Below are 62,597 nucleotides of genomic sequence, written 5' to 3'. Positions count from 1 at the left end.
GGCCCATAATCCCAGTGGCTCTGGAGGCTGAAACAGGAGGATTGTGAGTTCAAAGTCAGCCTTAGCAATGGAAAGGCGCTAAGCAACTCAGTGAGACCCTGTCTGTAAATAAAATACAACATAGGGCTGGGGATGTGGCACAGTGGTTGAGTGCCCCCGAATTCAATCTCTAGTAGTCCCCACAAAAAAAAAAAAAAAAAAAAAAAAGAAAGAAAAAGAAAAAAAAAATCAGTCTTAAAATCTATGTTAAAAAAAATTACCAAAAATCTATATATTAAACAATTAGCTTTAATTTCTTGTCCAATTTTAAATTTATCAGACTATTTCCTGTTATTTTCATATTCCAAAGTACTGAGTTTTTTTTTTTTTTTTCCAAAAGTTTTTCTTCTTAGAAAAGTTCAAACCTATTTGTTGAACATTCTAAAAACAATCACACACCAGATATTTGATTTACAGATTGAAGTTTGGGATTTTGCATATGGATTAATTCAAAATATTTAATACTTTTTTTTAAAGTTCCTGCAACATGCTGGGCTAATATTTATAGTAAATACAAAGGCATTTTATCATCTACAGTCTCAGGGAAATGTCCCATCAAGAAAAACATCTGGGGATCTTATTGGCTTTTGTGGACGGTGGTCAACAGCAGCCTAAGTAGTAATTCTTAAAAGGTAATAAAGACCTGATAAAGATATCAGGTCCAGGTGACATTACAGCTGATTTCTATCTGGTCATTAAAGCACAAATACTTTTACAATTTCTGTACTTCAACCATAAAATGATGATGTGGTTTTAAAATATGTCAACCAGATCTTTTTCTACCCTTACCTTAAAAAAGTGGAACATAATTTCCCTTCTGAGTAAGCATTAGTTTTTGTGACTTGCTTACAATGAATAGAATGTTGCAGAATCATAGTGTATGACTTTTGAAGCTTGGTTACAAAAGACTTGTTGATTATTTTTCTATTTTTGAGGGATAACATCTGCCAAGCTTTAAAGATAGGCATACATACTAAGCTTTCTGGAGAGGTTGTGTGGCAAAGAACAGAGCTTTTGAGTAACAACCATCTGAAACTTGCCCAACATTCTGGCATGCCATCAAGGCTTTGAATGACCACTGTCCTAAGCTTACATGTAGACTTTAAGCTCAGGTGAGAACCTGAGCCATAACTAGGTATTCAGTTTTTGACCCACAGAAACTAAGAGATAGTAAATGTTAAATGTTCATTGATTTAAGCTGCTCAGTTTTGGGATGATTTGTTACATAGCAACATGCTAATAGAAGGAGAGCCCCACAAGTTCATAGACATGTCATGATTCTAATGAAAAAGATGAAGATAAACCCAGAAATGAAAAATCAGGATGTTTTTATGTGTTCATAGAAATGGGAAAAAAAAATCCATGTCAAGTGTTAACAGAATTTATCTTGCCCATATTTAAGATAATACAACATGAATAAATAAGACTTGGCCTACAAATGCAAGTAGGGATCAACACTGGCATATCTACCTGTAATGTTTGGAGGAGGAAAAACATTATTTCATCAGATGCCAAAAAATGATGGCATAAATCATTCCTAACAAAAGGTTTAATGGAGTTGGAAGGAAAACTACATCAACACAATAAAATACGATACATATGTAGAAAAACATAAATTATGAACTATTAAAGCCAATTCTACAAGAAGGAGGAAAAAGAGGACTCTTAATGTTTCTAATGTGGCTTTTTTTTTTTTTTTTTTAATATTGTTTTTGACTGTAGTTGACATAGGATAAAAGCAACTAACAAAATAGTTACTGGAAAGAATACTAAATAGTTTTATTTGCTCTCAATATCAAATGAAATAAAAAGCATTCCATTAAATATTGATTGAAATTAGCAGAATTTGGTAAAGTTAGCTAGATAGAAAATACACAAATAACCCATTGCTTAATAATCTTACATGCAGAATTTCAAACAAGCTTTAGTTTGATGCCATCTGTCAGTACGGAACAGAAGACACTTAAGAACATCAATATTGTATTTGTTGTTAAGGATTTAAAAGTTTAATTTACAGATCACAGTGACCTCTTTTTTGTTATAATATTTTTCATTTCATTTATTTTTAATTATAATCGAATCCATCAATTCTAGAATTGTCATGATCTTTTAAATCTTACATCTGTATCATTCTGATACTACAGTATTATGATTACATAACAATAATTTATATTTGCTTTTCAAACATGATCAGTTATACATAAATTACAAGCATGTCAGATCATTTTGTTACTAAATATAGATTTTTTAAAAAATTACTTTTACATTTTTCTCTATGCACTCTGGATAATTACTTTAGATAACTTTATATAACCTTGATACATAGTTCATTAAATTCCTTTCGTTGGGTTCAATGAGCTTTTAAACCCATCCATTAAACTTTTAGTTTTAATTCTAACTAATTGTATATTTGTTAATTTATTTTCTAAAATTCCTATTTGGTTCTTTTTTCAATTCTGTTATCTTTGTATTTTTTAAAAATTCCTTACATGTTTGAAATTTTTTTAAAAGACATTAAAGCTTTTTTTGTTTTTTTAATATATGAAAGTTTCTGCTTATTTCACCTTTTACTCTCCCCCCTCCCCCCGTGGGAATTTGTTGAGGATTAAAATTAATCTTGTTCCTCCAAAGATGATTTGTATTTTCTCTACCACATGCTCAGGAGCATAAAACCAGCCTAGCTATTCTGTCCCCAATTTAAATTCTCAGTCCAGCTCCATTGACTACCTGGTGGGCATGCTGAGAATAAGCTGGCAAGGCTGGGATGACCTGCCTTGGTGGGAGGATGGATTCTGCTGAGTATGGAGTCTGGAGCTGACTTTCCACCTTGCAGTGGTCTATAGTGGGCTTATGTACATTTGACAGTGAACGTTTCCATTCCTTTTCCTACCTGAGCATAATGGGGTCCACTTGATGCTTTCAGTATAAACGGTCCAGGTGGCCGATTTTAAAACTGACTTTTCCCCTGCTTTTCTTCTTCCCTTGCTCTAACAGCCTGGGAAATAAGACTAACATTTTTGTGATCACAGGCTAAGCTCTGTCCTTCACTGCCCTGAAGAATGTCACTGCCTGAAAAAATAATAAAAAAAAAAAAAACAAACTCCAAACCTGGGAATTGGAGCAAAGACTCTCTCAAGGACACCTGATGGTTGATCATTTTCTTTACTGATAATATGTCTCCAGGCTGTGGTATTAACTCCTTTGTTATTGTTATTAGATGAGCTAGGCTTTTGTTTGGTGTCTGTTTCCTAGGTGATTTCTTACAAGACTCCACACCATGATTAAGCTCCATACATCATCTTAAAAAGCAAAGCCCAGCTGGGTGCAGTGGTCAAGCCTGTAATCCCAGAGGCTCAGAAGGCTGAGGCAGAATTGTTAGTTCAAAGCCAGCCTCTGCCATGGTAAGGTGCCAAGCAATTCAGTGAGAGCCAGTTTCTAAATAAAATACAAAATATGGCTGGGGATGTGACTCAGTGGTTGAGTGCCCCTGAATTTGATCCCTGGTACCAAAAGGAAAAAAAAAAGCAAAGCCCAGGTTTGTGTGAAAACCCTGCTCAGGGTTTCACTAGGGCTATGTCCCTGGGTCCGAGTTTGTTACTTTCATAGCTAATTTTCATTGCTTTTTAAAAAATATATTTTTTAAAGATTTTCAATATTCATCCAAGTACTAAGCTTGCCATGTAATACAAAATCTATCCCAAATATTGATAAATACATATTTGTTTATGAGGGTGTGAGGACATTAGTTTCTAGGTTCATACTTCCCTCTGCCAATACCATTCTCCTAAATTCTCTATCCCAGAAGGCTCTTGACTCCAAGCTCACCTCACCCATCTCATACTCCCTGTTCCCTTGCATCTCCACTTTCCTGACACTTGGGGACACCCAGGAAAGTGTGAACCATACTGAAAGTTACTTTTGCCCGTCAGCAGTAAGGCACCTATCAGGTTGACTGTGGGGATTCCCCTGTCATCCAGAGGCCTTTTAAACTGCTGTCAAAAGGCAAACTAAGTGATTTTCTGTGAAGGTATAGTACTGACAACTTAAAAGTGTTTCAGTGACTTTCTCTTTTGATCTCCCTGTGCACCTTTTGGAGAGAAGATCCCCTTCTTGCTCCAGCACTCCCCGGAAACCTCCGTATTGTAAGATTACTTGACTACTCAAGTAATCAGGCCTTTTTCAGAGTCAGGTTATCTAGATGGAAAGGTTTTAAGAAAAATGGAGAGGAGGTATGCTCTGAGCAGGAGGAGGTCCTCAGAGCATATTCTTCTGTGGTCCGGGCAGCAAGCAGTCATCACTTCCTGGATCACTTCATGGTCAAATTGGAGAACTTTGCACCGAAACGGAGAGCTGCACATTTAGTGTGACTTTCCGTTCTTATTAGTGTACAGCTATGTGATTGTTAACTATACTGAACCTGTACGTGCACAGAGTACTTAATTTCTAGTACCCACTGTTACTCCTCGCATTTCCTATGCAGCAGCAGTGATGTAACATTAAAGATCAGTAAACTAGCTTTCAATCTAGTACGAAAAATGCAATAATTGTTTGGACTTTAAGAATTACAACTCATTTGTGAAAATCATGCGTGGCTCTTAAAAGAGCCTTTGGGATTAGGTGTAAAAACGCTTACTTGGCAAGTTCACTTGGAGCTGGTGTACTTGGTGACCGCCTTGGTGCCCTCAGACACGGCGTGCTTGGCCAGCTCCCCGGGCAGCAGCAGGCGCACGGCAGTCTGGATCTCCCGGGACGTGATGGTCGAGCGCTTGTTGTAGTGCGCCAGGCGCGAGGCCTCGCCGGCGATGCGCTCGAAGATGTCGTTCACGAACGAGTTCATGATGCCCATGGCCTTGGACGAGATGCCGGTGTCGGGGTGCACCTGCTTGAGCACCTTGTACACGTAGACGGAGTAGCTCTCCTTGCGGCTGCGCTTGCGCTTCTTGCCGTCCTTCTTCTGCGCCTTGGTCACCGCCTTCTTGGAGCCCTTCTTCGGGGCAGGAGCAGACTTCGTGGGCTCAGGCATTATAGCGTTCAAAAAGCAAAAACCAGAAGACTGATGCAAATACCTGGGAAAATAATCACCCCTCACTAGGTTACATGCATTTATAGATGCGGTATTCAAATGAGGTTAATAATTTTCCTCTACGATTGGATTAATTTTAGTGTGTCGTCACAAATGCGAATGTTAACGACACTGAAATTCTTCCGTTCCATTGGCTATTGCGTTACTTCACTTTTACCCAATCAGAAAGCCCAAACTGGATACCCAAAGCTACTATAAATAGGTCTCTTCCAGCACAATCGTTCGTATTTCTCAGAGCAGAGAACTTTTCTTGGTCACAGTCACGTTAAGCTTGTGGGCAAGTCAATTTTCTAAGTCGCCCAGGAGTCTGGAAAGACGACAGCAAATGGGTTAGGCACGCACATATTTGCCCGCAGCCCTCACGCAGGTTCAACATTGGCAACCTCAGCGTTGTGCTCAACTGCGGATAGCCCGCACTTCCTCCAGCCATCAGCTCGACCCCACTGTGCCACCCTTCGAAGGCACCGAGACCTTCTAAGCTCTTTCTCCCTAAGTCCCCAAACCCTAAAGCCTCCACCTACTTATTAAGCAAGAAGAGCCTCACGAGAAACCCACCTCCCTCTCGGCCTTCCTCCTGGAGCCCCGCCTTCTCAGCGGGGTCCCACCCTGACCACGCCCCCAAATGTGCAACAGCTCTTTTACTGAGATCTGTGGGTGGCTCTGAAAAGAGCCTTTGGGTTGTATCGAGGTTCTCAGCAGTTGCCCGAAGAAACTTCCTATTTCTTCTTGGCTGCCGCCTTCTTTGGCTTGGCTGCCTTGGGCTTGGCGGTCTTTGGTTTAGCCGCTTTGGGCTTCACCGCCTTGGCCTTCGCCGGGCTCTTGGGCGCCTTCTTCGGCTTGGCCGCTTTCGCCTTCTTGGGGCTCTTTGCTTTTTTGGCTCCTGCAGCCGCAGCCGGCTTCTTCGCCTTCTTTGGGGTCTTCTTGGCGGTCTTCTTGGGGGTAGCCGTGCCTGTAGCCTTCTTGGGCTTTTTGGCAGCTCCGGCGGGCTTCTTAGCCTTGGCCGCCCCTGCCTTCTTGGCCTTGGGCTTGGCTTCCCCGGAGGCCGCCTTCTTGTTGAGCTTGAAGGAGCCGGAGGCGCCGGTGCCCTTGGTCTGCACCAGGGTGCCCTTGCTCACCAAGCTCTTGAGGCCCAGCTTGATGCGGCTGTTGTTCTTCTCCACGTCGTAGCCGGCGGCCGCCAGCGCCTTCTTGAGCGCAGCCAGGGACACGCCGCTGCGCTCCTTGGAGGCGGCCACGGCCTTGGTGATGAGCTCGGACACCGGGGGCCCGGACGCCTTGCGCTTGGCAGCGCCTGCGGACTTGCGGGCCTTCTTCTTCACCGGCGTCTTCTCGGCGGGGGCCGGAGCGGCGGGCGCGGCGGGCGCAGTCTCGGACATGTTGAAGGCGGGCGTAGGAAGAGCAATTCGAGCCGGAAGCAGAGGCACTGGCCGGGACTCGGGCCGCGGCGCTGCGCCCGCCCGTTTATATAGGGCGGAGCTGCGCCGTGATTGGTGCGCTGTCCAGCCCGCCTCGCTGGCAGCCGCAGAGTGTCCTCTCGGATCCAGAGTTGTGTTTGTTACACCTCAAAAAAAGCCAAAAATATCAAAATTATCTACATGGAATTGTCCGATTTTTCTCAGATAATGATCCCCGAAGCCTCAGCCTTCATGCAGATCTCAAATAATGCGGAAAGCACAAAGCCTTGTGCCAAAAACTAGCAATATTTCCCGCCGTGCTCGGCAAATTTCAACTCGGAGAAACAAAACTTTCTATTTTCTTCTTAAATTATAAACTGATCTTTAACGGTGGAGTTTTCTGACCTCCCAAATATGATTCTTCAAGTGGTTAGCTTCTTGTGTATCCAAAAAGCATGCCTCTGGCATTAAGATTTTTATTACAAATCTGCGCTTAAGTGAGGGAAGTAACACAGGCTCCTCGGAGAGTCCTGCCTATTGAGCCGAGGGCATTTGAGTTCATCAAACTGGTTTAGTTTAACGCCAAACAAGTTATTGCCCATTTGGGGTTAAATTTTGGACCCCTGTGACATCAATCTAAGTAGCCATAGCTTTATTTCTGTCCGTTGCACCAGGGTTTTAAAATAATTCCTTAGGATAATTCTGTTCTTTTCTGCTCCCAAGGGTTGGGGGCGGGGCTGTTGCTTCTCTCTTCCTCTGGACAACTGTTCCATGTATTGAAATACCTTGAATTCGGGGTATTTGGGAAACAAGGGAGAGTCCAAAACACACCCAGGGTACATGCATGAAAAATGATTAATTTTCAAATAGCACACAAAGGACGTCAATAAAGTCGCTGAGGTGGAGACGCATTGCACTTGGAAGAATCTGTCTTAAACTTGCTCACTTCTTTTGGCATATATTTCTGAATCAAATTGTAATATACTAGTTAGAACTAAAATCCAAGCATTGATCATAAGAGAAAAATAAACTAGAAGAGTAGATTGGAACATCATTATTTCTACTGTTATAGAAACCTAGACCCTGTTATTACTGAATATCTGATGAATGACTAGTCTACCCACCATATATGGATTCAATCTTAGTCAAGTTTATGGCCTAATGCTTCCCAGATATCCTTGAAAGAAAGTAACACATGGGGACTGAATGACAAGTTCAATTTTCAATCTCAGAAACAGAGCTTTAAGAAGTTATATAAGCTAACTTGTTACCTTCCAAAGACATCCTTTGGAAGAGGCTGAGGCAGGAGGATCATGAGTTTGAGGCCAGCCTGGGCAACATAGACCCTGTTTCTAAATACATAAGTAAATAAATGAATGAGTAAAATTTAAAAATACAAGGGAGAAAAATAAAATGAAAGAGAATAAAGGTATAAAACAGATGAGAGATTGTGACTATGTGGCATTTGGTGGCAGAAGGATGGGATGATGCCCATTTTAAAATGACAACTAAAACTACTCCTGTACATGATGGAAACCTGCAGAATTCGTTGAAATGTGCTCTCAGATGCCTTTTTTTTATTGTCTGTATATGCACTGTTTCAAGCTTGGACAGACTTAAACTCCATGATCTTTCAAATCGCCATAGCTTCTTTCTCGTGGTGCAGTGAGTTTTCTCATGAATGAACTACTTGACTAATGAAGAAGGCATTGAAGATTTGTCACTATTGAATCAAGTATTTATTTGAGAGCTTTATGTGATGAAATAGGAGCAATAGCAGAAGATTCACTTTCTCATTGATCTGCCAACTAGACTGTGATTTCAAAATTTCATATGGACCAGAAGTATCTTTATCCATGTGTTTTAAATATAAATTCCAAGGCCTTATTCCAAATGATTCTGATATAATAAATCTCTGACTATTTAGCAAGTTTCTTATGCCACTCACATGCTCAATCAAGTTTCAAGATCATTGCTGCTCTCTGGAGTTGACTGACAGGGCAAAAGTATTTCCTGTTATTGAGTATTTTTGTGGATTGCTGTGCTTGCCTGTGAAACCTCAGAAGAGATGCCAAAGCTGGATATGACCACATGTAGAAAAGGTGAGGACAACAATCCAACCCTGATTTGTTTGAATTCACACCTGTGTAGCTTCTATTGTGGGTTTAAGAAGGAGAAGGAAGAGTAAAATTAAGTGTCTTTTGGTTCCTTACTTTCCCTGCACAGAGGGTAGCCAGAACTTAGTCTGCCTATGGATTGCTTAAATTCCTTAGTACAGCACCTCCACTCCTTATCTCACTTAGTAGCTACCACATGTGTGCTTCCTGCAGACTCTTACTGAATAAGCACAGCAGTCTTCTTCTATAGACACCAGAGCCATTTTACCCCGGAGGAAAAGGACTTGCAAAGGTCAAAAATTTCTCCAGGGAAGGTGACTGGTAAAAAGTACCACCCAAATTCTAGCTTATATTTGTCTGACTTTGAAGCATGGCCTCATAGTAAAGTTTTGAACAAGCATTAAAAATTATGCAAGTTTTGATCAAGCATTAAAATTATGAAATTGATGTAATAGTGCAAGGCCCAATGGTTGCTTTTTTTTTTTTTTAATGAATTAGAATACAATAGAAGATACCAAAGAACAAAGGATGTAGTTTGTGTATATATACAACTATTTGGGTGCTGGGCTCCTCACATATACAGATTTTCCTATCATTAGTCTCATGTGTCCAGGATTCAGGAGAATAAAAGGCCAAGTAACTGTGGAAAACAATATTGATTGGATATTGTAAGGTTGAAGACAAAAAAGTGTGTCCTTCTTATGTGATCTCTTGAGCTTTCATAATCATGAAATATTCTCAAGTGTGTTATTCTTTAATGAGCTAATAAAGTAATTTCCTATTACTGATATGTTTAAGCTTCTAAGAAACCCTGAGTGATGGAAATGGGGGACACTGATCATTTCCATTTTGGGCAAAGAAGTGACTATATTCAAAGAAGTTATATGATTTGTAGAAAAGTTGAAAAGAAAGAGCTTTGCTTAGTTCCCTTTACTTTACAATCGGGTTTCTAAGTATTTAATTCTGGGATTTCTATTTTTATACGATGTTACCGTGGCTGTTTTTATTAAAGGCAGAGTTTGGGCAGAGGTGTTTTATATTAGAAAAAATGCTGACATATTATCTTTAGATATTGTTTGTCTTTTTATTTAAATCAACAACTAAGACAGGGTTGCATCCCGGGATTATTCATCGCACACTTTTTGGAATCATGAATTATTGGAAGTGATCTTAATGTCCATGCAAAAGAGAGTGGTTGAATGACATTCACATAGTCGGGGAACATGTAGTTGCAAAAGGACTGAGGAAGCTCTCTGTGAATCAGAACAGAGTCGAGTCTGGGAAACACATTTAAGCAAAAAAAGGAAAAGTACACAAGAATGCCCATAGCTTGATACTCCTGGTGGGAGAAAGAAGGGGATATCAGAGTTAATTTCTGCTCAGTTTAAAAGAGAGTGCTCACCTATAGGAAGTGAAAGAAAAAGAGGTGGAAAGAAGGAGCAATACAAAGACACACAGCAAGGATGGGGGCGGTGACTTTTCCTTTTTTTTTTTTAGTAGACCTTTATATAACACTGACCCTTGATGCGCTAGTGATGTTTTACACATGGACAAAATAAACTGTTACACAAACTGTTCAGATGAATAAGGAGCCAAGTGTGGTCCACACCTGTAGGCCCAGCCACTTGGGAGGCTATGGCAGGAGGAGGGCTGGGGTCCAGGAGTTCTAGGCTCCTGACAAATCAGGGAGACCTTATCTCGAAAAAAAAAATAAAAACCAATTAAACCTGCAGGGTGGCGCACTAGAGTAATTCCAGTGATTTGGGAGGTTGAGGCAGGGGGATGGCAAACTCAAGGCCAGCCTGGACAATTTAGCCTGTCTCTAAATAAATAAATAAATACATACATACATAAATAAATAAAAAGAGCTGGAGTTAGAGCACAGCAGTAGACCATACCTAGGATCAACTGTCAGTACCACGAAACAAATAAAAAACCCAGACCCGAACAACAATAAAACAAACAAAAAAGCCAGTAAAAATCAGAGGGGAAATACAAAATAGAATACAAGCACTAAGAAATGAACCGAACTATAAAATTAACAACATAGTAACACTGAAAGGATTCTGGAAAATAAAAGCCTAGGTAACTGTGGAAAACAATATTGATTGGATATTGTGAGGTTGAAGACAGAAAAGAAACACACATTCATGTACATATATATATTGTAATCTAGTAAAAGCTTCCTTCAGGGATGTGCGCTAACCATTTTGAAACTATGTGTACATTAGAACTGAACAAGTTAGTACAATTATCTATGTGTGGATAGTGAGTTCCCGTGTTCTCACCGACAGAGATATAGGGGTATTCTGCTGAACAAACCTTATGGTCCTGAATTAGTATCAGAAGTATTAATATCAGCTCATATTTAAAAGTATCTGTACAGTTTTATAGAGGATAGATCTGGGAGTATATTCTGGTGGGGCAGTATTTATGCATATCTCTTTGTATGTAAATAGTTAAACCCAGTAGCTATTCACATACTGGCACACCCAGTCTTTGGTTCTTAAGCAGGATTCACCTGGAAAAGTAACCCTGAATTCCTTAGAGAAGCAGTTTTTCACAAGGCCAAGGTAGGGAAAATACAGGATGGGCCTGGAACATCTTATGGTGTCAGAAAAGAAGAGATGATTTACATTTCCTAAGGAAATTTGTTGGGAAAGCAGGTAGCCAGTCTCGAGGACTCCTAATGCACAAAGCTGGTAGTATTTAAACAACAAAATAAAAAGTGATAGTAATGGATTTAACTAATAGAATTTTAAAAAATCCATAACTAATTAAATGAGATAACTCTTCCATGTAGTATAATTCTAATTAATAAATTTTGGAAGGAAAGAGGGAAATACAAAATGACTGGTAGGTAAACACTATGGTGATCTTACAGAAAAAAAAAAAAATCCACTAATGGATGGTAAAATCAGAGGGCGAAAGTTTAAAGAGAAGTCATATTTGGATAGTCTTGATTATCCTCTCCCAGGAAACCTGTCAAATACAAAGGGAAGAACAACAGGTTGGCATGAAGCACCAGGTAGACACTGTTCCAACTAAACAAGCAAGGGGGAATGGCTGTAAGTAGTAAGAGGTACGTGTCATGAGCTCCTGGCAGGAAGAAGGTCCTTTATCACTTTGGTGGCATTTCCTGATTAAAATGCATAAACCTACTCCAGACAAATTCAAATTGAGGAACATTCTTGAAAATAACTAATAAGCACTCTTCAAAAGTGGGGAAGTCATAAAAGCCAAGAATGGACGGAGAACTCTTCTAGATTGACAGAGACTAAGGAAAAATAAGAACCAAATTCAGTGTGAGATTCTGAATAGGATAATGGAGCAGAAAAAAAAAAAAAACACTAGTGGAAGAGTTTGTGAAAGTGGAGTATGATTTGAAATTTAGTTAATATTGTATTAATATACATAAGGCAAGCTAACTCCATTCTGCCCTCTGCGATTCCTGATGCACAGAATCTATGGGCGGAGTAACATGGGTCTTCCAAGACACTAGGTTCTGGTGTACTTTGTCACACAGCATGAGTCAACTAGATGGTGATGGTTTCAATTTATTTTCATGTGCTTATTAGCTGACTGGTTATCATTTTTAAAGAAATAGTTTGGCTATAACCTAAATAAACATGTTTTACAAAATACACTCACTCTAATGCACGTATGCCATACCTAAAACAGAAGTTTGAAAAAGTATAAATATCACTTTTAATGCTATTTGATTTACCATTATCTTCTCTCCCTCATTCTCTCCTCTCTTCTCGACTTCAATAAAACTGAAAACAACCAAGTCAACCTCTTCCACAAATCATGGGTCTCCATCAGCATGCTGCAGAAGCATTATGTTATAGACTTCGTTTTAAGAGGTTATCCTCATCTGTTTATGTTTTTATAGTTTATATGTCTATATTTTTATATCTTATACATGTGTATATGTACATACAAATTTTATGTTCTAATCTCAGAGAGTTAAATCTTCTAAGCTTAAGTCAATTGTTGAAGGCCAAATAAATAAATAAAAACAATGATGTGAAAAGAGTGAATCTAGTAAATAATTCTAAATTTAATGTGGCTGTTGAAGCATATGGAAACTCCAAGAACCCAATATTATTTCAAGATGGAAGTCTGGCAGAGGGGACTGACCTTCCCCCTGGGATGTCAGGAGGAAAATTCCCTGGAATCTGCAGGCAGGCCTTGTCCTTGAAAAAGGTTCAGGGAGAGTGGTTGGAGCCCAGATGATATGAAGGGTCAGTATGTAATTTCTTGGGACAGGAGATCTTAAGCATATAAAACACAGGGGCCTACATATATGCTGTTAAGAGGCAAAACACAGATCTCTCAATCCTGGCAAGAGAAAAGGGAGATTCTTTTTCATATGGAAAGGAGGCCTTGAGAGAAACAATGTTCTGAAGATATTAACTGCTTTTCTACTAATCTTAATATTGAACCCATAATGATTTTCATAATCAACCTTTTCAGCCTCTCTTTATGCTGTGTCTTTAGCAGAGATAATACAGTGAGCAAGAACAGATTGCATCGGATTTCTTGTGCAATCTGTTCTTTAGTCAGCTTTCTGTTATTGCAACAAAATACTTGAGGCAATCAGTTTATAAGGAGAAAACATTTATTTTGGCTCACAGGTTTAGAGGGTTCAGTCTGGAGCTGGTTGGCACCATTGCTTTTGGGGTTGTGGCATGGTAGTGTTGAAAAACCAGCCTCTACCTCAGAGCAAAGCCTGTCCAAGGAAGGGACATGACCTTTGTCCTTGGAAAAACCCACAGAGCACTCCTAAGCACATTCCCACCCTGCTAAGTTGTTTATCTACAAATAACAGGAGAGATCTGCTGCGCCAGGTGTCCCTGACTCAGTCAGGCTAGGTGGGGATCCATAGCAACCCCCTAGCAGCCACCAATCAGCATGAGACAGGGAAATACCTGGGATGCCAGATGACCCTCCCAGTAGTTTATGGTGGTGGATAACATGTTGGGAAACCATGTAGTTCAGCACGTACACCCCTCTTGGTTTAAACCAATCAGTTCAAATGAATACCCCTTTTGTACTGACCAATCACCCCTACTGTAAGAGTAAAAGAAATTGAAGTTAAAGTGTAAAAGACCGGGTATTGTAAAGTTTTTAAGCTGCAAAGCCTGAGTTAAAATGTAAAGGACCAAGTATTGTTAAGTTCCTATGCTATACCCAAAACCTGAAATTCCTGTAGCTGTTAAAACAATTCCCAGGACTGTCCAGTAGATAAATAACCTGGACCCTGTGCAGTTTGGCACGTAGGCATTCAGGGCCCAAACCAATCAGTTTGAATGTACCCCCACTTCCCGCCCGACCTGTTCCTGCCAATGAATGTACTAATCATGTCTAAGAATTGTTGTTTTCCCTCGGTGTGTGGTAATTTGTTAAAGGAGACTTTGATGTATGTAAAGTCCCTGCCCTCCCCAAAAAGTGTACTTAAGCACTGCTGAACCCCTGCTAGGGGCTCTGGGCCACTCTCCCTTGTTGAGTGAGCACGGAGCCCCAGCGTGCTGGATTCTTCAATAAACCCCCTTTTGCGGTTGCATGAGTCGGTCTCTTGGTGGTCTCTTCCTTACACTACCCAACTTGTTCCCGCCAGTGAATGTGCTAATCATGTTTTAGAGTTATTTGATTTTCCCGTGGTGTGTGATGATTTGCTAAGAGATGCTATGATGTATGTGAAATCCCTGCCTTCTCCAAAGAATGTATAAAACTGCTGCAAACCCTGGGCTCGGGGCCTCTCAGGGTCACCAGTTGCTGTGTGTGTGCACACGGAGGACTGAGCTAGCTCGCAATAAACACCTCTTTGCTGCTTACATCGATCTTGGGTCTCTGGTGGTCTTTTGGGGGTCCAGAATTCGAGCATAACAGTGTACTGCTGTGGGAGCCAATGTCAGAGCAAGCTACTCACCTCCTGGCCGCTGGGTAGCAAAGAAATAGAGAAAGCAAGAGAAGGGGCTGAAGTCCTAATATCCCCTTCATCAACACATCCCTAATAACCTAACTTTCTCCCACTAAACCCCACCTCCTAAAGGTTACACCACCTTCCAGTAGCACCATGGACTAGGGACCAAGCGTTCAGCACATATTCTGTTGAGGGACATTCAAGATCCAAACTACAGCAATATTGTACTACCTATTATTACTTTTTCTATTTCCCCTGCATTGTGTGAATTTGCAGGTTTCTGAATGTAAATATTATCTATTAAAGAGGATCATTAGGGGGCTGGGGTTGTGGCTTAATGGTACAGTACTTGCCTAGCATGCATGAGGCACTGGGATAGATCCACAATTAAAAAAAAAAATAGAGATATTGTGTCCATCTACAACTAAAAACATATTTTTTTTAAAAAAGAGGATCAGGGCTGGGGTGGTAGCTCAGTGGCAGAGTGCTTGCCTTGCACATATGAGGCACTGGATTTGATCCTCAACACCACATAAAAACAAACAAAATAAAGATATTGTGTGCATGTATAGCTAAAAAAATTTTTTTTTTAAAAAAGAGGCTCATTACTTTTTATATAGTGGTGGTTTGGCATAATAGTTAAGCAAGCAGACTCCTGCACAGTTATCTATTGCTGCAAAACAAATTGTTTTTAAACTTAGTGCATTAAAAGAATAATAAAATTTTATCATATAATATATGGGTCAGGGATTTGGGGGTGACAACTGGGTAGTTTTGACTTGGAAACTTTGGGGAGATTAAAATCAAGGGGTTAACTGGGGCTTTACTCATCTGCAGACTTAAGCTGAAGAATGGGCTGGAAAATCCAATCTCCTGATGGTTTTCCTGGATGACACATGGTGTTGGCTGTTGGCACAAGAACTTTGCTCCTTGAGGGCTCACTACATGGCCATTGGCTTTCCCCAGAATGAGTGATCCAAGAGAGAAAAGCAACAGGCACAATATTCTATAGGTCAGTCCTATCTATTTTGGGAAGAAACTACATAAGTATGTGAATACTAGGTTAGGGTTATGGGGCCATCTTGAAGTCTGGTTATCACAGTTCTGGGGATGATCACTCCATTTCAAATCTCAATTCTGTAACTTAGTGTTTTTGAGAAATTTACTAAACTCTTTTGCTCAGTTTTCTCATGCCTAAAGTTGGATGAGAATATTGCAATAGATTAGGGCATTGTGCCCTGCTGCAGTCTGGCTGGGCACAAATAACCGAGCTGCCACAAAGCCTTGTAGATTCAAACAGCAACTCTTTATTCCCCAACTCTCACTGCACACATCACACGGGACCACTCTCCCCGCACGCCAAGAGCCGCCCTATTACCTGACAGTAAAGGTCAAATATACAATTCAATCAATCCAGCATCACAGCAATTATATACAGCTTAACTCAAATCATCATCTCAATGGTTCGCAGGCGTCATCTTTCAACCATTCTCTCTGGCAAATGCCAGGCGTCATTCTGACTGGGCAGTGGCTCTCAACAGTGCCCTATTTTTGCATTCCTTGTCATGGATGCATGCCGCAGTCTGGCTGGGCACAAAATAACCGAGCCGCCACAAAGCCTTGTAGGTTCAAACAGCGACTCTTTATTCTGGAACTCTCATGGGCACTCTACACACACTTCCGTGGGAACACACTCCCTCCTCCGGGCTCCCTGCGCCAATTCTCGCCAATTCTCCCGGAACCACTGAGAACTCAATGGGAACTCCAAAGTATCAGGCGCCTGAGGCAGCAGGATCCGCCCTAATCCCCTGGAGTCGCCCTATTCCTGGAGCAGGGTCACCTTTCAACCATTCCCTCTGGCAAAATGCCAGGTGTCATTCCGACTAAACTGGCTCTCAACAGATCCAGATTTACAATATTCCTTTCCATGTGAAGAGTGCTCTTCTCTGCCACATCCACATCAGTCCTCACCAGGTGGCAGCTCTGCTGTGCTGAGAGCCACGGCTGAGTCTGTATGGCCCCTGGCATTTTGCCAACAGTATTGATTGACAGGCGAGGCATTACTATCCGCCTCTGCCGCAACTTTTGAGTTCTCGCACTATTTTGGAGTTCTCGTGGGGATTTCCAGGGATTCCCCGAGAGTTCCCATTGGTTGGGGAAGTGCAGGAGGAGGGATTTCCGGGAGAGATATGTCCGGCTGGGGGTTCCTGGACAAGCCTCTGGCGCGTTTGGGAGGATTCCCCGGGAGCTGTGTGAAGTGTTTTCCTGCAGTTTAAAAATAAAGTTTGTTCCTGCTTCAGTGGCTCATGATTTGTGCCCAGCCAGACTGCGGCACTGCTGGATTACATAGAGGTGGCATGTGCCTGCTTCCCAATCACACTCATTAGAAGAAATGTATTCCCCTCATGTCATTGACCCTCCATCCACATCGCTCAGTGACTGAGGTGTGGAGAGGAGCCACTGCTTATCCAGAAAGAAACTCAACGTGGGCCTGGAATAATCCTACCAGGATTTGAGGGTTGTGGGTTTAATTATTTTAACCAAATCTGAGACGACTATTACTGACTTAGTGATAATACCTGACTTGGTAATAATTGTAATGTGTTAGGTTATCATAAAGATTAGCTGAATATTTGTTAAGTATTCAGGAAAGTTGACAGTATTGTTGCTAGGATTAAAAAAAAATTTTGGGGGGGGGTGGTACTGGGGATTGAACTCGGCCACTTGAACACTGAGCCACATCTGCAGCCCTATTTTGTATTTTCTTTAGAGACATGGTCTCACTGAGTTGCTTAGCACCTACCTGTTGCTGAGGCTGGCTTTGAGCTCACAGTCTGATGGATCCTCCTGCCTCAGCCTCCTAAGCCACTGGGATTATTACAGGCGTTACTGTACCCAGTTAAAGAAATTTTTGACATTCTTATTATAATGGGGTCTAGCACATAATAAGTACCATACATGTTATGCACTCTTCTTTGAGATGGGTTAGAATGCAGCATGTAGAGCAGGAGATAGCAAGTGATTTGTAGGGTAGTACACAGTGGTCCCTTGGTATCCTAAGGGGATTGGTTCCAGGAACCTGCCCAGCACCCAAGATACAAAAATTCATAAATGCTCAAACCCCTTATATAAAATAGCATACTATTTGCATTTAAATCATGCACATTCTTTTGTGTATGTTAAATCATTTTTAGATCACCTGTACCATTTAATACAATGTAAATGCTATGTAAATAGTTGTTATACTACATCGTTTAGGAAGTAATGACAAGAAAAAAGTCTGTACATTTTCAAAACAGGTGTGTTTAAAATATATCTTAGGCTTGTGGTTGGTCAAAACTGTTAGTGAGCCTCTAGATAAGGGTACATTTGGTGTTAGCTTCCCAACAGTGGCATTTTCCTTCTATGATGTAGACAACGCAGTGTTCTGGGGTTTCTGTTTGTTTGTTGTTTTCCCCACCTTGGTCTCATACAAAGTGCTCCCATACCCTTCCAAGCTAGAATGTGTCTCTTAAATCTTCCCTGTGGAGAAATTCTGGAGACTCCAATATCATGGACTTAAGGGACCACAAATGTCACCAAGCGTCTCACTTTACAACAGAAACTTGGGACTGGAGTGATGAAGATCCATGCTGAAGAAGCAGTTATCCTCTGCACGTGGGAGCATGAGGAGCAGGGTAGGTATTTAAGACTAGAGAAACCTGCAAACACTGTTCTCTGTCAGTTGCTTTGAAAAGGTTCATGTTTTCCAGTTGCATTCAATCCTACTGTTGGTCGGGATATTTGTACAGTTGAGTTTGAGGGAGGGAGAGAACAAGAGCAAGCACACTCCAGGGATTTCATAAAGTAGGGATTTCATAGAGATAAGTAGATAAACAGGTGATGTCAGAGCTGAGAAACCCAAGAGTCGGGGTGGAGGGCAACATAAGATCCGCTGCACAGACATTTGCTCTTTCTCCTTTGTTGGTGGGACATGGAAGAAGAGAGGATGCTGGCATCCTGCAGAGGAGGTAGAGCTCCCGGGAGAGCATTACCTGACAGGCAGGTGAGGCAGGGGGCTTAGAAGGGCTCCCTGGGGGGACTGAAATCCAGGAGTAGCAGTGAGATTGGAGAAGCTTTATGAAGCAAACATGAGGGGAAGACTCTGGTCCCACTATGGTCTTCCACCGGTGCCTCCCATTAGCCAAACCTGGGAAGCCCAAGAGCAAAGGCACCTGGGAAGTGCATGTTGAGTGACATACAGGTGCGTCAGAGAATAAGCAGGCAGGCGACAAAACAGGTAGAAACTCAAAGAACACACATCTTCTTGCAATTTCAGTTTTCTGAGCCTGTATTTGCTCTCAACCAGATGCCCTGAAAGTGCAGGTGCACTCCTAGTTGGATAGTGCAGGACACAAAGGACAGCTGGGTCTTATGTGAAACAGGCTGTGATGGACCAAGGTAGTGGGCATCCTCTATGATGGAGCCTGTTTGGGAGGCTCATCCCCTTCAGCTATCTCCTCTGCAGTGGGTTGCAAATGACTGACTATGTCCAGGTGATGTGTGTATCCTTTGAGATTAGGTACAAAAGGTTGTGATTCTGTCTAGGACCTTTTCACTTGCTCATTCCCACCGGAGCTCACCTATGACAGTGAAAGGAGCTGTGGAGAAAGAAGCCTGCTGACAACAGGGAGGACCCACGGTTTCAGCCATAGGAGCCTGGAGGAGTGGAATTCTGCCCGGGCTGGTGTGCTCAGGTGTGAACGCCTGTCAGGCCCCAGGGAGCCTTGAGATGGCAGCAGCCCTAGCTGTCACCTGCAGGGCAGCCTGGTGAGAGGTGGAGGATGGGCTGACCTGAGCTCAGATCCTGAAGCCACTAGCTTCTGGCACGATTTGTGACATGGCAGTAGATAAAGAATATACCCAGAGATGAGCCAAACATACCTGGGAGGGGAAGGGGAGGCACAAGGGGATGTGGCTCTGAGTCTGTCCCATGCTCTCTGCGTCATCCCATTTAACTTTCCCGACCACCCTCTGCAGGGGCGATGGGCACTCGTTCCACTTTCCAGACCAGGAAACTAAGCCTGAAAGGGGAAAGCAATTGACCCAAGCTCACATTTCCATACCACGTGGGCACAGACAGATGGCTGAACCTACGCTTTTATTTCTATTGTTTCACACCGTTGCAGGAACCAAAATGACTATCTTCAATTCTGTTGCCATCCAATCTGGGTTGCATAGAAATAAAAAGAACAAATTATTAAAAATGTGGTGTCTTTTTTTTTTTTTTAAGTTTGATCCCCATTCCTTTCTATCTCAGTATATTATAACTAACCGAAAGTTTAAAAAGAGCATTTGGGTCTTATTTCAGGCATTTCTCAGCTTAGGAGTAAACTTCAATATGAAACTGGAGTAATAAATAACCAAGTGGAGATCATTCGGACAGAGGAAGGGGACCGAGGGAAGGAAGGGAACGCGGGAAAGGGAGGTACTGAGAAACACACAGACCAAGTCATATTGTTCTATATGATATGTGCTTGTACAAATATGCAACCATGAATCCCACTATTCTGTAGAACTATAATGCACCGATGAAAAGCTCTGGGGGAAAAATAACCCCGTGGAAGCAAACCAAGTCTCCAAAGAAGTAGGTGGTTCTTAACTCGTTGAGTTACTTCACCTTTCTGTGGTAAAACAATAATTATCCTGGTCGTGATGACAGTTGCTGCGCCCCTCCCCTGACTCAGGCAATGGCAAGGCCCTACTGAGGTGGATGGCGCAAGGCGTCCATCCTCTGGAGGAGCGCAGCATGTTTCTGGGAATGGGATGGTTTGTTTTTGTATTCCTTTAATAAGTATAGTTGCGATTTCTCCTATGACCATTAAGTATGAAGGAAAAAACATGACTTTCCCAATTAATGCAACTACTTCTAAAGAATAGATCTGTTTGCTCTAAATGCAATGATTCAGCTGTGGAGTGTAAATTGTTAATGTCTAATGAAAAACTCCCTGTATTCCTGTCAAGGAAGTTTTTGAGAAATTAAACTAAAATCTAGAGAAGAAAAATTAATGTTAAGAAGACAGATTAGTGCTTGGTACTGGGCAACTTGTTCTTGTTCCTGTGCACAATGGTTTGTGCTCTTACTCTTGTTTGATTAAAATTAATAACAAGTCAACCACTTGCCGTAACCATGGCACCGGTTCCAGTCAGTAAGTCAAGAAAGAATAGTCAAGGTATAGGCCAATAGTTTGGGAAATTTCTAACTATTATTAAAAGTTAACTAAGCAGAAACAGCTCAAAGCAAAACACAAACTGAAAGTACAAATGCTTGCTTATGCATAAGCCAAGATACATTCTTCTATTCTAATTGTAGCTACGTAATATTTTGTTTCTTTGAATAATGATTCCTGTTTTGTAACCACAAAGTACTGTGAGCCTGCCAAAATGAAAAGTATATATGATCAGCTTCACAAGTAAAGATTGGGATCAGCACCTTCACTTTGGTGTCTGTGTTGTTTCTCCACCCCTCTTTCGCCGATGCCTCACCATCCGTTAGTCTCCTGAGACCCCCTGTTGGAGCTGGTCTCCGACAGACCGTGACAACCATCAAGGGCAGCCAGCACTGACTGAGGGCTCCCATCCTGTTTGGGGCTCTTCTAAGGTCTCTGCATGTATTGTTCCCTTCACTCTCCCAACACTTCTTCCCCACCCTCCTGCCGTCTTCCTAGGTACTGGATCTGGGAAAGTTACCCAACCTCTTGTGACTCAGTCTCCTCCCTTAAAAACTAAAATAACTGTGGCACCTACTTCAAAAACTTATCATGATGGCTCCTAGTAAACTAACTAATAGAATGAGCTAGGAACCAGATGTCTTCCAATCCTGACTTGCATCCCATTGAGTTTGGGCAACCAGGAAGAGCTGTCGGATTCTGAGGCACAGCTTCTGAGGTCCAATTTAGAGCAGAGAAGTCTCAAGTCGGAGCGTCATTCCACATGTGCTGTTTCACAACACAGATGTGGGGCACCGGAAATCCAGCTGAACTCTCCTGTCCTTCATATGCACTGTGCCCTGGTGGCATCTGCAGAGTGCAGTGCTAGGGCCTCCCCGCATTTCAACACTGACTACCTGGTGTGAAAATGGGAAAGAGTCTTTTTAAAAGCACTCCTTCGAAAAATGTTCATGGAAAAATAAATGGAGAGAGAGGCTGTGGAAAAAAGAATGGATAACAGAAAGTAGGACATTCAGAAGAATAAATGGAAAGTTACAGAGAGCTACTGGTGTGTGGTGTTCAAAGTGAGCATTTGAGAAAAGCAGACTCAAACAATTAAGATAATGATGAAAAGTTAGATCCCAGGCCAGTATTGAGAGCAGTGCCCACGCAGTTCCACTGACCACCCCTCCAGAAGGAAATGCACACCTTCTAGCAGGTTCTTGCTCTTGGCTTCTGTCTGTCTGTCAGCAGTCAGCAGGCACAAGGGACAACTGTGCAGGTGGAGTTTACAAGCAGACAGCAGGTATGTGATGACTGTCTCATGCCGCCAACAGAGCTCCGTGCCTGGGCGGGGACAGCCTCATGCACAGGGGGCTGTGCTCCAGAAGGGGACCCACTTTCCCATTTCATGGAAAAAGCAAGAGAGCAGATTGGAACCAGGAGAATGAACTTTCTCTGTGTGGAGGACAGCTGGAAAGCCCGCCTCCCAGCACCTGGGAGCATCTGCTGATCTTCCCACAGAGATAGCAGCACCTTGTTCCTGGTTAATTGCCTGGCAACCCAAGGAAGTCCCCAGGGTCATTGGTGAAGAGCTCTTCTGTGTCCTCACAGCGCCTTTGCTCATGACATTCTTGGCCATGCTGTGGCAACAGTCCACACCCCAGCATCATCGTCTACTGACCACTGCCATCTCTCTCCCTCTGGGAGGATGAGCATGGTCACAAAGGGCCTCAGTGAGAAGGTGTCATCTGAGCAAAAGGCTGGCAGAAATGAGTGGTTGAACCAGGTGAGATTCTGCAGGAAGAGTGTTCTAGGCTTCCTTGTAAAATCTGGAAAGCAAACATGAAAATATAGGAGTAAGGAAACAATGCAGAAATATTTTGTAGTAGGTGGAGGTCACAGGTGGCAATCTGGGCTTTAAATCAGCCCAGAAGCACTGGGGTCATTTAGGAAGTGAGACAGCAGCCTTCTCACAAGAGAATAGAGTAAGCCAGGGTGTTTGTGTTTATGAGGGACGGGAAGGAAGGAGAGAGAGAGAGAGAGAGAGAGAGAGAGAGAGAGAGAGAGAGAGAGAGAGAGGAAGACCTTTATTGGTAAGAAGCACCGGAGGTTTAGGGCAGTTGTGTCCTGGGAAAGGTTTAAAGATGAACTCTCCAGGAACAAAACAGAAAAGTTTGATCTGCAGCATTTGCTGATTTTCATGGCTTAAATATTGCCGTTATAACCAATTTCTGGTAACCGGTGTTACCCTAAAGAAAGTAAGGAAGGATTCAAATGACGCGTGGATTTTTCCACTGGAGATTTGAGAGAACGGTAATGGAAGGTGGGGTCAGAACCCAGAGCCTGGGCCTGCACCAGCCACTGGTCTGTGTTGGCAGCCAGGAAGGAGACCAGTTGGTCTGGAGCCCCAGCTTCTTTATCCACAATCTGAAGGGATTGTGCTAAAGGAAACGGAAGCTTTCTCTGTGCTGTGCCCTTCACTTACCACCTCTCCCCACAGGACAGGCTCCCGAGGGCCCTGCTCCATAAGGGCCATCCTCATTTTCCTTTTCTCAGTGAAGGTTGCTCTGGGATCCGGGAGGGATAAATTCTCTGCATCCCCACTGAAGGCAGGCAGTCAAGTTGAAACAAAAGCAAAATGGGCCAAACCCAGGACCTCTCTGTCTTGGGAGTTTGGAATGTCCACCCACTCCACTGGGGCTGCTCTTCTAGCTCCAGAGAAGACCCGGTGGAAAGTGGGTGGATGCACCCTGCCATCACTTCAACTCGATGTCTGGCCGACTGTGTCTGTGCATATGTGTATGTGTATAAGTATACGTGTGTGTGTGTGTGTGTGTGTGTGTGTTCATACACTCAAGTCACTTTTTTAATATTTATTTTTTTAGTTATAGGTGGATACAATATCTTTATTTTATTTTTTATGTGGTGCTGAGGACCGAACCCCAGGAGTCATGCACGCTAGGCCAGTGCTCTACCTCTGAGCCACAATCCCAGACCTCACACAAATCACTTTTTTATAGATTTATTGTAGGTAATTCTTAAAAATAAGTTGTGTGTCTCCTTCCAATTCAGCATGTGAGATTAAGTAACTGTCCCACTAGCTCCTGGAAATTCAGAGCCAGAAGTTAAAGCTTTATCCAAAGCAGGCCTCATGAAATCATCACCATCTTTCATTTCTTGAGGGACTAAGATACACCAGGCAACCGCAAGCCCTATGTTGGAACTGGGCACACAGCAGAGGAGCAAACAGGCCTCTAGCCCCAGCACAGAACGTTAGAGCAGCAGAGACCTTCATTTTCTGCAGTGGTGGGGAGGGATGAAAGCCAGGGCCTTGTGCATGCTGGGCAAGTGCTCTGCCACGGAGCATCATCCCATGCCAGCAGTGACATTCTTAAAACCTGACCTTGACTGCAGGTGGAAGAACAGAAAGCACGGGGGTGGGGGCAGACTAGGAGGGTGAACTTTCTAATTCTTGTGCAGAAAGAGCAAGAAACGGCAAATTAACCTGTGAGGCTCCCAAGAGATAGAGACACTGCTTTCCTCCTGCTTTCACCCCCTTGTTGCCAGCCTGGAACCTGCGAAATCTGATTATATGACTCTCTCAAAAGAAGTGGTGTTGGCGATTACAATGTCCGACTGCACTGTTCTCTAGAGCTCCAAGTAATTCATACACACGATCTTTTCTTCATTTTCATTGTCATTGAAGGTAGATATCGCCTCCACTTTGGAGATGAAGAAATCGAGTTTCGAAATGAAGGAAGGGGACCATCTGGAATCCTACTTGAGAATGACTTTCTGCCATCCCGGTAGAACATGAGAGCAATTTCAATTTTGCTGCAAATCGCGGTTAATCATTCCAGAATTGTTTTCATTGCTATAGTTTAAATGTGTCTCCCAAAGTTCATGTTTTGGAAACTTAATGCCCATGTGTTAATGATACTTGGAGGTAAGACAAACCACCCTCGATGTTGGTGGTAATCATCCAATTAGCTGGAGACCCTGAAGGAACTAAATCAAGGAAAGGCTCTCTCTTGGAACTGGGATACCCACCCCCACTCCCCCCACATGAGAACTTCATGTTCTCCAGCCTTTGGACCCCAGGGCTTATACTACCACCCCTGGTTCTCAGGCCTTTGGTGTTGGACTGAGAGTTAGACCATCAACTTCTCTGGTTCTAAGACTTTTTGTTCAGCCCACCTACCTGCATTCCCGGCTCTCCAACCTTCACAGAGACTATAGTGCGACTTCTCAACCTCCATGAATGAATGAGCCAATGCCCCTAACAGATCTCCCCTCATATGACATCCATGCATTTCTATCAGTTCTGTCTCTCTGGAGATCCCTCATACGGGGTGGGTTACATGGACCAAGACATGCACACAACTGTGTATGGGAAGCCTCATGTGTGTTGTCTTGTGGAAAGTTCTTCAAGTTACATTATTAAGAGAGCAAGTGCAGAACACTGTACCCGGTCTGCTTCCTTCTAAGAACAGAAAGGGGAAAGATAAACCATATATTCATTACTGAGGAAACAGAGGTTTACAGGGCGGATACACAAGAAAAAAAAGTGATCAACTAGGGAGATGTTGAAGGATGGATTCTCAGTATGTGACTTGTTACTTCAAGTTGATTGAAACCTGTGAGTCTATCTCTTACTCAAAAAACTAGACACATTTGTATTAATGAGATCGCCTCTCAATAATATTCTTTTTCCTCCCTCTAATCTCACTTATTTACAAGGATCACATATAAACACACACACAACAAAACCTAGAATAAGATTTTGTTGTTGTTGTTGTTACTGGGAATTGAACCTGGAGATTTACTGCTTAGATATATTCCCCGCCCCAATTAATTATTATTATTATTTTTTTTTAAATTTGAAACACGGTCGGGCTAAGTGGCTTAGGGCCTAGTGACGTTGTTGAGACTGGCCCCAAATTTGCGATCCTCTTGCCTCAGACTCCAGAGTCAGTGGGATTTCAGGCATGAGCCACTGCGCCTGAATAGAATGTCTTTGATCGTGAGAAATGTGTAGGTGCAGAATCAGTCAGAGATGTAGGAATCCAAGCATCATTCAGCTAGGGTTTTCTGAGCATTTGTGGGTCTAGCAGGCACTTGGGACCCTGGCATCTCTTCTGTGATAAGAAGTTTTTGAGAGCTGAGGGAGAGAAGACAACAAATAAAAGTATTTGGAACCTCTCTCGCAGCCTTCCTCACGCATACAAAAAAACTTACTCTTTTTCTCTTTTCCTTAAGCTGAGTTGACTTCTCTTCAGGGGCTACCCCTTGTCAATTCCTCACAAGAATCTATCTGTGGCCAAAGGACCCAGTCTTCCAAGTAGGGTGCTCTAATTTTGCTCTTCTGCTAAAGTGGATAGATGAAGCAAATAAATGTTCAATTAAAGTTGAGTTTCAGATAAACAATGATTTTTTTAATGTATTGTGCACCCCATGCAATATTGGGGGTATAGTTACACTAAGATGATTAATTTTGGTTATCTGAAATCCAGATTTAACTGGTGTCTTGTATTTTTCTCTGACAACTTTATTCTCAGATTCTACCCAGAGGAAGCTGGTTAGGAGCACTTAACATGTTAACCCCAGTGATGAGAGGTATTTAGCCTAGTGCTAGCAGTAGGATTTCTGTGGTAGACATGTTCTGTATCCACTCTGTCCAATACAGTAGCCATTGGCAACTTGCAATGTGGTTAGTGTGAAACCTAATTATTAATTATTGAATTTAAATTTACAACATCACAGATGGCATAGATATGAAATTCATCATGTGTCTCCAAATTCAGGTACTGGAATTTAAGAACAAGGGACTAAAATGGTGCATGACCCCAGAATAAGCTCCCAGGTCCCTATAGCTAGGTAATGAGGACTCCATCCTGCCCAGGTATGTCTCCTTGTCAACATCTTTATTCCAAATATATATATTTAGAGAGAGAGAGATTTTTAAAATATTTATATTTTAGTTTTTGGCAGACACGATCTTTGTTAGTATGTGGTGCTGAGGATCGAATCCTGGCCGCACGCATGCCAGGTGAGCGCACTACCGCTTGAGCCACATCCCCAGCCCTTTATTCCAAATATTTAATGAAGATCTATTGTATGCAGAAGATGTGAAGTGCCAGTGTCCAGACAAATAAGATATGATTTTTCAAAAAACTTACCCTGTAGATGAGATGAGAGTGTTAACAGGACAGTCCCAGCATTAGAATGTAAAACCAGAAAGGTGATCGTATGACAGAGCAGACACTGTAAGTGGGTGACACAGCACAGATTTTGTCACTTACCAGTTGTGGGACCCCTTTCTTTTTATGATTGTAAGCAAACTCTATTAGTCATAGAATCAGAGCATATTAAAAAGGATTCTTTAATGCATGCTCCAACCAGAAGCAAACAGACCCTTAAAAATTTTTTGGCTACTTGGAAATATAGAGGGTTAATGTGACACCCAATCTGGAGAGGCTAGTGCAGAGACCAGGGAAAGGTAGAGGGTAAAAGCAAATGGATTGAACCTCCAAATCTCACTGAGGTCCTGAGAGCTGGGTAGGATGAGTGGTAATGTATCCACAACGGTTTGTGAACAGATATCTTTATATAGAAGTTTAGACAACCATGCACTGGGCGGTGGAAGGGCTTTCTGGGCAAAGAGTCTATTCTCTTTTTCATTCACCAGATTATTTGAGTGCTCACTAAGGGATAGGTAGGACCTCTGCTAGGTACTGGGGGACCGCAGTGAACAGACAGACCAGGTCTCCCCTTAACAGAACAGCATCTGAAGGGAAGAGGCAAACAAGGAGGGATTTGATAAACAAACATTCAGGCTACATTTGTGTGTGTGTGTGTGTGTGTGTGAGTGTGTGTGTGTGTGTGTGGTTCTGGGCTCCAGGGGACACTCTACCATCTACTACTGAGCTACATTCCAGCCTATTTATTTATTTTGAAATGACATCTCCCTAAGTTGCTTAGGGTCTCACTAAATTGCTGAAGCTGGCTTTGAACTTGTGATTCACCTGCCTCAGACTTTGGAGCCACTGGGATTATATATGTTTGCCACTGTGCCTGACACTAGCCCTTTTTATTTTTATTTTGAGACAGGGTCTAGCTAAGCCTCCAAGGCTGCCCTTGAAGTTGGAACCCTCCTGCCTCACTCTCCTGAGTTGCTGGGATTAAAGGTGTGCACCATTGTGCCAATTTCAGCATATTTTAAACAATTTAAACAGTATTATTAATAGAAAGTAATTAGGGGTGGAATGGAGAGAGAGGAAGCTTTTCTTTGTTTCTTTTTTTAATGCTTTAAGTTACAAAATTAATACATGCTTGTTTTAACATTTCACTCACAGATGTTTATTATGTTTATGATAATCTCTCCTAGTTCCAATCAACCTGCCCAACTTGTGCTAGATAGTACTGGGTTTTCCTCCACACCTTCCTGTCTTCCTTTACTCTCATGGGTTGTGTGACTCTCTCACTGTCATATTGTCTATGGTAGCTACTTAAAAAAAAAATGGATGTCCCATTACTTTTAAGTCAATGTTTTTCTCATTTATGTTATTCAGAAAATGTGCAACTATAATTAGATTTTTTTTTCTTATTCCAGTATCGAAAAAAATAGTTCTCAACATGCAAACTTACACAGCAGGGCATTTATTCTAATTGATAGATGTCTCCCCTTTCTAAGTATCTGGTAGTAGATATTACCAGGACAAGTTCTTAAAGATGATATGACAGTGGAAATTATTACTTGTCCTCAGCAGTCCTGATATTAGTGGTTTTAGTAAGTAATTCCCTATTTGTAGGTGAGAAATAGTATTGTTGTTGCTCTAATATGCATAACTTAATAGTAGTTGGGTTAGTAGTTTTTCTCCCCATACAGGTATTGGCCATTTAAGTTTAATGAAGAAGATAACACACCCTCTTCAGTCATTTTTTATATTATGTCCTCTTCTTTTTTTCCTGATATTTGCTGTTCCTCTTTGTCAATTGAGTGTATTGAACTTCACATCCCAGGTCACTGCCATTGTCCACGCTGTCTTCACAGATATTACATCTTAGGCCCCTTTTGACCTATATGGTCTGTATTTGTTCCTATACGATTTTTGTGTTTCCTCCTGGTTTAATAATAACATGTCTGTGTACACACACACACACACACAGTGGTACACAAATGGTCTCCCAAAATGTCACCTGATATTCACAGATCACATTTTTAGAGCTTTAATCTTTCCAGGCAAGACTATGTCAGGGCTGTCTGAGGAGGAGCTGAGACCTGAATGGTTCACTAAAAGAAAAGTCAGAGGATAGGCATCTCAGAGAACTACACCAACCATGCAAATGTCTTGAAGCAGCAACTTAGCTGCCTGGTATGGTAGAAGCCGGTGAGGCTGGGAAATAGCAAAGGAATGAGGTCAGAGAGCTGGCCAGAGCTGGAGATGGTCATGTACAGCCTCTCAGGTAAGAAGCCTAGAGAGGGGCTGGGGATGTGGCTCCAGCGGTAGCGCGCTCACCTGGCAGGCCTGCGGCCCGGGTTTGATCCTCAGCACCACAGACAAAGATGTTGTGTCCGCCGAAAACTAAAAATAAATATTAAAAAATTTTTTCTCTCTCTCTCTTAAAAAAAAAAATAGTGTAGAGAGTTCCTTCAGACATGGTTGGAAGATGCGGGTGGCATGGATTTGTGGAGGTGAAGGAAAGGCACCAGGTTTCACTCCTGAAATGCTGACTTGAATACATGGATTTGTGGTAGTGTCCGTTACTGGGCCGGGTGGTGAGAAGCAGGTGACCTTCTGAAGGAGCTCAGAAGGATTCGGGTTCAGAGGCCTGTTAGCATTCCCAGGGAAGATGTCAAGTAAGAATCTAGAGATGCACTTTGCTTTTCAGGGAAAAGGCAGTGCCATCGATGGGAAATTATAGAGGTGATCCTTGAAATGGCAATATTGTGGAAACCATCGAGGAGACACAGAAGAAAGAGAGACGTGAAGCAGGCTCCACGTTTCTAAAATTTAGAGCTTAAAACATTTGGGTCATTTTGAGATGAATATTTGATGCAAGGACATTGGCTGTGGCATAAAGTCAAATCTCTGCAGTTCAGTTCTGGGGTCAAAAAATACAGGAAAGAATGGATATGTTCAGCTGGCCGCAGGCCCGGGGGGAATTTATGAGCAGGAAGAGCACCTCCCTGGAAGCTGACCATGCTGGGACTTGATCTCAAACCTCTCCTCCAGAATTGTGAGAAAATCAGTTTCTCTTCTTCAGCTGCTCAGTCTCTGGTGCTTGGTCACAGCAACTCAAGTTGACTGTCAGAATTGGGTCCCAAGAGGTGGGGTGCTGGTTCAACCAATCCCTAAAAATGTACACATGGCTTTGGAACTGGGGATAGGTAGAGGCTGAAAGAGTTTGGAGGTTCATGCTAGAAAACACTATTTGCTGTGAAGGGACTCTCAGTAGAAATAAAGATGGTAACAGCAATCCTGATAGAGACTCAGGAAGAAAAGAGGAGAGGTGGAAAGGACACTTCATTTTCTTAGCAACAATTATTTATTACATAAATAATCATGAACAAAATATTGGCTCAATTATGGATGTTAAAGTCCGTTCTGGTGAGGTCTCACATGGAAGTGAGGGATGTGTTGTTGGAGACAGGAGGAAAGGGTGGTCCTTGTTATAAAGTGGCACAAAAGTTGCCTGGACTATTCAAGTGTTGGGGGAAGGTAGAACCTATGAGCAACAAAACAGGATACTTAGCAGAGAAGATTTGTAAGCAAAGTTCAGAAGGTGAAATTTGGATCCGCCTCACTTCTTACAGTAAGCTGCTAGAGGAAAGAGAAATTGAAGCAGGAATTGTTAAGGAACTCAAACTAGGAAGTTTGGAAAATTGTCAGTTTATTTGTACTGTAAATGTTGAGAAAGGTTTTCTTAAGGAGGTGTGTTGGGTAGCGTTTGATAAAAATATCACGGGTGCCTCTCATGAACTACTAAATCAGCAGTCTCAGCAGAAGACAAAAGACAGAAGGGACGGCAACCAGAGGGACGCTGCCCATTTACACTAAATACTAAATAAGATGTTCCATCTTGACAAGAAAGGAAGGAAATGCTCCAAGGGATCCAGACATCCTGGGAACTGCCTCTACCACCAAGGCACCAATGCCGTGGGTGAGCATGGGGCGTAGGCAAGGCGGACTCCACCTCCTCCAGGGTTCCGGGTCCCATGAGTGCTGCCCAGAGCGAACCCACCAAACTGAAGAGGTCAGCCCCTCTCAGAGCGACGTCTCAGAGCCACGAGGGTGACACTGTCGGCCACACTGTCACATCTGGGAGACAGAGCATCAATCCAAAGTGGATTATTCCCAGACATCAGATCTGACAGAGGTTGCTTGGCCAAGCCATGGACTCCCTGAAGGCCTATCACCCCTCCCTCCCTCCCTTCGTTCCTTTTAAGATGAGTGTCCATATTACACTTGCCCCACAATTGCATTTTAGAAGCCTAGAACTGGTTTCCCGGGTGCTGGGAGCCATTAGCCAAGTAGGTATGACAATTTCCTTGCCAGCGTACCCCATGTTGCTTAGTGGAAGGACTCGTGGAAATAGGACATTTTGCAGTGACATTGCAGTTAGGTGACCTTGCTCAAGGACCAGGGCGGATCCGGGATTAGGGTGTTCCCGGTTTAGGATAATCGGGTTTAGGGCGTTCCAGGTTTAAGATTATTCCTGCTGGGAATAGGGCATATCCTGCTGCCTGAGTTCCCCTTGAGTTCTCACGGGATTCAGACAGTATTTTTTGGGAGATAGAAGCCCAGTGGAGGTGGATTTGGGGAGAGAACGTGGATTTCCCCAGAACGTGATTGTGGACGGCTGGTGTGAGTTCGGGAATAAAGAGTTGCTGTTTGAATCTACAAGCTGTGTGGTGGCTCGTGATTGTGTGCCCAGCCAGACTGCGGCATTTGTGCCCAGCCAGACTGCGGCACCTGGGCTTATGTCTGGAAAGGAATTTTAACTTAGGATGAATCCTACCTGATTCTCACCTATACGTAATTGAGATGATAAATATTACACTCTGGGCTTTAAAATTGATGTTGTGATGAATTAAGAAGGAGGGGGGGAGTGCTATTGGGATGGAATGAATGCATTTTGCCTTCTAGAAGGGACATAAATTTCATTGGGCCAGAGGGGGAATGTTATGGACTGAATTGTTACTCTTCCAACTCAATTCTTACGTTGAAACCCTAAACCCTAGTGTGAGTGTTATCTGACATGGTGCTTTAGTAGGTAAGGAAGGTTAAAGAAGACCCTAAGGATGGGCCCCTAAACCCATAGCACGGTGCCTTTATAAGAAGCAGCAGCACTCTTTAGTCACTCTCTGGGGAAAGGCTGTGGGAGCACAGGAGAAGTTGCCTTCTCTAAGCCAAGGAGAAAGGCTCAGCAAACACCAACCCTGAGGGCATTGGACCTTAGGCTTCTTCTTTACTCTAGAATTATAAGAAAATAGATTTCTGTTGTTTACATTATCCAATCTGCATCGTTTGGTTGTGGCAGTCTTGGTAGACTCAGACAGTCAAGGGTATGTTGGAAGTTTAAACTGAGCCAGCAGCCAGACACCATATTCCCAAGTCAAGAGCTTAGCATATTTGCTTCTTTCGGATGGAGCCTTGAGTGTAAGCAATGTGCATAAATTCTACATCCTAAAAACGGGACTTCCCTCATGCTACCCAAACGACAATGAAAGCCGTTAAGTCAATGAAGTTCTGATATGGTTTCAGTATGATACACTAATTCACTTTATGTTGAAGTTTACAGGCCACATTTCTATTTCTCTGGAAGTTGCAATGGTTGTACTTATTCTTAAAACAAACTAACAAAAAACACAACAACAACAACAACAATACATGTTTCTATTTAATAACAAAATTTTCTTGGTGTCTTTTAGTAAACTTTCTTATGTTAATCTTTGCCTTATGTCTGGAAAGGAATTTTAAAAATAGAGAGGAGAGAGTCCTATGACTACCATTATTCTTATTTCAGTGTGCATAAAAATTATTTCACTAAAATTCCTAATAATGTTTTAATATACATGCACTATATTTACCAGTAGTATATAAATTTATGATTATAATTTAGAATCAACAGTTGACAAACCTTTACAAAGTAACCTAAATCTAACTGTAAAATACATAAAAGTTCTTTACAGCTGGCTCTAAAATTCATTATACTTGCAAAAAAGAGTCCAAATGATACAGGATAACAGCAGCAGCCACAACAACAGAAAAACAACAAAAAAAAAGGAGTAGAGGTGACAGGTGACAGAAGAAAATAATATTGCTTGCAGATTACTTGGCAATGTAAAAAGGAAATATAACAATTGGAGATATTATGTTGAACTTTGTTCAGGATATATATATATATATATATATATATATATATATATATATATATATATATATATATAAAGGTCTGTGTACAACATATATATAAATATGTTGTACACAGACCTTTATTTGACTTATTTTTAAATGGTGCTGAGGATTGAATACAGTGCCTCACACATGCTAGGCAAATGCTCTACCAATTAAGCTACAACCCTAGTCCCAGACTTGCTTCTTAGTAACACCCTGGGATGAACTTTTGTCATTGTAGTCTGGTGCCTTCAGAAACTAGGTTGGCCTGGGTGTAGCAATCTCATTAACTTGCTGCAATTTAAATAGTCTTTCCCAGAACCCTTGAGGCATGGAAGGTAGACACCTGCTCAAGCACTGGAAACCAACTGTAGCTATGGGGAATTTATTGTCCAATAGAGAATTTCCCAAGGGTAACTAGGGCTTTTAGACATGAATAATGACAGTGCCAAGCTGATGGTAAGGAGGTGTGCTGGAGATGGAGAGCCAGGACAGAGCTGAGACGGATGTCCTTGGCTTGGAGGCAGGCTCTTTGCTGTGTCTCTTAGGTAAGAGGTGGTCAACTGGTCCCTTCTGCTTCTCTTATGCTCCTAAGACAAGATCCCACTGCAAACTGGATTATTACAAGAGAGGGACGTTCTACTGGAAAGAGAGGATGCTAGTGACAGTGTCCATCTGGTGTGTACTTCATGTCTCCCCTAGTAATTAACTGACCCTCCACAACAAAGTGCTTCCTGACTGTGCAGCCACTGATTCATGCAGCTCAACCTTCCCTCAGTGCCCACTTACCAAGTGTCTATGTGTGCCAGATTCTGCGCTGACTAGATACAAGTTAACATCACGGGTCCTTGACCTTATTGGAAGACTTGCTGAAGAGAACAGACCATGGAGGTTAATAGAGTTCACAATGTATCACTCAGTATTCAAATACAACCTTTTGTTATTAGAGCCACAGGAAAGAGTTCAAATTTCAATTCCAAATTTCTATCTTCTTGCCTTACTCAACACATATTGGTTTATCAAGTCCTGGGGATCTCTTGGAAACCATCTCTCTGCCAAACCAGTCACACTCTAAATCAAAAAGCTACTGGCTTTTTTTTTTTTTTTTTTCCCCTCCCTTTCTTCATGTAGATTCTGGGGAAGTTATCTCTCCTCCACTCTTAAGCTCTTCAGAGTTTAATATGCCATCTTGAACTTTCTGGTATGCAAATAAAGTTCATCTATTTTGTGTTGATTTTTCTGTTTCCATTTCTGACAATGATCATTAGTAGTCCTGACCTTGGGACTTCATTTAAGCTCTGTTCCTCGGTTTCTTTATTAGTAAATCTATGATAGGGTGAGAAACTTTTCCTAAGGTTGTTGGATTAAGTGAATTAATATGCTGGGAGCACACAGACAAGTGCCTTGGCACACAGGAAATACCTAAGAAGTCATCTCTCCTAATCAGCCCAAGCTGATTTCACTGCTGAGCAGCTCCTTCCAAAGGAAGGTGAACAAAGACAGAAAGAGGTGGAGGTCAAAGGATTTAAAGACCTAGACCCAACCAAGGTAATACACCTAGGAAGTGGGGGAGGTGGATTTAAATCCAAATGGAAAATAAATCAATAGTTAAGGCTCAAACAACATGCAGTAAATGTCAGGCATTTGAGCACTGAGGCCAGATTTGCTTCAAGTCTGGTGGTTCTCAGCCTTCATAACTTCCAAAATGCTGCAAAATTTAACAGGTGGCCATTAAGGTATCCGTTTGATTTCCTACCACCTGGCCTTCACTGAGATCTGGGATGCTAGACTTTTTTTTTTCCCCCTTTGAGAGCAGCTTTGGGAAGAAAGGAGGGAGATATGGAGACGATGTCACCAGACCCCACTATTCAAGTTAGTATCTGGAAAGCAGAAGGCACATCTGCAGGACCAGTTTCTGCTTGGATTAGCAATAATAAATTCGACTACACGTTAGACTGTAATAGAGGAACGAAACCATTCCACTCTAAATGTTTCAGCGGAGCTCCAGGAGTCCTGATTGTTACTCCTCTGCTTGGCTAATCCAGGAGCCCAGGCCTGGGCAAGCCTTGGCCATGCTGGGCTTCCCTGCCCTCGCACTCCCATTCAAAGCAGATAACTCTCCGGCCCAAAACTTGAAGAGACCTAGAAACTAGGAAAACAGATCTTAGCAGTGTAATGACAGCAGCTCCATTTCGCCTGCTAGGGATTCGAGCTCAATTTACCAGTCACACGATCTTATAAATGGTGTCCTGAGACTATGACCAAGTACATACAAACGTTGTCATTACCCGACTTTCAGTTCCCTACCATAGCCCAGTTTTTACCTTGTCCTCCAAAATAAAGGCAGAGGTAAGCTTTAGGTACACTAGCATGGGAAGAACTAGTTAGTACGAGTATCAGCTCTTTCTTTGAGAAAGTGGGGGGCTCTGAAAAGAGCCTTTGGGTTTGATTGTGTTTCCGGAAGCTCAGATGTCAGATCACTTGCCCTTGGCCTTATGGTGGCTCTCGGTCTTCTTGGGCAGCAGCACAGCCTGGATGTTGGGCAGGACGCCACCCTGCGCGATGGTCACTCGGCCCAGCAGCTTGTTGAGCTCTTCGTCGTTGCGAATGGCCAGCTGCAGGTGACGCGGGATGATACGCGTCTTCTTGTTGTCGCGGGCCGCGTTGCCCGCCAGCTCCAAAATCTCGGCGGTCAGGTACTCCAGCACTGCTGCCAGGTACACGGGCGCGCCGGCCCCGACTCGTTCAGCGTAGTTGCCCTTGCGCAGCAGACGGTGGACTCTGCCAACAGGGAACTGCAGCCCAGCGCGAGAAGATCGAGATTTCGCTTTGGCACGCGCCTTGCCGCCCTGCTTGCCACGACCAGACATCGTAGATCTGCACACTCAAGACACCAACACAAGAAAAAAGGTTCTAGAAAAACAAATAAGGACAGGAAGTATGTAGGACAGGCCTGCTTTTATAGACATTTCCTGGCTAGTAAATCCGACTCTCTGATTGGTCAAAATAAGCATCAGTTAAGAAACCAATAGAAAAGCTGTATTTCCATACCTCATTTGCATAGTTCTGCCCCTGGATGACAGCACTGCCGTTTATCTTCCAATTAGGTAAGACTTGCTCTGCATCCTTCATTAGCATAAATGCCCTATAAATAGCAGAAATCTGCTTCATACTTTCATTGTATTTCTGCTGTTTTAAGGCTTTAAAATGCCTGAGCCAGCGAAGTCCGCTCCCGCCCCGAAGAAGGGCTCCAAGAAGGCGGTGACCAAGGCGCAGAAGAAGGATGGCAAGAAGCGCAAGCGCAGCCGCAAGGAGAGCTACTCGGTGTACGTGTACAAGGTGCTCAAGCAGGTGCACCCCGACACCGGCATCTCGTCCAAGGCCATGGGCATCATGAACTCGTTCGTGAACGACATCTTCGAGCGCATCGCGGGCGAGGCCTCGCGCCTGGCACACTACAACAAGCGCTCGACCATCACGTCCCGGGAGATCCAGACTGCCGTGCGCCTGCTGCTGCCCGGGGAGCTGGCCAAGCACGCTGTGTCAGAGGGCACCAAGGCGGTCACCAAGTACACCAGCTCCAAGTGAACTTGCCAAGTAAGCGTTTTTACACCTAATCCCAAAGGCTCTTTTAAGAGCCACCCACATACCCACAAAGAGAGCTGTGGACAACACTGAATTTAGTTGGGGATTAAACAGAATCAAATCAAAATGGTCAAAGTGGCTTCACATTGTCTTGGGGATTAAGGCAGTAAGCACTGGGTTTTGTGACATTTTCAGTATGCCGAAATCTGATTGGTAGACACAAGCCAATCTTTCCCCTGAATACTAGTGCTCCACTTCTGCCGCAATTGGTCTAGTGGTTTTGCGCACAAAACTAGTGGCCACACGCACCCTACAAGAGAGGGCAGCTTCAAGTGCGGTGTAAATTGAAAAACCAACCCACGCTGGCGACAGTGAAGAGCTGGAGCGAGGTTGAGGGAATTGAGAAGCTAGTAGACTGGGCACACGCGGTCTCCACTGGAACGACTTCCCCTTTCCAAAAAACGGTAGGCTGAAATTACATCTTAAGCAGTCAGGATCTTAAGACAGTTACTACCAAGAAAGCAGACTTTTTTTTTTTTTTTTTTTACATTTTTAGACAATGTGTTTGTAGTTACAAGATTACTTACTATGATGTCTGCAGGTTTGACACCTGGAAAGGGTATAATAAACTAAAACAGATAAATTTAAGTTAAAAATTCCTAATGTTTTAAAAAAATCAAGTTGTTTTAAAGGTGTTACCTCTTAGACTGTAACAGTTTGACAGTTTAATTAGAGGTCTTGCTTAAATAGGATATAAGGAAATGTAAAACTTTTTAAACGGAAATTTTAATACTTGGTATATACATTTATAGGGAAAATCACCTTTCTAATCAAGATTACCTTATGGATAAACTCACTAACTTAATTATTTTACTTTAAAGTGGTTCTTTTTAATAGCATAATGTAAACATAATACTCTTCTAATAGTTTACAGAAGCTTAGAGATTATTATTTTTTCCATTTGGGATTATTAAAGTAATTAATTTGAATTTACTAAAATTTTTTCCCACTAGGTTTATTGGTTAAATGAGTAAACATTTTATTTAAAATTTTAAAATTGTAACATGCATTGAATTAAATTAAATCATAATGTAACTTTTAAGGAGGGTTTTTATAATGTTACAAATTACAAGGACTCTGTCAGTTTAAAAACTGAATTGTTACACTCTATAACTTTAATAATGTAGATGAATATTGAGTAAATACAAGAGAATGACCATTTAGCATGTTTATTTTTTAAAAAAATTGGTACTGTTTTGTAATGTAATAAATTCAATTGAATATGTATCATCACTTTAAAATAAGACTGTGAGCTTTTTTTGTTTTTATATACCCATGATTTATGTTTGCATCCTAACATAATAACCAGTTTTCTCTGATAACTTTATTTTTTTACCTATCCTAAATTCAAAGTAGTAAAACAGTTGATGCCTTTTACCTCAAAAAAAAAAAAAAAAAAAAAAAAAAAAAAAAACACCAAACTATCTCTAGATCTTCCTTGACAGTCATTGAGCAATGAGCACTTATTTTCTTCACACCATAAGGAAAAGTAAACTGGTAAAATAATTAGTCGAATTTTAAAATTTGATTTTAAAAATTTCATTGAAAGTCCTTGGGTGCTGGGAGTGTATGTAGCTCAGGGGTATAGTGTTTGCTTAGTACAGGGCTCAGGGATCCATCCCCAACAAAGGGGAAAAAAGTCCTTGATCTATTCAGGAATAGACTATTCACACTGGGCTCTTTTGAAAATAATGAGCTACCACAATATCCTATTTTTAGACCCAGTCTTCAGGTTTTTTTCTCTCCTCTTTTATAAAAGTCTTATTTTGCTTTGCCGGTTGAAGTCATCCTATGGTTTGATATAACTTGCACATAAGTAAAGGTGTGCTAATAATTAACTAGATGAGTTAATGGTTTGACAAAGTCAACCATCTTGAGACTGGGATGCTAATAATCGCCTACTTATAAAGATAGGTGAGAATTAAATGAAATGGAAAAATAACACTTGTTCCAGAAATGGAATTCTAATAAAATGGCTGCAGAACACCATTCCATGATTTAAAAAAAAAAAAAAAGGAAAAAAAAAAAAAAAAGCCTCTGGGGACAGAATCCTTAAGTCTGACTCTTTGTAAGCACTGAGACTTTGAAGGAAGTCATTTGATCTCTCTGTGCCTCATTTTTTCATCTGTACCCTAAAGAGAAAGGTAATAGGTGTACCTTCTAGAAGATTATAAAGATTAAAGATCTTTATTGCATACAAAGCTGTGTGTCTGCATCTGTTTGACAAAATTTGTTTTTAACCATTTTTTTAGTAAGAGGACTTGAGGCAGTTTATGATTGGAGATCTTGGTAGGAATTAGTCTATCATGAATGTTAGGAATTTTACAAATTATGTGAAATAAAAATGTCAACTGATTGTGTTGTGTTTACCCAATAGGTTTAAAAGGAAATGTATTTTCCTACAATATATGTAATTATCTCTCTAGGCATGTTTTTAAGGATATAAAAACAACATTGGTTTTGAATCTTCCTGATTTGGAAGGGGATATAGATTCACTACTTTATCAAACAATCCCAGTGATTCTAAATTGAAAAGTCATTGAAATTAATTTTTCTCAACCTTTACCCTGCATAATACTGGATGACCAGATATAAAATTAACTTGGCAGAGTACACAGCTGCCTGTGTGTGACCTTTTGTGCAAGATATTCTGAGCTTTGACTAAATTCTTTGAATTTAACATTCAGCTTGCCCTGTCCTCAATTCCTCTGGGGTGATTATAAATTAGAAAAAATGGCAGTGAATCTGGAGAAAGCTACTTTCTTGCTACTTCTAACCTCAGTTCTGAGGAAGAAAGAAAGTTGAACTGTGGTTAAATCATTTAAATATTCAGGTCACCCTGTCATCCAATGAGCTATTTGCAGAACAATCCATAGAAAATCTGGCTTTATTTCACTGTGGTTGTTAGTCCCTTGTGTTAGATCTCCCTTCTGCTGGCTTGGAAGGGACAAAGTGGCAGAGATGGTGGACTTGTCTCCTTTTGAGGAAATAGACCTACCTGTTGGAGGCAACCCTGAGGCAAAATCTTGACTTTATCATTTGAAAACCTAGGCTAATCCATTCAAGTTCTCCAAAAGTAAAAGAATTGGGTTCAAGAGCAATAAGAATAAACCTTTATAATGCCTTTCTCCTTTGATCTCTTTTCTTTCTATATTCTTGCCCTCAATTTTCCTTTCAAGTTTTTTTTTTATCTATTATAGGTCCAAACTTAGGTATAAAACAAAATACACTGGAAATTTTAATTTTTAATAAATTTTCATTTCTACGGTTAAACATTCTTAAACAATATAGGGTAATGGGCCTTGTGTACTAGATTTTAAAACACATTTGGAATTTAGTTCTGAATGAAATACATTTTTAGAAATTAAAAAAAATATATATGAAATTTGGCTGGGGATATAATATAGCTCAGTTTGTAGAGTGCTTGCCTCATGCACAAGGCCCTGGGTTCAATCCCCAGAACCAACACACACACACACACACACACACACACACAATATAAAAATAATTCTACAGAGATGATGCAGGATCTGAAATCTTGCATGGAGAAAACTCGCTAGCCTCAAGTGGAGGTCACAGAGGCCTGTGCCCAGCAGACAGCAGGGCCAGGACTTTTTAGAGTGCTTGAAGAGAGTGCTCAGGATTCTAGACTCTTAAGAGGCAGAGACAGAACTAGGCCCAATCAATTCCTAGGAGGGCAGAAGGGAATGTCAATCAACTGGAAGTGAGGAAAAGCAACAAAGCACCTCCATCCTCCTATCATCTGAGCTGCGGCCTCAAGGGTGGTCTGCTACTGGCTTAAAAGAGTTTTTCTTGCCTTCAGGATCCTCTAGGAACACCTGAGACAAACCTGGCTCTCCTGCTGCCCCTTCCCTGGGACCTCTGCTGCCCCTCTGTCATGCCCCACACTGTGGCCACATATGCATGCACACATCAGCTGTTTCCCTCCCTGGCTTGGCCACTGCCTTCCCTGGGCGTGTTCTGACCTCCATCTCCCTACTGTTCTGTGTGACTTTTGTACCATTTCACCTAATTGCCAAGACTTGTGAATTGTGATTTCATTACCACAATATCCTTAGGGTCTATCCCTGAACCTGGTAAATAGTAGATGCACAAAAGCAATGGAATTAATCGACTTATTTTATATATTTTTGAACAACTACTCTCTATCAAGCACTGTTCTACATGTGTGTATATGCCAGTGAATAAAGTCAAAATCACTGCCTTCTGGAAGCTAGGACTCAAGGAGAGTAAAACAGAAAAGCATAGAAAGTCAACTTTGTGGTCTATTAGAAAGTAAGTATCATGGAGGGGAAAAAAATATCCCAAAAGGAGCAGTGTTGGGGGTGAGGACCATAGGGGTGTGACATTCTCAGTGCTTGATCAAGGCAACAGGAGCCGAGCATGAGCCCCTCTTGCCCAGAGGTCTAAAGAGAGCCAGCTAGCATTCCAGAAGCTTTGCAGTGCTTGAGGTTTGCAGGGGGTGATATTTTTTTATCATCACAAAGGAGAGCACATGTGGCTGTAAGGTCTAGGTATGATGGGCCGTCCATGCTAGTATAAATGGCAAGGTTGAGTTTGCCTCAACAGATAAACCTCACATCAAAGCAAGGTAAGCAATACTTGGCTGTTGTATTAAATAAACCCTCAAAACTTAGTAGGTTTAGCTGGGCATGGTCATGCACGCCTTTATTCCCAGTGGCTTGGGAGGCTGAGGCAGGAGGATTGGGAGTTCAAAGACAGCCTCAGCAATGGCAAGGCACTAAGCAACTCAGTGAGACCCTGTCTCTAAATAAAATTCAAAATAGGGCTCAGTGGTTGAGTGCCCCTGAATTCAATCCCTGGTACCAAAACCAAAACCTTATTGAGTAAACACCACAGAAGTGTATTATTTCATTATCTGACGTCTCACAATGGTGAGGAAGTGGAGCTCCTGCCACAGTCTTTCAGGGAAAAAGTCTTCTTTCATTAAATCCTTTTGGGCATCCTCTGATCTCAGAGATCTTGGCCAGAGACTGAGGATCAGGGCAGCAGACAAAGGGAGAAGGAAAAATGCCTCTGTGAGAGACAGATTGTCATGACCAGGCCTGGCAGTGGCACAAGTCATCCCTGCCCTCCCTGCTTGGCCAGAGCTCAGTCTTGATGCCACCTCCCTGCCAGGGAAACAAGAAAATTCAGATTTCAGACTGTCTGTGCGTCCACGCAGAGAAACGAACAAGATTCAACGGAGGAAGAGCAAGCAGATTCTGTTGTCATGTCCAGTTCTGTGTCCTCCCCGTTCTGCTTGACCTCTCCTGCTTCCTCCTACCCTTCTGTTCCCATTTAAAGGGCCCATGCTGGCTTCTGACGAGGCAGTGACAACACCTAGCATAGACCGAGTATAGCCATAGTCTTAGGATGATCCAAGAAGGGTCTTCTTCCCACTCTCCCCTGCACTGAAGGACCCGTGTCTGGTTCTTGGTCTGTCATCTGCTAAGGAGTCACCTCCCAGGCCAATCTCCTTGGAAAAGGAGAAGGTTGCTGCCCACATTGAGCTTACATGTCACCTGAGGAAGACAGGCAGCCAGCAAGTTATGGGAAGTGATTACACGGAATAAGAGAGAGGGGTGACTTGCAGGGAAAGGGGGACCAGGCACGGTCACAGATCTGCAGATACCCATATTAACGTCAGTGCCGATGGCTAATGGCTCTAGTGGTTAACAGTGGTGTAGTACTCAGTATGTGTCTGGCACTGTCCTGTCTTACTACATCAATTGAATTGATCCTCAAACAACTCAATGTTAGCAAGAGAGCATGGGGTGGCCTTGAGGAATGATCCAGCCATGAGAAAAGAGGAGAAATAAAGCTCTATTGGTTCTACTCTCAACTGTTCAGAGGACCATTTCCATCGCCTTCACTGTCGGCAGGAGACTGGAAGGGTGTGTGGAGGGGGGTATGAGCACAGGGAGGAGAGACTTCCAGCATAGTCCTTAAATGGGGTGCCTTTTCAAGGGTGTTAGGAGAACATGTGTGGTACTTGGATTTGTTAAGACTGGAAGTAAGAACATGTCTATTAAATGTACTCTGGTGACATCAGAGGTCACCCCTTGAATTAGGAGCGATCACCAAAGGTTGGTGGGGGGTACAGTGTCCTTCGTCACCTACAGAGAGGAGTGCCTTCCTCATGCCCACCCCCCTACCACCAGGCTGTGCTTCCAGCCAGGTCTTTTTTCAAAACTATCTAAATGTGACTACTTTTTTTGTGTTTTTTTTTTTTTTACTACTACATGCAAAAGATGTGACAAAAGTTTCTGTCTTTCCAAAGTGAAGTAATGGCCTGGGTACAGTATGAATCAAGTTACAAGCAGTCAGGTTATCTGAATGTGGGACACTTGTCACAGAAGCCTACATCTTTCTGCCAGACTTCTGAGTCAGCCCACAGGGATTACAGGGGTATTCTTTTATGCAGTCCCTGCATGCGTTACTCTGGCTGAGTTTGGACACTGGAGAGCATAAAATGAGATCTGCCTTGTTTACTTGTAAAGAAAAGGAAAAATTGTCACATAACACTGCAAGAATCACACTAAGCATTTATTTGGGAACTTTCCATTAGATATGCTTTTCTTCTGACTGTACTTCTTTGAAAGGAAGATGGAAGTGGGGGACATGGGAGTGGCTTCTTCTGCCAGCTGCTCATAGGAATGAGCACTTGAGAGAAGAAAGCAGCTGCCCTGTGTGGGAGCCCCCGCATGAACCACAGCCTGCCCTCACTTGAGGGCTTTCTCCATACCTCTCAGGCAGCTCTGCAGGACACCTGTCCAAGCTGATGTTCCCACTTTGGACCATCTTCACCTCTGCTTCCTGTCACTATGTCTTCTTTAAGTGCAGACCAGAGGGCTGCAGACCAGAGGGCTTACTGCAGAGTGTGGGCTTACTGCAGAGGTCTGTCATCCAAGAGCTGTGCCCCTGAAACTCAACCTCTCTGGGCCTTACTGTCCTCATCTGTAAGCAGGATGAATGACAGTTGATAACCTCATAAGGTTGTGGCAATGACCAAAGGCACTGGCTTCTGGGAAATGCTTCAAACAGTGCCTGGCACAGCGAGAACATCCAGTGAGTACCAGTCGCCACAGTCATCATATTGTTCTCGGAGTCCAGTCTAATGACGTGGCTGGGCCGCAGCAGTGAACTAACTGGTCAATCTCTTTCTTTCCCCAGGAGGAACACACAGCCTCTAGACATCTCTCCACCTCTGCTTCCCCTGATGGACCCTGCTTTATCTCACAAGTCAAACCATGAAAATGAGTGACAGTGGAAAAAGACAAATGGAGGTACATTTAACAATCATGGAAGGAACCATAGACACCTGGCTGAAGAATTCATTTCTTGTTTTTCTCCCCTGAGTGTAAGAGTGTTAGATATTCACTGTAGAAATTTGTGAAAAGAGAAACATTAAAAAAAAAAAAAAAAAAAACAACTCCTAGTATCTCTTATTCATTATATATATCTGAGATAGCTATCTATATGAATATGAACATACATCGTGTACACACAATATGATACATATAAAGGGCTGGGGTTGGGGCTCAGTGGTGGAGCACTTGCCTAGCACACGCGAGGCCCTGGGTGTGATCCTCAGCACCACGTAAAAATAAATAAATGAAATAAAGGTATTGTGCCCAACTACAGCTAAAAGTAAATATTAAAAATAAAAAATAGATATAAAGCAAATGTAGTTATCATGCTATTAATATATGATTTTATAGGTAACTGGTTAGAAACGCAATTTTTATGAATGTCTAATATTCTGGGTATGGGGGGATATATATATATATATATATATATATATATGTTGTAGATGGTCACAATACCTTTATTTTATTTATTTATGTGGTGCTGAGGATTGAACCCAGTGCCTCACACATGCTATGCAAGCTCTTTACCACTGAGCCACAGCCCCAGTCCCTCCCTTGGGCTTTTGATTCCTATTTTTGAGGAATGTTAATTACATATCTATATCATACATAAATCTATTTTTCTTTTTACAACTAGTACAGGACAGGTAATGCGTGTGTGTGTGTGTGTGTGCCTGTTTTTATGGTACATTTTCAGCTAAGGTAAAATATGAATCATGGTTCCTTTTCTGTTTTTTTTTTTTTTTTTTTTTTAATGTAATCTAAGAATTTCCTAAATCCATCAATTCTTTGTTGCTTTTAAAGAAATGGAATGATAACTTCTGTCAACCTGTAAATATAAGAATCAGCCTGATCCATACCCTGATCCATAAGCCACTAACACTTAATGGCACAAAAGCTCAGGTATGGTGGAGGGTCAGAGAAACAAACATATAAAAATATAGGGTGCTCAGAAAAATGCACCTGGGATCTCCTTATAGAAAAATATTTATAAACCAAGAATTACAGTGCATGTGGGGAGAAGCTCAGGGCCACATACAGGGCATTCTTTCAAGAACGTTTTTCCAGCACATTTGCAACCACACCTGCCAGTCCAGTCTTAGAGACTGGGTCTGCAGTTTCCACTAGGACTTCAGACCAGGGTTCCTGCCTCACCGTTTATAGTTAATTATGGGCAAGGACAGCTTATCTGGGATCAGGAGGGGGAGGTATTGCATTAACAAAGGACAAAGGACATGATGGACAAAGGACAATGATGTCCAGTGGAGGACATCATTCATGAAGGTGGCCTGACTTTGGCCAAGCAGATCTCATGAGATCATGGCTACCACCCTGACCTTGAAGGTCTTCCATATAGCTCCAGGAACTGGGAGGTAGTTTTAATCACACACAGCCCTCATCCCTGTGGATTGTGTTTTATTTGATGATCCTTGGTTAAATAAGGACATATTCTGCAGTTTTTAGGTAATTATACATTCTCTAACTCCTCAGTGAGACAGCTAAGAGATCTGTGTTACTTCCTTCACATATATAAATAAATTTCAATAAAAATCGGGGCATGAATAATTTCTTTTCTTCACCAATAAGAAGCTACCCATATGGAAGGCCATTCGGAAGACAGGAAGTAAATTTTCTACTAGAAATTTTTTTTGAATTAACAGGGAAAAGAGGATGTTTGGTTCTTTCTCTTGAATTTGACGAAGAATCGAGGGCTTTCTCGAAAAGATTTGTCATGTAGGGTCATTTGTCACTGAAAGGTTAAAAGGCATATGAAATGTGAGTCTCTAGGAACCATCCTGTGGTGGAACCTAGGCGATTTGCTACCCACCAGTTTTGTGGGATGCAACTTTTCGAGGTAAACAAACACAAGTGCTCCTCCTCCGAGGGCGGGGGCGGTGCCTGAGCGATGCACCAATCACAGCGCGCCCTGCCCTATATAAGGCCCTGAGGCGCGGCCACTTTTCACCCTTGTAGGTGGTGGTTAACGTCCTGCTTCTTCTGGTATGTCCGAAACAGCTCCTGCAGTTCCCACTGATCCTGTTCCAGGACCAATGGAGAAGCCACCTGCCAAAAAGCGGGGGAAGAAGGCGGTGGGCCTGACAGGTGCAGGTCGCAAGGCTCGGAGTTCCTCGGTGTCCAAGTTGATCACTGAGGCTCTTTCTGAGTCCCAGGAGCGAGCAGGTGTGTCCTTGGCTGCCCTCAAGAAGGCCCTGACTGCCGCAGGATATGACGTTGAGAAGAATAACAGCCGCATCAAGTTGGCTCTTAAGAGTCTGGTGGGCAAGGGTGTTTTGGTGCAGACCAGGGGTACTGGTGCCTCTGGCTCCTTCAAGCTCAGCAGAAAGGCTGCTCCTGAAGCCACCAAGGCCAAGGTCAGAAAGCCTGCTTCTGCCAAGGCTAAGAAGCTGGTCCTGTCCAGGGACTCAAGGTCCCCAAAGGGTGCCAAAACCAACAAGGGAACCAAAAAGCCCAGGCCTACACCTAAGAAAGCTCCGGCGAGTGGGAGGAAGACCAAAGGAGCCAAGGGCATCCAGCAGCGGAAGAGCCCTGCCAAGGCCAGAGCCGGGAAGCCCAAGACTGGGAAACCCAAGCTGGCCCTGCAGAAAGCCAACCCTAGGAAGGCGGCTACGAAGAAGTGAAGAGAGGAGATAAGCCGAATTGTCTACGAACCCAAAGGCTCTTTTAAGAGCCACCCAAATTCTTAAAATGGCTTGACACTGGAAAAATATAAAACTATAGTGTTTATATTGTACTAGCAAGGTGAGTTACACTAGTGAGATCGTCAAAGTTGACCACATGAGATGGCAAATGTAGTTGGGGTAGAGAAGGGTGTGCTGTAGAAGACGGTCTGCTTTGTGGAATTATCTGCTTCTGGAGTTATCAAAATGGAGAACAGGAATAAGTCAGCACAGAAATAAAGCCTCGTTTTGTTGAAAAAGAAAAATGCCTAAGTCCAGTTTACCCTTTTAAGGTGTATAGTTCTAGTGAAGAGTTTCCCTGGTGTCCATTGACTGAATTATGAATCATGGTGTTCAGGATTGGGGATAGGGAAGTTGAACCTTTCATTAACTTTAATGTTCCTCCTGTGTGATGGTTGAAAATACTTTCAGTGTACACGCAAGAATACTTAGTAGTGTTTCTGTTATGAGATGTCTGATACATCAATAAACGTCATCTTTCATAATGTGGTGTATTTTGAGTATTGGTCTAGTAGGAATGTCATTTTTTTTGGGGGGGGGGTGGTGGTGGTGGTACTGGGGATTGAACTCAGGGCACTCTACCAGGGAGCCATATCCCTAGCCATATTTTGTATTTTATTTAGAGACAGGCTCTCCCTGAGTTGCTTCGGGCCTCACTATATTGGTGAGGCTGGCTTTGAATTCGAAATCCTCCTGCCTCTGCCTCCAGAGCCATGAGATTACAGGTGTGTGCCACAGCACCTGCTGATCTTAATATTTTAATACATCTTATTTATAAGAGTGCCAGAGCAGTCCACAGGCCGAGATACACTGAAATAACTATAAAAGTTACCTTAAACCTTTATAGAAATATTTGTGACTACAGTTGTTAGGGCCCAAATTAAATCTTCCTGTCCTAAAAATTGTATAAGTACACAGGGTCCAAGCTGAAGTACCTTCTTAAATTTTTAATTTTTCCTTAATTTGATTTCGCATTCTTACATAACTATCATAAATATTAAGTCTATGCTAATGTAAATTTGTTTTAAGCTGTGGTTTCAGGAGTGACTGAACAAAACCCACTGCAAAACTATGCAGTGCATTCCAGTATGTTCTTCGGTGGCTCACTAGGTCCTCACCTCTCATTTATATATTTTGGCTTCTTGCAAAAATTGTGCACTAAAATGGAACATAACCTAACAGATTTCTATGTGTAGCTAATCAACCCAGTTCTTGCCTGCCTTTAAGCTAATTCCTCACGTTCCTATGAGGCTGGAATTGTGAGAATGGTCTAAGTCCATGCTTCATCTGTCTGACCTGGCAGTGAGCCCATACAGGATGAAGGATGCCTCACCACCAGACCCCAAGTTACAATACTGGGGCTCACTACAGGTTGCTCTTGGTGTTACCAACCTGTCTCCAGTTTCCCAAGTTTTTGTACAGGCCTTACAATACAGCCAGTCATTTTTCCTGTAGTCCTAAGGCACATTACAGGGCCTCACTTTAGTCAATAGTACAGTGCAAATGTTAATAACACCCCCCCCCCCCCCAAAACTCAACTTCACGGCCCATTGAGTGTTTTGCCTGAGAGGCTTAAGAGGCTATGTGCAAACGCCTCAGACCACCCAGCTACACGCAAAAGGGGCGCTTTTCAAATGCTTCCAAACGTGTTATGTACGAGCACCTCAGTCCTTTTGGTGTTTATTTGTGCTCATCTTAAGCTTTTAAAGCATGTGCTGCCAGGTACATTGTATCTCCGTCTTGGCCCAAGATTCATCAAGTCTTTTTCCCTAAGCAGCCTTGTAATCAATCCCTTTAAGGCCAGTCCAGCTCTTTATATGAACTCGTGGGCGGCCCTGAAAAGGGCCTTTAATTGAGAAAAGCAGGTGATGGCGGCACCAGGACACTCAGCCGCCGAAGCCGTAGAGGGTGCGGCCCTGGCGCTTGAGCGCGTAGACCACGTCCATGGCCGTGACCGTCTTGCGCTTGGCGTGCTCCGTGTAGGTGACGGCGTCGCGGATCACGTTCTCCAGGAACACCTTGAGCACGCCGCGGGTCTCCTCGTAGATGAGCCCGGAGATGCGCTTGACGCCGCCACGGCGGGCCAGGCGGCGGATGGCGGGCTTGGTGATGCCCTGGATGTTGTCGCGCAGGACTTTGCGGTGGCGCTTGGCGCCGCCCTTGCCCAGACCTTTCCCTCCTTTGCCGCGACCTGACATGGCTGCGAACAGTGCCGCCAGACCTAACAAGCCCTTTAAATAATACTCATGCGGACCTGATTGAAAACCACTTACGTTGGCTGGTGTTTTCCAAATTAGGTCACCAAAGGGGGTGGAGCAAAAAGAACGCTTTATTAAGACCTCCATGTTTTGATTGGTCAGTGAAACGTAGCTTTTCATTGGGCGGTTGGAAGGAGAGGTACTGACTGCTTTGGGCTGAACAGCTTTACTTCTGTGTTGTATTGCATTATCTTCTCTTTGCGCTTCTGCGGATTGCGATTAATCTTATTCGGTCAGTGTCACTGAGGAGTCCCATCCCACATTTCCTTCTATTTTCACCTAGTAGGCATAAATTAGGTAGGGGTTCCTTGGGCGTGAGTACAAATAACGTCTAAAATAAAATGGATTCTTGTGTGGATGGACTTTATCTCCAGTACTGCAGATATTCCTCGTTAAACCAACACATTTTGATTGTCTGGGTGCTGGGTAAAGTTTAAGGCTGGCCATGACAAAACTACCTAAAGTCTCTTTTGTGCTTGGGAATATGAAACGGTAGAAAAACAACTGCAAGTTAAATCTACCTCCTGTTTCCTAACTTGAGTCAACATTTTTTGACTTTTTATTATTATTATTTTTTATTTTTTGGCAAAAGTCTGAATGAGGGAACAAGAGAACAGAGCTAAGCTTGGGGGCTTGTGTAATCAGTTACCTGTCTTCCCTTTCCCTGGACTGCTGAACCTGTCTGATCTCCACGAAATTCCAAACAGGCTTCCCTTACTGCCTGTATTCATCCACTTTCAACTTGCTCAGGTTTTGGAGACAAAGGAACATACGTTTTGTAGAGTTGGGGATTAATTGTAGTACTAGGCTAATACTTGATTAAGGTCATTACAGAGCCTACAAATTCCTTCCTGGGAGTCCTTTGATAAGATTATTGATGTTAAAATAAGGCTAATCACACTAAGAAAACAAAACCAAAACCAGACCAAAAAAAAAAAAAAAAAAAAAAAAAGAAAGGGGGGGGGGGGGAGAGAAAGAGAGAGAGAGAGAGAAAAGTCTGAATAAGGTTGAAAGTCTCTTCAAACCAAGTTTCTCCTTAGCTTCCTGATGCAGATTTTGGAAATTTTCTCTCTCTCTCTCTCTCACACACACACACACACACACACACACACACACGGTACTGAGGATTGAACCTAGGGGTGCTTAACACCTGAGCTACACCCCCAGACCTTTTTAGTTTTTATTTTGAGACAGGGTCTAAGTTGCTTAGGGCCTTGTTAGATTATTGAAGCTGGCTTGGAATTTATGATCCTCCTGCCTGGGCCTCTGAGCCACTGGAATTATAGGCAAGGGACAATCATTGTTGTCTGAAAAAATAAACAGGCACACTGCCCACCTCCCCTCAGTTAACAGACTTATTGTGGATTCTTAGAATGAGACTATGAGGAGATATACAAGGTGTGATAGCCTCAGACCTGCTCACATGAAAAGAGATGCACTGGGAAAAAGAGATCCAGAGGGGGCAGGAAAACTGCAAATGTCATATGGTTTGTAACACTTCTAAAATCATCAAGTGGTTTTCTTCTGTCCCCAGATTGAAAGGCTTTAGATTCCTGACTCCCCATCACACACTTTTAACAGATTTGCTAAGGCTGAAGTTCAAATGTAGCAGAGAAAAAGTACAAGGACCCAGACCATTCACAAAACTCTGAATCTCAATGTGCTTTTTAATTCAGGAAAATAAAATTATAGTGTATAAAGCATGATAATTTGTGCCCTGACACACATGCCAGAAAGTGCCATCTTTGGTTAAACTGGAGTTTTATGTTGTTTTTTCCCCAACATTATTTTGCCTATTAGATTGTTAATAAACCTCACTATTATTTCACATTTAATTTGTTTCTTTTTTTCTATTATCTATTTCAAATATCCCCTGTTCTAATTTTTCTCAGTGACAGAGACTAAAAAAAAAAAAAAAAAAGATCAAACAGACAAACATATGTATATATACACATATAAATATATATGTAGATATGTATTAAAAATTGATTTTTCTATTCCAGGAAGAGTAGTACCTGATCATGGCTTGGGAGAAGGAAGGCTCATTCCTGAAAATAAATAATTCCCTATTCTCCTTTCCTTTTCCTCTTCCTTCTGGGTGAACCTAGAGTACCAGAACCCTATTCACACAGCCTGTGAACTAGGCCCTTCAGGTAAAAACTCTGCAAACAGGTCATGGCTACTAGAACATATGAAGCACTCAAACAAAACTATAATATTAATCTTTAAAAATACATACTGTCCATACTGCCGCCTCCCCCACTAACTCCATCAGAATAACCAAGTTAATGGATAACCAAGTTAACTTTTTAAAAATAGTTCTCAACAAAAGCTGTCCAGCATTCACTATGACTTTTAGTGTATAATTATTCTTTGGTGAAAAGTAAAGAAACACCAGGTTAGAAACACCTTGGAGCTATATCTCAATGATGGAAGTGCCCAAGCACAGTCTCTAGGGGCTCAGACCTCCTGGGCTTTAAAACATTCCCATAGCCCCCCCAGACAGTCAGCACCCCTACCCGACCCCTGGTCTGGGCAGACAGCTCTGCTAGATGCTGGCTCACCTCACACCTATCTTGGGCTTCAGAGTGTTTCTCTTTTCTAGCCTCTGGCCTTCACCCTGGCTAAGAGCACAGACTCACCTTCCCTGGCTTAGTCAGTCATCAGCACTGGCACATCTTTGGCTCAGTAGCATGCACTACGGACCTCCCAGTTTTCCTTTCTTCCCCTCTTTACTATTCTAAAGTAAACATTCTAAGAAAATGTTCCTGCTTTTTCTCTGCAGTCCGATTTTCTTTTTCATGTGTACTCGCTGGGCCTGCTCTCTCATGTGGACACTCCTGTAAACACTATTACTGTGCTTTGAACTGCTTTTTAAAGAAGTTATTTCGACAGTTATTATAAACATTTGCTTCAAAATTTTTATAAACTTGGTTGCAAATACATTTGATTTTCAAAATTCTCTTGAATACTTTCTTAATCACATACACGTAAAGCCCAAAGAAAGAATTTTGTATTTGCTCTAATTGGGAACTCAAATTTACACAAAAGAAAGACCATTGATAGTTAAATCCATATTTTAAAAAGATGCCCCTGTACAGGTGGTTAAGCTCTTTGGGCAGTCGTGAAGTTGGTTATTAACTGTTTTATCAAAGTCCAGTGCAGCAACTCAGCTTAAGGAATGGACCTAGGACATTCATTGTACCTATAGAGTAAAGTTACCTGACAAGACATGCACTGAAGTCTATACAAAGATTGGTAGTTACCTTCTAAAGAGTGTGTTGAAGATTCCAAAATTCTTTTCAGAATTTTAGGACTCAAATCCATAATTTGATTTCTCAAAAATAACAACAATACTTCCTCCACAAATCTGGTAGCTAAAACTATTTGTAGAGCTTCAGTACTACCCATTTCAATATTTCTCATGTCCATCATAGGTCTGAATGATACAGAAAAGAAATGGAAATGACACAGAGAATAAATGGAAATGTGAATCTAATAGGTAGAAATTTTTATACTACAGAAAAAAATTCTTAAATTAAAAAAAAATACATACCTGAAAAAATGTTTCAAAATATTTCTGATAAAATTATAGGGCTATAGTAAATTCTGAAATGTTAAAACAAATTCCATCCTCAGGATAGAAGCATTGAAGTGTTGCTACCCAGCAGCAGATGAATGCTTGGGGTTATACCCCAAGAGGACAGGAACAGAGCCACACATGTTTCTGGATGCAAAGGTAAGTATTGTGTAGGGGTTGAGAGCTTGACTCTGAGACAGATTCACTGGATTGAAACTGCAGCACCCCATTTCTACCTGTGTAAGATTCAGAAAGTTACATAACCTCTCTGTGCCTTGGTTTCCCTAAAATCAAAATAAGGGTAACAGAACAACAGTAGTTCCTTCTTCACAGGGTTCTTTGGAGGAATTACATTAATGTTCAGAAAAAAAGGCTGATATCTAGTAAGTAACAAGAACTAGCATAAAAATAGTTTTAGAAGGCATTCATGCCACAGAAGACTCTACTGAGGATGCAAATACATCTGGGTAAAAAATAGGCAATAGAGAAGCATCTACTCAAGATACACCACATGGATCTTGCACTCCTTAAACTGCTGCTAAGAAACAGAATGCTGAGCATCTGTGCCATGCTGCACGGCCTTGTGGAAGCAGCCGAGCTTCATAATAAAATTGTCCTGCAAAGTGTTTTCATATTGTATTTATATTCTACATGTTATCACATTGTTGGAGTAATTCCTGATGCAAAGGGGAGAAGAACAAATTTTGACCCTAAGTCTACAGGGTTGACCCCAAGTCTACAATACCTGCCCACATGTCAGCATCTCTAATGCTTAAAGCCATGCCAATTGCTGGGACAGGCAGTATTCAGTCAGAGTGTGGTTAGAACCGAAACAGGGGGTGAAAAACAACTTTATAAGAAAGTTTGGCAAGTTACTGAAAGAGGTTGCTTTTAAGTGTGCCAGCTTCACCATACATAAAGCACACTGAGCACCAAAACTGAGGCCCAGCAAGCCCCCTCAGCCACTGCACTTGGACTGACGCGGCTCACAGTGACCTGGGATTCCAGCCGCTGCAACAGCGGGAATCTGTCCCCCCCCCACCCCTCTAATTTTAAACGCTTTTCTCTGCCAATGTTCCTTGCAAAGGCCCTCTTTGAACCCTTCACCTTCACCCACCCGCTAGCACCCCCAGACACGTGACACGGTGACACCGTTATCACGACCACCAGGTGGCGCCATCTCTCTAACTCACCCGCTGAATTTTTGCCAAAGGCGAAAGGTGCAGGATCTAAAATGTGGGTCTCCTATTCTTCCCCTCCCCGACACAAGGATCCTTTGCTCCTAAATGACTACAGGACAAATGTAACTCCATATTATATACAACCACAAGAGTGGAATCCAATTGGAACCAGTTGTACTCCATATATGTATAATAATCAAAATACAGTCTACTGTCATATCTAAAAAAAAAACAAATTAAAAAAAAAAAGACATAGGCCTTCAATTTTTTCAAATGTAGCTGGCCTTAAAAGTTATGAACAAAGCCAGAAAAATTAAACTAAGAAACACTGAAAGAAAATAGCGCTTTATCATTTCTATGGTAGAAAAAAATTAACAAGCCAGTCTCTGATTAATCCACATATTCTTGTGAAGACTAGGGTGTTTCTTGAAAATTTAGCCTGAGTGAGACAAAACAAATACAACACAAGCCGTTGCAGAATTAATTGTAACATCCATTCAGGAGGTAGGATAAGAGATGCCCTTGGGCATTCTGTTTGGAGTTTAGTATTAGTTATTTAAAAATATGCTTGGTTTGAAGATAAAATAACCAATGTCTTATGATTAGATGATAATGTCTCGACAGTGAATAAAAACAATCAATTCAGCAACCACAGTTTAATGAAAGTATTCCATGGAAAAAAACATAAAAAACATTAAAAGTAATGTGAATGTCTTCTACATGAACAGTTAATTATATGCATGATGAACAATATTAGTAAAATCATGCCGTAAACACCACAATTGTGAGCACATGTGTGTGTGTGTGTGTGTATTTAATTCATCATATACTTGAATGCAGCAAAAGGCAGTATACATGAGTCGTCAATACAGTTTATCACTTGCTCGTAGAATGGTAGCTTTAATTTCATTTTCAACTTTTCTACAGTGAGCTCAATTTTACTTTCTTCTATATAACTTTCATAAACAGAAGAAAAACATAAAGTTTTTTTTTTTTTTAAAGTTGAGATTCTCTGCTCAAATTCAATGCCTACCATTTTTAAACTTTTGAGCTGTGCTTGGTTTCTTGAGGCACCTGCCTTCCCACAGTGCCACAGCACACATAGCCAAATGTATACATTGCAGCCAAAAGTATGAGGCAACAGAAAGCAGGCCCGTGGCACCTGGATGGAGATCTATGGACACATGGTTACATGACTCTCCAACACGCTTGGATGACTCACTTTCCCAGAGTTTGAAAGTGACCGGGTTAGATTGATTTTTTAGGATGTGCATAACTGGGGATGAGAACCAGCGGCCCCTGGAGGATGCTGGGTGTCCTCCAAGCTGCCTGACAGCTTCCATTTTCTCAGCTAACAATGAGAAATACTGCTCTAGTCTGAAGAGGGAAGTGACATCAGGATTCTGACTCCAGAGGCAATGGCTGAAGGTGGACGCCATCAAGTCCAGTACAGCCACCGACTGAACACACCAATCACGGTCCTCCTGCGGGGGTTAAAGAGAGTCAGAAAGAAGAGCAGAGGAGTGAGGGACCACACTCGGGTCCTTCCCACATGTAGTGAAGGTCAAGCAGCCAGACTGACTGAGTCTGAAAGCCATCTCCATCCCTGGCAAGTGGCAAGATGCCCTGTAGTTCACTTTCTTCCTCTAAAAGGCAGGTGGGAGAATAACAGTACCTACCTTGTAGGATTAGTATAAGAACTGCACGCAGTAACGCATGTGAGCAGAGGCTCAGAACAGACTGACACCAGGCACTTTTGGAAAACAAGTGTCAGCCTCATTATCATTACTATGATCATCCTCGTGGTGATTTCCTTTGTCAGAACAACAAGACAAGGTACTTTGGGTCAGCATACCAAACAGGCATCACAAAGGCAGGTGCCATTTAACTCTGAAAACCTATAGGATATCTTTGTGCAAATGAGAAAAAGGTAGCCCTCCTTAATCCTCTCCCCTGCTGGAAACCATCACACTGCACACAACAGCCATCCTTGGCCGGAGAGGCGCCCCTCAGTGGTGCAGTGCACAGCCTCCACGACTGTGCGATGTCCCAGATCACACTTTGATGGAACAAAACCAGGCTGTGGTGACAGACACTGGATAATAGAGAGGATTTAGAGAAAGCCCAGTGGGTCCTGGGTGTGAGAATATGTGGGCAAAATTCTGACAGGAGTACAAATATGCACACCCTGGGGTGAAGGGCCATGGCCTTTCTCAGAGTCTCTAAAATGTAGGGAGCCCTCTTTCGCATATAGGAGATGAGATGACAGGTGTGTGGGGTCCGAGGCGAGAGAGGAGATGAAGGAAGTCTCCACAGTCAGCCTGAGATTTATGAGAACCAGCTCTGGGGGACAGGTCACAGCCTGGGGTTGCTGTCATGCAGGAACCAAGACACAGATGGAGGAAACTTCCTGGGGAAGTGAGCAGGGAAGACTGGAGCAGAGTTCTGCAGCACTTTCTGTTTGGTAGGCCCAATTCTGTCCCCAAACACTGAGGAGTCCACAAGTGCGCCCTGTCTTTGAGTCTGGCTGTGTTTCCTTCCTCCCTGCAGGAGGTCAGCAGGCTGCGCTTCACTGGCAATCCGCTAAGACGTAGTCCCTGGCGACGCCTCCTGTGAAGACAAGAGGCCCAAGGGCAGGCAACACAGACCAGGCCGCGTTGTGCCTCTTCCTGTCCCTCCCTTCCCCGTTCACCCATCGCATCCCTGACCACTTGTACCAGGGCTCTGGATTTCAGGCCCCATCATGGCTGGTCTGGAACTGTTTGTTGCTTTCTACCTGGTCTCCTCCCTCCTCCCATCAAACCATTCACCACAAGGACAGCCAGGTCCTCCCTGCTGTGTCCCCTCACTGACGCCCAGCGCTCATGACTCTGCAGGCCCAGGACTCTGTCTTCCCATCTTTCCCCCGACGACAGAAGTCCAGAGGGTCAAACTGGTGACATTGAGGAATGCAAAGCCAGGGGCAAGGCACAGTGACTACTGCTCTCCTGCCCATATGGTCCTCCTTGAGTGGTCACTCAGCGGTGTAGACCCTGTGATCCTCGGCCTCATCTAAAGATCCCACTTTGTCAAGGTTCAGAGCCATTCTTGACCCTAGCGGACAGGACTCATCCTTCCTTGGACACCCTGAAGCACTCGAGTCACACCTGCTGGGCCTCAGGGGTCTCCTCAGTGGTACTTACTTACCACGGATTTCATCCCCTACAGGATTTGGGTAGTGACTTCCTTAGCCTCAAAACCCCGGCTGTTACGTAAACAGCACTTGTAAAACAGCACCTGCTCAGAGGTGTTTGCTGAGTCCAGAACTCCATCAGTTCCCTTCCTGCTTCCCAAGGACGGGGCTCCCCTGCCTGCTTCCTTCAGGACTAGGACACCCTGGGAGGAGGCCCAGCACCTCCCCCCTCCTACTCACTCGAGGCGTGCTTCTTCCTCAGAGTTCGGAGTAAAACTCCAGTAAAGACGACGAGGATGCAAACCATGGTGCCACTGACGACCCCAATCACCAGGGTGCTGGGCGACGGGGGCGCTGAAACAGCAGAGCAAGTTCAAGCCCACGACTAGCACCCTGACCCCAGCAGACCCCGCCCTTGACGCCACCCAGACCACCCCTGCCCGCACAGCAGATGTCCTCAGCCCAGCCGGCACCTACCCCAGGTGGCCATGAGGGGCTGGTCCAAGCCTGGGTGCCCCACCCGGCAGGTGTGCCTCTGCTCCTCCCCAGGGGGCACAGCCAAGGCCACCCAGCCCTGGTAGGTGCCGTCCCCACTGGGCAGCACGTCCTGGGGCTCAACCTCCTTGGCATCCAGTGGCTGGCTGTCCTTCAACCACCTCATGCTGATGTTCTGGGGGTAGAAGTTCAGAGCCCGACACCGCAGAGTGGTCACTGCAGAGGTCACATGACGTGTCACCTTCACCCATGGAGGCACTTGACAAGAAAGAGGAAGAGTGAGGACAGGGGGACTTTCATCCTGCCAGCAAGACTGGGGTTTCACTTCCCTCCAAAGGTTGGAGGAACGCACCCTTCAGAGAGAACAGACTGCAGCAGGGACAGCCTTTGTTCTAAGATGGTTTCCATGATCTACGTCTGAGGCAGTGACACTTGGAGATCAGTTACATATATATAAGCCTGACCCCCGCCTACTATGAAAATATGTATAACTGTTACCCATGTCCTCTGTTCTGACAGGTGAAGTCTCCTTTTACCTGGATCAAAAATGACTGAATACAGATTATCCATTCTTCTGGATCGACCCTGCATTCATTCTCGTAAGAAAGGGCCTTGTAAGGTAGGCAGGCTGCAGCAGTTACTGCCATGTTTTATAAAAGTAACTTTAATCTCCAAGAGACTCTGCTGCCCCGATACATCACCCCACTTGGTATTTTCCTGCCCAGGAATTCATGGTACCTCAGACACTTCCTCTTAAGTCATGTGCATAAAAAAAAAACAACTAAAACCATTGACTAGAGGTTGCATGGTCTATCTCAATTATAAGGTGAAGACCCTAGGATTGGGAAGACCCTTTCTAGAACATTGAGAGAGATGCACAACTTCAACCACTTCAAAATCTCAGGAGGGATCCCCTGCCTTGGGTCCCCCTCCTGCTACCTCCAGAGCGTGGGGCACGTGGGTGCATACCTTGCTGGTCCAGAATGCCTCTCCCCAGCTCCAGGAGCTGCCGCAGCTGCTGGGGGCAGTCCCTCTGAAGGTAGACCTTGTTCTGCTTGGCCCGAATCTGGTGCACTTCCCACTCCAGCTTGGTGGGCCAGGCCTTGGGCTCTGCTGCCCTCCAATCCAGTGTGTCCGGGCAGAACTCCAGGTGGTCCTGCCCATCGTACCCGTACCTCCAGAACCCCCTGGTGCTGTTGTCTGCTTGCACCTCGCAGCCAAGCATCACCTGCAGCATGTGAGACTCTGGCAAAACCCCAGCCTTGTTACCAACACCAAAGGGGTAGGTTCCTGCCCCGACATCCCCAAGGGCCCAGTCGACTCAAGAAGAAAACTCCCTTCCTCTCCCTTGCCTTCTAGCTCCTTCCATCAGATGCACCCCTGCGGTGGTAAAGTACTCTTGCCCCTCCACGTACCCTTGCTGTGGTTGTGGTTGTCCATGATGGTCCAGAAGTCCACTGTGAACATGTGGTCCCAGCCTTTCAGGCTCTGACTCAGCTGCAGCCACAGTTGGCTTGAGGTCCTGCCCTGGACCCAAGGGGCTCTGGCTTCGGCTCTGCGACTCTCATGATTGTAGGACACAAATAACTGGTCGTCCACATAGCCCAAAGCCTCAAACAAGGGCAGCCCAAGGTCCAGCTCTGAAGCGCCCATGAAGAGGTAGCGCAGAGAGTGGGACCCTGCAGACAGAGCCAAGGCCATCAGCAGGGGGCAGGGGGAAAAGGGAGGCAGAGCATCATCAACCACCAGCGGCTTCTGGTCCTGACCCTGAGGAGAGAGACACAGCCGCCTTCCCTGGGCTTGAAGCCCTGGCTGCCCTCCCTTGTTGCTGCTCCCTGTGCTGCACAAGGCTGCCCACCACGCTGCCCCCACCCCACTCCCACACCTGGGCCACTTCTCCAGGAGCCAGGACCCTGGGGAAGCCCAAAGGCATCTCCAGCCCTGGTGGTTGAGCTTAGGATGGTTGCTCACAGCTCTCTAGAACCAAGTCCCCAAGAACTTGCTCCCATTGGAGCTTTTTTCCAGCAGAGCTGCTTGATTCAAATCTCAAATTCACGTCCAAAACCAGGCTCTTGATTTCCCCCACAAACTGCCTTCGCCATCTCATGAACAGCCTCACCAATCACTGCATTTCTCGTCCAGTTAAATTAACATAGAGTAACATAATTAAAAAGAGTCACTTTTGAATTGGCTCCTTCATGCCATGCATAGTCCTTCCATGACTTCCTTCAAAATACACTCAGAATATCAACGTCCCCACACCTCCCCCCCCTCAGCACTCCATCATTTCTGGCCTCCAGGAGGTATGGCTTCCTGGCTGGTCTCCCTTAAAAACCTGCCTCCGTGTCATCTGCTGGAGCCCACCCACACGCCAGCCTGGGGGTGCTGCATGACCTTGCCTGTGGTCCTGAGACCTTGACTTAGGTAGTCCTGACTTCCTTCCTCTTCCTTCAACCCAGTGGTTCTTAGTGAGGAGATTTTGCCTTTCAGGAACATTTGGCAATATATGGATATATTCAGTGGTCACTATGGGGAGGAGGGTGTTGCTCCTAGTAGCATATACTGAATAGAAAATAGCAATGCTGCTAATGTCCTGCTGTGCCCAGGACAGTTCCCTCCGACAATAAACGCTGAGTAGTGTTGAAAAAACCTGCTCCGACCAGCTTGCCAGGCCCACTCAGTTTCCTGGTTTCCTGGGAAACTCTGTTCCCAATCAGTCCCAGTGTCAACCTTACTTTTTTCAGATTTCTGTTCAAATGTCAGAGTGACAGAGAGGCGGGCTCTGACCTCCCTGCTTCACATCTTCACAGAACCCAGCAGCTATCCCATGTTGTGTATTTTTCTGCTCATTTGTCTATTATGAAAAATATCAGAGGGCAAAGACTGAGTTCTGGGGTTGGGGATGTAGCTCAGCAGCAGAGCATTTGCCTAGCAAATGCAAGGCCCTGGTTCTATCCCCAGGGACCCAGGGAAAACAAAAACAAAAGACAACTTTGTGTTGCTCTCCCCTTGGGCCTAGAACAGTACAACACACCATTGAGATTCTTTCTATGCTTCTGAACAACGAATATTTCTGTTCAACGTCGGAATCTGCGAGTCATCCTACAATAATGGTAAAGAGTCAAAAGGATGAAGTGGAGACATGGCTTTGCCACCAAAGCCTGGTGTAACTTTGAACGAAGTCACCTGTAAGCGGCCCATGCCTCACTCCTGTGTCTGTGAAATGTGGACACAATACACACAGTACCTCCCACTATGTGCTAAGGTAGGTAACTGTCCTGCACCGAGTGCCCAGTTAGGTAACAAGATAGTCAACAGGAGCTAAGAGTGGGGCCACTCTTAGTACCGAATTTAACATCAGAAAACTAAATTGCTTACATTCTTTGAAACCAGAAAAGAGTCATTTAACCTGAGGCCAGCTGTCTAAGGAACCTATTAATACTTCCTATTTCCCAAGGCACAATGGCAGTCAAAAATCACAGATCTGATGTGGCTTAAAACTGAGTCCACTGCTAAAATGGCATTCATTACTTTGGCGTCCTTTAGAAAAGCTCCGTTATTATACCACTATCAAAGCTTGGCTGAAGGCGATGCTCTTTCACCGGGTTGGGCTCAATCCTTAACTCGTTAAAGTACCTGGTATTTCCAACAGGAGGACCAGCGCCAGGAGCCCGGGAGGACCCGAGGCAGGACGCTCAGGGGGCTCCCGGGGCGGGGCCGCCACCCGCTCACAGCGACGGCGGAGAGTGGAGTCCCGCCCGCGCCCCGGGGGTCCCTCCGCGGGTGGCTGCCAATCTGCGCCGCGCCCGGGCGCGGAAACGCCGAGCAGCGCCCTGGCCAAGGTCCAGAGGCGATGACGCACGAACGGGGGCAGCCGGCGTTAGGGACGTCAGAACCGAGGCGAGCCGCGGGCGGCCAAGCGGGGAACTAGGAGCTTCAATCCGAAGCGTCCCGTCGGGGAGGGAGCGAGCGAGAGGTTCCAAACGCCACCCAGAGCAGGGACGCGGGGCCGGGGAGGGGGACGCGCGCTGGGTCCAGGGACCCCGCCTGCACCTCGGGGGCGGGCGTTCCCTCCCGGGGTGTGGGCGGGAGATTGCGCGGGCCGGACGGGGTGGCGGACGGGGCGGCGGACAGGGCTAAGTTCTCGCGGCCAGCAAGCTCCCACGAGCCGAGCAAAGCCCGTTCGGGCCGCCCCTCCCTCCCGCGCTGCTGGCCGCAGCCCCGCACTCACGCGGCGGTCGCCCCTGCGGGACCACGGTGCGCACCAGCAGCAGCAGCAGCAGCAGCAGCGGCAGCGCGCGCCGCGCTCGCGGGCCCATGTCCCCTGGCCGCGCCTGGGACTCCGCCTCTGTGCGGGCAGGGAAGCAATGACCCCAGAAGTCACACCGGGCCATCGCCAAGGCCTGTGGTGCCCAAGGAGCTTCCTGGAGAGACCCCTTCCTGGTCACAGGGAAAAGGACGCGTGGTCCCAGGGCCTGGGCTTTTCCCCTTGCGGGCAAGGACACCTGCTTGTGCCCACTGGGTGAATCTTCACATCTTGAGCGGGTGTTGCCGACCAGGAAGTTTATATCACGATGTTCCCATCTAAATGCTCAATATTTCAATGTTAATTAATTCAAAATTTTGATGATGAATTTCCAAAACTTTTATCTCAAATTTAGTTTAATTTAATCTTGTTATCTGATTTATAACCAATCTATGTTTTTTCAGCGAAAACTTCATTTTGTTTTTTGATTAGCAAATTACATTCCACTGAAATACCTTTACCAAATTTACAAATTATCTGAGGAGTGTGTTACAAATGTTCTAACACATTGATGGGAGCTACTTGGAAAATCATTAAACATATTTACACCCTGCTCCCACCTCCAGATACTCCGATTTAATTGATATGTGCGAGCTAGGATTTTTAAAGCTTCCCTCAACCTTCCCAATAAAGTTGAAGAATCATGCTTAAAATATTTCTTTCTAAGCATGCTGAAAATTTTGCAATTGAAGAAAATTAAAATTGGAAATCAG

At 43.5% G+C, this 62,597-nt stretch overlaps 7 protein-coding genes across 8 annotated transcripts in view; 2 read left to right on the top strand and 5 right to left on the bottom strand.

Annotated features, from left to right (window-relative positions):
- Positions 1-5,167, bottom strand: part of LOC114102742 (histone H2B type 1-M) — an 8,149-nt gene extending 2,982 nt beyond the window's left edge. Inside the window, exon 1 of the mRNA XM_027948252.3 lies at positions 4,673-5,167. Coding sequence (XP_027804053.1) covers positions 4,682-5,062 — 381 coding nt within the window. The 5' untranslated portion in view covers positions 5,063-5,167 and the 3' untranslated portion in view covers positions 4,673-4,681. The remainder of the gene's footprint in view (positions 1-4,672) is intronic.
- A 566-nt stretch (positions 5,168-5,733) lies between these two features.
- LOC114102728 (histone H1.4) lies at positions 5,734-6,545 on the bottom strand. The gene has a single exon (XM_027948236.2). The coding sequence runs from the start codon at positions 6,496-6,498 to the stop codon at positions 5,839-5,841; it is 660 nt and encodes a 219-aa protein (XP_027804037.2). The 5' UTR covers positions 6,499-6,545; the 3' UTR covers positions 5,734-5,838.
- Positions 6,546-33,523: 26,978 nt separating this feature from the next.
- LOC139706080 (histone H2A type 1-C) lies at positions 33,524-36,343 on the bottom strand. Its single transcript, XM_071613727.1, has one exon. The coding sequence runs from the start codon at positions 36,022-36,024 to the stop codon at positions 35,632-35,634; it is 393 nt and encodes a 130-aa protein (XP_071469828.1). The 5' UTR covers positions 36,025-36,343; the 3' UTR covers positions 33,524-35,631.
- Positions 36,326-44,065, top strand: LOC139706081 (histone H2B type 1-C/E/F/G/I). The gene is made up of 2 exons (XM_071613728.1): positions 36,326-36,751; positions 43,997-44,065. The coding sequence occupies exon 1, from the start codon at positions 36,362-36,364 to the stop codon at positions 36,740-36,742; it is 381 nt and encodes a 126-aa protein (XP_071469829.1). The 5' UTR covers positions 36,326-36,361; the 3' UTR covers positions 36,743-36,751; positions 43,997-44,065.
- Positions 44,066-44,637: 572 nt separating this feature from the next.
- H1-6 (H1.6 linker histone, cluster member) lies at positions 44,638-47,377 on the top strand. The gene has a single exon (XM_027948238.3). The coding sequence runs from the start codon at positions 46,197-46,199 to the stop codon at positions 46,830-46,832; it is 636 nt and encodes a 211-aa protein (XP_027804039.1). The 5' UTR covers positions 44,638-46,196; the 3' UTR covers positions 46,833-47,377.
- Positions 47,378-48,718: 1,341 nt separating this feature from the next.
- Positions 48,719-49,090, bottom strand: LOC139706292 (histone H4). Its single transcript, XM_071613989.1, has one exon. The coding sequence runs from the start codon at positions 49,088-49,090 to the stop codon at positions 48,779-48,781; it is 312 nt and encodes a 103-aa protein (XP_071470090.1). The 3' UTR covers positions 48,719-48,778.
- A 5,462-nt stretch (positions 49,091-54,552) lies between these two features.
- Hfe (homeostatic iron regulator) lies at positions 54,553-61,913 on the bottom strand. Of its 2 annotated transcripts, none has more exons than XM_071613726.1 (6): positions 61,810-61,913; positions 58,994-59,257; positions 58,548-58,823; positions 57,561-57,836; positions 57,324-57,437; positions 54,553-56,521 (listed from the first exon to the last, which is right to left on the bottom strand). In XM_071613726.1, exons 1-6 carry the CDS (start codon positions 61,895-61,897, stop codon positions 56,481-56,483), a joined length of 1,059 nt encoding a protein of 352 aa, XP_071469827.1. In that variant the 5' UTR covers positions 61,898-61,913; the 3' UTR covers positions 54,553-56,480. The 2 variants fall into 2 exon arrangements, with proteins under 2 accessions (XP_071469827.1, XP_027804034.2); XM_027948233.2 differs by lacking the exon at positions 61,810-61,913 and adding an exon at positions 61,215-61,749.
- Positions 61,914-62,597: the final 684 nt, after the last annotated feature.

The sequence above is a fragment of the Marmota flaviventris genome, chromosome 6 (genome assembly GCF_047511675.1).
Source record: "Marmota flaviventris isolate mMarFla1 chromosome 6, mMarFla1.hap1, whole genome shotgun sequence".
NCBI lineage: Eukaryota > Metazoa > Chordata > Mammalia > Rodentia > Sciuridae > Marmota > Marmota flaviventris.
The sequence above is the reverse complement of the archived record's forward strand: the minus strand, read 5'-3'. Positions and strand labels throughout refer to the sequence as shown.

Coding starts and splice junctions, on each gene's coding strand:
- LOC139706292 (XM_071613989.1), bottom strand. CDS start 49,090: ATGTCAGGTCGCGGCAAAGGAGGGAAAGGTCTGGGCAAGGGCGGCGCC.
- LOC139706080 (XM_071613727.1), bottom strand. CDS start 36,024: ATGTCTGGTCGTGGCAAGCAGGGCGGCAAGGCGCGTGCCAAAGCGAAA.
- Hfe (XM_071613726.1), bottom strand. CDS start 61,897: ATGGGCCCGCGAGCGCGGCGCGCGCTGCCGCTGCTGCTGCTGCTGCTG. Junction 58,824..58,993: donor CAACCACAACCACAGCAAGG/GTACGTGGAGGG, acceptor GGGTTTTGCCAG/AGTCTCACATGCTGCAGGTG. Junction 57,837..58,547: donor AGGCATTCTGGACCAGCAAG/GTATGCACCCAC, acceptor TTTCTTGTCAAG/TGCCTCCATGGGTGAAGGTG.
- LOC139706081 (XM_071613728.1), top strand. CDS start 36,362: ATGCCTGAGCCAGCGAAGTCCGCTCCCGCCCCGAAGAAGGGCTCCAAG.
- H1-6 (XM_027948238.3), top strand. CDS start 46,197: ATGTCCGAAACAGCTCCTGCAGTTCCCACTGATCCTGTTCCAGGACCA.
- LOC114102728 (XM_027948236.2), bottom strand. CDS start 6,498: ATGTCCGAGACTGCGCCCGCCGCGCCCGCCGCTCCGGCCCCCGCCGAG.